This window comes from Erpetoichthys calabaricus, chromosome 14 (assembly GCF_900747795.2).
Source record: "Erpetoichthys calabaricus chromosome 14, fErpCal1.3, whole genome shotgun sequence".
In the NCBI taxonomy this organism is placed as follows: Eukaryota; Metazoa; Chordata; class Cladistia; order Polypteriformes; family Polypteridae; genus Erpetoichthys; species Erpetoichthys calabaricus.
The window spans coordinates 27,398,547-27,470,635 of record NC_041407.2 but is presented as its reverse complement, the minus strand read 5'-3'; the positions used below and the strand labels follow the sequence as shown (position 1 = coordinate 27,470,635).

The 72,089-nt window shown below is 39.8% G+C and overlaps 1 protein-coding gene across 5 annotated transcripts; it reads left to right on the top strand.

Annotated features, from left to right (window-relative positions):
* Positions 1 to 29,959: 29,959 nt before the first annotated feature.
* Positions 29,960 to 70,902, top strand: LOC114664800 (septin-9-like). Of its 5 annotated transcripts, XM_028819072.2 has the most exons (12): positions 29,960 to 30,104; positions 31,069 to 31,125; positions 38,983 to 39,618; positions 62,802 to 62,963; positions 63,764 to 63,892; positions 64,043 to 64,124; positions 64,431 to 64,568; positions 65,182 to 65,299; positions 68,419 to 68,514; positions 68,632 to 68,728; positions 70,012 to 70,063; positions 70,190 to 70,902. In XM_028819072.2, exons 1-12 carry the CDS (start codon positions 30,083 to 30,085, stop codon positions 70,320 to 70,322), a joined length of 1,722 nt encoding a protein of 573 aa, XP_028674905.2. In that variant the 5' UTR covers positions 29,960 to 30,082; the 3' UTR covers positions 70,323 to 70,902. The 5 variants fall into 5 exon arrangements, with proteins under 5 accessions (XP_028674905.2, XP_028674908.2, XP_028674907.2 ...); XM_028819075.2 differs by lacking the exons at positions 29,960 to 30,104; positions 31,069 to 31,125 and adding an exon at positions 31,349 to 31,739; XM_028819074.2 differs by lacking the exons at positions 29,960 to 30,104; positions 31,069 to 31,125 and adding an exon at positions 33,529 to 33,694.
* Positions 70,903 to 72,089: the final 1,187 nt, after the last annotated feature.

The window sequence follows — 72,089 nt, the reverse complement described above, 5'->3', positions numbered from 1 at the left end:
GGATCTCGTGGCTGACCATGTCAAAGGCAGAGGAGAGATCTGGCAGGATGAGGAAAGATGGCATGTTGGTAGCTCTAGCCAACTGTAACATGTTGACAACAGTAAGTAGAGCCATCTCAGTGGAATGGCCTCTCTTGAAGCCTGACAGATATTTATTTATAGTAAACAACAGAACAAAAAAGTAGCATTTATTCAACAAGAGTACACAAAACAGCATTATAAAAGAATTTAGAAATATAATTGACCATATTATAAACCCTCCCCCACCACATCCAGGAGTGCCAAAATAATAAAACATACAGAACTGTTATAAAAAACTAAGAACGGGAATTAAAGTTCTCTTTCAATATTTTTATGGCTGATTGCCACCATTTTAAAGACATTTGCAGAAGCATCATTAATCCTCAGTGAGATTAACTCCAAATGAGCCAAGTTATAAAATGAAGAGTGCCAATTGCCTATGTGCTAACTGATCTGGGGATTTCCAGCAAGAAGCTGCAAGAAGCAGCAATATAACCAAACAAAAGCAACCTTCTCTGATTAAGCATTAAGTGCCTAAAGTATCAAGGAGTAAAATCTGAGGTTTACAGGAGATAGTGTGAGAGAATTGTCATTATTCTGTTATTATTTTGACCATTCTGTAACAGACTACTATGATGAATGTTCCCTCTTCATGAAGTGATATTAAAGACACATGAACAGAGTTTCCTCCTGCCTGGTTCTTGACTGTAAGAGTTCCTATTGAGGACAATTTTTCTTTTTCATATCTATAAATTTAACTTCTTCTGTAATAGTGTATATGATAATATCTGACAGGGCTAATGTAACATCTTTCCAAAAAGCAAAACACTTTCCCTTACCAGTAAACAAGCTTCAAAGTCCCAATTTGTCCAGCAGAGCAGAAATGGTACAAAGGGTCTAGAAAGAGCTTCAAATTAATTCTTTTCTATGGTGTAACTTACAGCCTGTGTATTCCACTACAGTTGTGAGTAAAACTAGTCAGAATGTCTTAAGCATAACTTAGTATTAAACATGGAACTCTAGCAATAAGGACGAGGACTACTTTCAAGATAAAAGTCACTGGGCCAAATTTAGGGGATACTTGGATCACTATAAAGATAACTAGATGCATGTAAATGAACACAGCAATTGACTAACCTACAACTGTCAACAACCAAGTTCTTGAACAAGTGAAATAGTTTATTACCTGGGCAGCGCAGAGATCACAAATGGAAATAGTGAAAAAGAAGTTAATGCAAGACTTGCCAAAGACAATCAGGCATTTGCTTCATTCCGACATGTAAGGAAAAATAAAAGAGTGTACTTTAACAACTAAATCAAAAATGTTAATTCAATGTGCTCAATGTGCTGTTATATGGTTCAGAGTGCTGGAAGACGACAAACACAATCTGCCGAAAACTGACATTTTCCTGACAAAATGTCTCAGATGCATCAAGGGAATATTCTGGCTATATACCATCAAAAACAGAGGCCTGCTCCAGTCACTCAAAGCAGAACCACTCACAGCAGTTATCAAGAAGTGAAGGTCTTTCATATGCAACCCAATCCTCTACCTAAGGTTGCACTACACTGGACACAGGGGTGGATCAACTATGAAACTAATGAAGCTTAAGTTTCAGGGCCACATAAGTGACTTCAGAAGCTTCAGAAGTGACCGTTGTCCAAGTTGCTTAAAGTTCTTTGATGTATACTGTATGAAAGTTTTTTTTTTTAATATTAATAATAAAGTGTAATTGAATACAAAATAATAGTTAAAATAAAAATGAAGACATTATTAAATGATTATGTAGGCTAGCCGTAAATGAAAAAATGTTTAAATTAAGGATGTTTCATTCTGAATATATTTAATATAAAATTATTTAAAACACTATTAACATTTATGACAAAAACTGCAATTTTGATTAAAATTATTTATTTTAGGCAAGAAATAACCAAAAACATGAAAGCATATTTCACTATTTGTGGACATTGTAAAGAACAACATTTTGGTTTGGATTTATTACTCATAGGTGTATAAAATTAAAAATGATTTTGACTGTGGTTTTTTCTATGTTTTCTATGATCCTTCTGAATCCACCATTCCCAGTGATACTGGGGCAGGAATGGTCTAAAAGTAAAAGTGATTCAGCACTTTCCAATCCTAAATCAAGTTTGAGGCTAGCTATAGATGGGGAGGCTACATCTCAAGTTGCCTCCTCACCGTGTAATCAGCGGGTGGAAAGAGAAGATGCGGCCTCCCATTATGACGTGGCGATTCCTGGGCCATCACGGGTAGTAACGTCATCAGCTGTCGCAGCAATGGCAATGGAGGAAACCAAGCCCCTTGAGGTCGTTCCAGACCCTCTCTCCCAGTTACACTATTAGTTTAGAGAAACACCGGCTTCTTTTAAAAGGGAACAATGGAATGATGATTCTCTTAAATTTGCGAAAAATGCAGTTGTTCTCATCAATGGCCAACACACTCATCAGCCAGTGCCACAAGGTTCTCACTTTGTTTTAGAAAATGACCTTTTATATTGGATAGAGGAGCATGAGGGAGAGGTACGGAAGTTGCCACTAATTCCACGAACCTTCTGGTGGCAGGTTTGTGAGTTACCACACGCCCACCTCCTAGAAGGCCACTTGGGCACAGAGAAAACTTTGGAGTGGATTAAGCTTTGATTTTATTGGCCAGGAATTAATTAGGAGATTTGTCACTTTTGTAGTCCTGCCTAGAGTGTCAATTGCAACAAATTCCCAGGAGAGACCATGCTCCTCTTCTTCCCATTCCTCTGATTGATGTTCCGTTTGAAAGGATTGGGGTCAACTTAGGAGGACCCCTGGAACCCTCAGCTAGAGGACATAAATATATTTTAGTCCTAGTAGATTATGCTACCCGGTATCCCAAAACTGTTCTGTTGTGCTCAACTACTTCTAAAGCCATCGCACGGGAATTGGTAGGGGTCTTTGTGCGAGTCACCATCCCTAAGGAAGTCCTAATGGACCAAGGGACACCTTTCACCTCAGAGATGTTCAGGGAAACGACCAAGTTACTTAAAATAAAACACCTAAGGACCACGGTGTATCATCCTCAAACTGATGGTCTAGTGGAGAGGTTTAATCAAACTCTCAAGCAAATGATTCACAAAGTGGTCAGCAAGAATGGAACTGGGACCAGCTCCTCCCCCTCATCCTTTTTGCATATTGGGAAGTCCTACAAGCCTCTACGGGCTTCTCTCCTTTTCAATTATTATATGGACGTCAACCCCGGGGTATATTGAATATTTCAAAAGAAGGATGGGAGGAAGACACTCTTCAACAAGCATATTAGAGTATATTGCACAATTACGTGATAGATTTGGAAAGATTCATCCCTCACTTAAAAGTCGCATAGAATAGACGCAAGCAGCACAGGCCCGATATTATGACTGAGGCATGGTTCTCTGGGAATTCCACCTGGGAGATAGGGTCATGGTTGTTGTACCTACCTCCCATTCTAAACTGCTAGCCCACTGGCAAGGATCTTATCAAGTTAAGGAGAGGAAAGGACTCGTCGATTATTTAGTGAAACAACCCATTCATTTGCTGAGCGAGCGGGTCTATCATGTAAATCTGATGAAACTGTGGAAGGACAGGGATCTCGATCCCTCCTCTGGTCAGCCCCGCTCACTCTTTACTCACAAAAATAACCTTAACTTCGGTGTGGATTTAAGTCCCAAACACAGATGGGAGCTGGAAACAGTTATCCTGTCCATCCCGGAGGCAGTGAGTGAAACACCTGGAAGGACCTCTCTGATTACACACGATATTGTGACAGAGCCCGGGATTATAGTTCGAGAACGCCCATATTGCCTTCCCAAGGTAAAAAAAGAGCAGAAGTGGAGCTTGAGATCAAGCGCATGCTGGAACTAGGAGTGATAGAGGAAAGTTATAGTCCCTGGTCGAGTCCCATCATCCCATCAACTTAACCAAGTCTCCCAATTTGATGCCTATTCAATGCCACGAGTGGCCTTTTCGAGAGACTAGGACAGGCCAAATATTTGACCACTCCTGACATGACTAAGGGGTACTGGCAGGTTCCTTTAAAGGACTCAGCAAAGGCTAAGACTGAATTTATCACCCCTAACAGTCACAGGCAGTATCGTGTCCTTCCATTTGGGTTACAAGGAGCACCTACAACTTTCCAGTGCTTGGTGGATAAAGTGCTCCAGCCTCATATCTCATATAGTGCTGCCTACCTGGATAACGTGGTCATCTATTCCAGCGCGGGGGAGGAACACCTACAGCAGGTCCAAGCGGTACTATGGTCACTTGGTGAGGCCGGACTTCAGATTAATTCCAAGAAATGCCAAGGGAAGCTTTGGCGTTCAAATGGGCGATCATGAAGCTGAGGTACTACCTCTTGGGCCCCCTTGTTACGAATTATGCACCTTTAGAGTGGATGGCCCTGCACAATGAGTTGAATCCATGGGTCATCATGTGATTTTTTGGCCTAACGGCATGCAAGTTTTCACTTGTTCATCAACTAAGTTCTCTCCACGCAACGCGGATGCTCTTTCTCAGGTTCACAACCTCTTGGTCAGGAACGCCTGACTCGATGGGTCTGGGCTGAGGGGGGTCCTGTCACACACGTGGGCATGGGAGGCAGCTAACAGGCCTAAATGAGAGTAATTCCACACCAGACCAGGGGGTGACGGAGTGTACTGACCCTTACTCTCCTTCCACTGCAAAACGATTACAGGAAATTCCGCCTGGTCCCGATGATGTCACTTCTAGTTCTGGGTTTAATGATGCCACTTCCAGTTCCGGGCCCTGATGACGTCAGTTCCTATACTCTGTTTTAAAACTGCCATCTTTGCCTCAACAAGACAGTTCTGTTTTGGACTCGAATCTGTACACATATGTGCTCTTTACTCAACTCTTTTGCAGCCAGGAAAAAATATACGGGTGGCTGTCCCAAAACTTTTTGCGACTCATTTATCTCATCTTTGACAGCATTAAAGGCATAAAGTTTTCTGACTGTTATGTATATATGTGTGGTGAATGAGATAACATATAGAGATCTTATGAAGTGTAACCTAGATACTTAATCCTCAGGTGGATTACCAAGAACAAGAAGTTTCCCTTTATCCATTCTTTGTGTGTATTATCAGCGTTTTTCCTTTTTTTGTGTGAACTGCTTGTTTGAATTTCACTAAAATCTATAAAACAAAGACACCTGAGGCCTCATGTATAACGGCATGCATAGAACTCACACTATAACATGGCGTAAGCACAAAAGTGGAAATGTTCATACGCACAAAAAAATCCAGTTGCATAAATTTGCGCGAACGCCAGCTTCCACATTTTTCCACTACATAAATCCCAGTCAGTGTGAAAAGTAACGCACGTGCACGCGCCTACTGTCCCGCCCCAACTCCTCCCAGAATTATGCCTCTTTGAATATGCAAATCAATATAAATAGCCCTTAAGCTCAGCCTTCTGTGAAAAGACAATGGCAAAAGCACGAGGGAAAATAGAAGAATTTCAGCGAATACCAAGTGGAGGCAAAGGAAAATTATACTATTTGTTGGTTTAAACAGTGATATAATCAAAAAAAGGAAGTTGATCGAGTGATATAGCGCGTCGGAGAAACTCAAAAGCTCAAGTTCACAAAGTCGCACAGTGCCCGAAAGAAAGAAGAAGTTGTCACATATCAAGTCGCCATGAAAAGGCGAGTCGTAGCCCACCATCTGAGTGTCATATGAAAGCTTATTAGGGTACAGAGAAAAGAAAAGGCATACAGTGGGGAAAAAAGCACAAAATGTCAACTTTAATCTCGAAATTTCCACTTTAATCACGTAGTTTATTTTGTCATTAAAGTAGAACATCATAAACTTCATCTTAAAATCATTTAATTTACTAGTTTCTTAAATCCCATCTTAACTAAAATAGCACATTAAATGCTTTGTTTTTTATTTGATCTTCTATGTGCTCTATGTGTGTGAATTACTACATGCTTCCGGGCTTTTTCTCTCTCCAACAGGACAAAGAATTCATTACTTTCGTAATATTAAAGCTCTCTGAATAATTAAAATACTGAGATGTATACGTGATATGTGGCGCAGTGATTGTTCATGTCTTACGCAAGATGCTTGCTGCGCCATGTGCGACCTTCGATTAAATACTTTATTGTAGCAGTACTGCCTCTTTCAAACGTACTAACCCCCAATTCCTGTCCTTACTTTTCTTTCTCCAAATACCCAATCGCCACACAATCAGCTCTGTAATAGACGTTAAGCCATGTGTAAGCTTAGAATGCCGATTCTTCAAAACTTTTAAGGAACATTGAAATATCTTCGTAGTACATGTTTAATTCTATCCATCTATCCTTCCAGTGTTGTGCCAGTCGCAGAAAGCATACAGTGTGAGGCAGGAACAATCTGTGAATGGAGCACCAGCTCCTCGCTAGCACTGCAGCACCGTGTCCTCACATGTTTATTTATTAACAATATAGATTATTTAAACAAAGTTAAAGTTTTATCTGTATAATATAATAAACATATTTTGCTGCATTTCATCTTAAAAATGATATCATCATCATATGTAATCACACGCTTTATAAAGCGGCTCAGGTTGTGCAATATTATAACTGTGGTGCAAGTTTACAGTGAGGTGATTGTACTTATAAGTACTAACAGCTCTACAAGGAGCACTTGATGGACTGATTGAGTGCGTTTATTGTTCTTGGGATGAAACTGTTTCTGAACCGCGAGGTCCATACAGGAAAGGCTCTGAAGCGTTTGCTGTGTGAGAGCAGTTCAATAGACAGCATGGCTGAGGCAGCGTGTGCTTGATGCTGTATACCGATAATTCTCTTTCTGATCAGCTACTGTAGATCTGTGATTCCCCACTCAGATATAGTCATATAAATAGTGGTGCGGTGAAAGTAATATGGAAAAAGATGATCCACTGTGGCAACCCCTAACAGGAGCAGCTGAAAGAAGAAAAAGAAAGTGCAGTGAGAGTAACAATGCTAAAGCAGCTATGGTATTTGGAATACTTTGGCTATTTCCTGGACCATTATATTGTTACAGGTTAATTACAATCAGATGCCTTAAACTAATAAACAATAGGCAGTTATTTTCAGCGTATATGATAAAGCCATGTCAGGGATGTAGATCAAAAAAAGAAAGGGCAACCACACAGGAACAGTAGCACTGCTTTGACGCTGGGTGCTACCAGTTTGCAAAACCGAGAGGAGACCTTGCGTATGTCAGGGTATGAATTACCGTGAAAATGTGCGTGGCTTTACGCCAAGTTTAGGTTTTATACGATTTGAGCATGGAAACGGGAGTACGCAACATTTTTGTGCGTACGCACCGTTTATACATGAGGCCCCTGGACCGTGGAGTTTTTCTTATTTTTTTTATTGAACAAGACGTCATACTATTGATGGAATGCCTTTCTGGTAACAGCATTTGACCTATTTTGAACTACTTGGGAAGCTGTAATATTGAGATACTAGCCAACCCGCAGCGTAGCATACGCCGCATAATTATGTATTGATGGGTGAACACTCCCTGAACGACACAGTTGTCCAAATGGGGTGGGTTTGTGGACACCACTGTGAGTGAATGAAAAGATAGACCTCTGGAGAGAGCAACATATAATTGTCCGTGACTGAAAGCAGCATCGTCTGTGACGAAGAAGGCCACGCTGGTGAAAGTTACTTCATCGGTAGGGATAAGTGTCAGTACTTGTAGATTAAGGTGTAGCGAGTCTTCGTTGTTGACGCTTAATATAGCTTGCGTACTGAGATGTTCCGGAGTCACAGTTGAGAAACACTTTTTTAAAGTCTTTTAAGCACAGGGGAAAAAATGAACATGTGAAACATCCGTAATGTAATAAGCCACCAAGAAAAGTAACATTGCAACAATGCTATCTACGACCCGATCTCTGTAAACAGAAGTGAAAACAAAATCGAGCCCGGTGTATTCTTTAACTGCCTTGTGGCGCTGTAGTAGTGCTGCTGCTTTGCAGTAAGGAGACTGTGGAAGATTGTGGTTTCGCTTCCCGGTTCCTCCCTGTGTGGATAGCGCTTTGAATACTGAGAACACCGCTATATCAATGTAACAAAGTATTAACAGGAAATTGTTTTCGTGTAATAGTAAAAGGCAAATTATCCGCAACAAACAAACTGTTTTACACGCTGCATACCAACCCGTGGCGTAGTATACGCCACATAATCACGCTGCTTTTTAAATGTTTTTTAAGCAGAGGGAAAAAAATGAACATTTGCAAAATCCATAACGCTGCTTTCAGTAAATACAATGCACACGTGTTTAATTTGTCGGCCACTTTTTGCCAGCTGTCTTTTCTGGTTTGGGCTGCTTTTGCAGTGTTACCGCTTGTGCATATTAAATCTTTAAATCCTTCGAGTAACTAATTAACTAACTAACACCAACCCACCCACACACACAGCTTGTGTGAAACAAATGCGCCCGTACTTTCATAATTTTGTTGCAGCCTATAGTGGAGTCAGGCACAGAGAAGGTCAGCTGCTCAGTGAGCGTCTCGACTGTTGCAGGGCCTGCATCGGTGAAGCAGGTGAGAGGCTAATGAAACAGAGGCACAGGGCTTATTGGTTTTTAAAGACCGCTTCCTTCATTATGTTTTAACCTCAGTTTTAAAGGATTGTTTTAAGGATCCCATGGGATACCCCTCGCAAACTGTTTTAGACGCTGCATTCAGCAATTCACATCTGCGACAAACATGCCTCTTCTTACATGGTCCTGCTTTGGTGGGCGGGGAAATGTTTTCCGTGTTCCTGCAGGACCATCTAAGAAGACGCATGTTTTTGCGGATGCGAATTGCTGTATGTAGCGTGTAAAACAGTTTGCGATGTTGCACGTGGTCGTGCGTCGTAACCGAAAAGTCAACGTGGCTCAGAGCTGCATGCGGACTGTAGCACAGACAAACAGAAATGACGGCGTGTTTTCCGAGGTGTCGCGTCCGAGTTGGTGGGAGTGGCTCTGCGAGTTTTCGTCATATCCAATGGTCTTAGAGTTGGTGGGCGTGGCTCCTTCCTGCGTGCTTTCATGGGTGTCTTGCCCGCTCTGGCGGCGGCTTAGAGAATTATATATATAGATGGTCTGACATAGGCTACTTTCAGGAGAAAGGCAGCAGACTGCCTGGTGTGGAAAACCTTGTGGAAGCTTTATGTTCCTGTGGAACAATGAGTCCTGACTGACTGAATTAGTCACTATAACTTGATTCAGAAAAAGTGAGTATGATAGGGAGACCATTCCCCTTCCCTGAAGGGCATGAAGTACTAAAAACACAAAACATGAAATGAACAGGAAGAGGTGAGTTAAATGGAAAAATTCAGCATTTTTAAACCAACACATAATTAAAGATGAAAGAAAAAAGAAGACGAAAGAATAACAGATAGGTGTTAACTCTCCTGGGACATGTACAGCCTAATGCCTCCTTTATATAAATCACCCAACTTATGAATTCCACTATTAGCTTGGGGGCACATTTTGCATGGTTAACATCCAATAAGTAAATTTGGATTATTATAGTACATCAGAAGAAAAGTATGCCACTTCATGTTGCATCCTACTCATTTTGCGGCAATGAGCCAAATCTGCAGGTCATATCATATAATCTATCCCAAACAAATTGTGCAGGATTTAAAATTTAACTTAACTTAACAAAAAGCAGTTCATGAAGCAGGCCATCCAAGGCCTTCCCTTGCAATCCAAAAAACTGACAAGGAAGTGTTACACCGAAATTTAATGGGACGCACAAGAAATACCCAATGGCAAAGCTTCAAATCAGCCAATTTAATTTAATTTTGTTCAATTTATTTTTGTATAGCGCTCTTGTATAGTGCAAGGTCAGAGTGCTGTAAAAAGTTCATGGGTAAAATGCAATTACAAACTATTTATATGTTAAACATGCCTTTTTCCTTATGCTTATGTCAGGGTTTCGTACCATTCCAAATGAATTTGATATATGACACAGGTACTGTGATTGGTAAAAGATGCTGCCTCTTCAACTGCTTATTTCTCTTATGCAGTTGATTCTCACCTTATCTCCAAACCTGAGGTGTTAGACAAGTCATCTTCTCTTTTGTGGTCAACAGCTTAGTCAAAAAGAAGAAGTAGTGATGAGCTATGCAGAAAACTCTGGTAAACTCCAGGCAAAACAGAATGATGCTCTACCGTTGACGCCTTTTCCTTTAGCTTACCACAAATCAGGAAGGAGATAAAGATAACATACAAGAAAATGAACAGAAGGAACAGACAGGACCCTAATTCATCAAAGAAAAGAAAGTCAGTGAGGTGAATACTAAGGAAACAAGCCACTGTGACTGTCATGTTGGACAGAAGAGCATCCCGGCTGGGTGACAGCATGATGAGCAGAAGAGGTTGGACAAGTAGAAGCTAGAGGCCAGGAGAAGTTCCACCCCCCATATGTTAGGCGGCAGTGGTATACTGGAGGCTTCCCAGTTTGGACACCCGACAGGGCTAAAATTCGGTCTTCAATTCCCATGAACTCCTGTGGGTGTCCTAGGCCTCAATACATCATTATGTAACTGGATTTTGCATCTCCTTACTGCTCTGCCTCAGTTGGCTCAGATTGGCACTTCCACGTCCAGTACAATCAGACTAAGGACTGCTGCACCAAAGGGCTATGTCCTTTCTCGTCTCCTGTTAACTCTACATGACTGCACTGCCAGGTCTAGTTCTAATAAGTTCTAATTACGATATCAAGTTTGCTGATGATACAACTGTGATGGACCTCATCAGCAACAATGACAAGTTGGTATACAGAGAAGATGGTTAAACACCTGGTGCACAGACAACAATCTCTCTCTCAATGTGGAAAAAAAACAAGGAGAAAACTGTTGAGCTCAGGAAGTCTTGTTCTGCTCACAGCCTGGACATGGCACCACTTCATCATAAGTACCACTTATACACAGATCAACATAGTGTCTTGATTTCATTAAATACATTGTCATCATTAAGAACAAATATATTATGAAAATATATTGTATATTCATAAAAATTTATGAACTAGGAAAATCTCCCAGCTTGTAATAGTTTGCCAGTGATGCAAGTAAAATCAGCCTGTAGATCTGCTCGACCCAAGCTAAAGAGTTAAAAATATGTGCTGATAACGGAAGTGTTTATCTTCTGTACTTGGTAACATAGGAAGATGGTCACCACTATTGCGCAGCATAAATAAAAGGAATGAACTAAATGAAATGTTTAGTAAATTAAACCGAAACAGAAACACCATTAAGTGAAATTCTGCAAATTAAAGACCTAATTAAGCAGGGGCTCAATTTAAGGCATGAAAAAATTGAAACTGCCATCTGTAACAGATTGAATTTGAATAAAGGAAGACATCAGTCCATTTTCTGAACCCTCCTGCACCAATTGAGGGGGCTACAGTTTTTCATGCTAGTATCTTGTATATGTCATGAGCCAGCTATGGACAATCACAAATCATCACACTGCTGCAGATGCTTGATCTAACCTGCAAATCATTGGAATGTATTTTGCTGGAAAAACCAACATGGACAAGGGGACAACATTCAAACTCCACACAGAGATTAACTGGGCCAGTTTCCTGGAGCTAACAGGCAACAGCTTTAATCACTGTGCCACCATTCTGCTCTAAAGCAGAAACAATCATCTTAACATAAGAAAGGATTACATTTAGAAAGCACAATTAAAAATTTGAATTGGTTAAAAAATCTGCTGTTAGTGCAGCCCTCCAGGAGCAGCATTTGATCTAAGGATCCAACTTTGTTTGCAGACGTGCTAATAAACATTTACATTTTCAGAGGCATGCCTTCAAACATCACATGATACTGAGTCAGAAAACTAAAAACACAAGAGTGCCCGGAAAATGAAAACGAAGCTGACAGCCATCTGCTGTTTCACTCCCCTTAACCAGACATCACAATGAACATTAAGAATTTCCACTTTGCACGTGACCGTTGTGGTAGCCTACGCTCAGACCCAAAGAGAATCTACAGGCTAAAAAGCCGGATGTGAAGCTGACGCAGATCTCACCAGTACGTCTGACCAGGAGCAACTGGCAGTTTCATAAACACTTGGAGGGCTGAAGAAGAGAGGAACTTGTGGTAACATCTGTGAACATGTGCGTGATGGACAAGAAGGGATCAGTCGTGCAAAGCCACGCAAGCACCAGGCAGTCTGAATGTGGGGTACACTGGTTGCTGTTCCTCTTCATTCTAAGTGCACATCAGCAATCGTGTTATGATGACTGAAACAAGAACCAACTAAAGCCCATAAGAGATAGAGTGATTTTCATCTGACGTGACTCACACACACATACCTACATTCACACACCTTACCTCAATTGCACATTCAGAAGCCTAATCCTACAATGGCCTCCTCGGCTCCCGAGGGTCTGTCCAAAGGCACAGAAGGCCCGGGGTGAGGAGTCAAGACCAAAATATTCATTTGTGTTATCACCACCTGTTCTCATTTATGTGCAGCTGCTAACATTCAAGTAGAAAACAACCTCAGACAAAAACAGCAAACATGTGCGTGCCCAAACACACAAAAAAACATTCAGAGAACCACACTTAGGCCAAAAGACACACCTACCTCCAGACAAAAACACACACACCAAGATATAAAAACTGATCCGCACAGGCACACAGAGTTGCACAATTTCAAACAAACACACCAATATAAAGAAACCCACACAGAAGCCAAAACAATCTGTCATGAGTGGATTGGCATTTGGGAGGACAATATAATGGATGGTGTAAAAGAGAGGCATGGCTCTTCCTGTCCCGTCTTGGAGGTTGCCATAGAAGGTCAGGGTGGCAGAACAGGCAGCAGGTCAGGCATCCAAACAGGAAAAGATAGTAGTAGCGTACCCGGCCAGGTGGCCAGTTAGCTGAAGAACAATACAGGAGCGGCACAGTGGTGCAGTGGTAGCGTTGCTGCCTCGCAGTTAGGACACCCAGGTTCGCTTCGTTGGGTCGTCCCTGTGTGGAGTTTGCATGTTCTCCCCGTGTCTGCGTGGGTTTCCTCCAGGTGCTCCGGTTTCCTCCCACAGTCCAAAGACATGCAGGTTAGGTGCATTGGTGATTCTAAATTGTCCCTAGTGTGTGCTTGGTGTGTGGGTGGGTGTGTGTCCTGTGGTGGGCTGGCGCCCTGCCCAGGGTTTGTTTCCTGCCTTGCGCCCTGGGTTGGCTGGGATTGGCTCCAGCAGACCCCTGTGACCCTGTAGTTAGGATATAGTGGGTTGGATAATGGATGGATGGACAATACAGGAGCATCCTCACCGGGATGGTTGTGTTCCCTTTCCTGGCTGAGAGGCCAGTATGAGTGAAGGACAGTATGAAATTACCTCCCATGCTAGTATTGTTTCCCCAGTACACTAGGTGGGATCATCCTTTTTGGCGAACTCACATTTGGAGTGCATGTGACTTGCTGTTTCATAAAGATGCCCTGTTGAGTACCATGGGTGCCATTATGGGGGATATTGAGAGGGGGAGAGCAAGCCTCCTGGAGATAATGGTTTGGCACCAGAAGTTCTCACAGGTCACGTTTGAAATGTAGCACTCATCGTCACCCAGGGAGTCAAAGTGTCAGGAGAGGAGGAGGACAAAGCTTGCCTGGGAGGAGCAGAGAGGATAGGGGAGGAATCAAGACTTGTGTATGTGTTGATTCTGGGAAAAGAAGCCTGTGTAGAGGTGTTTACTTTAAAATGAAACATCTTTAAACCTGGGACTGGAGTCGGGGTGGTTGTGTTTGGGGTTCGGGGATCTGTGGCAACCCCTAGAGACACAATACACTGACCCAGCTGTACACCCAGGCGGACTGAAATAGAAACAATGATGATTCCAAACAGAAAGATACTCAACCACACAAACCCAGATACACACACACACACACACATACACACACACAAACATGCTAAGAGACTTGCACAGGCCAAAACAAACACCCTCCCTCAAATAACATAGTCAGACAGAGGTACAAACACCAGTGAGTACAAACAGAGAGATACTCAACCACACACACACACACAAATACACACAGACAAAGATGCCAAAAGCACATACATATGCAGAGAGAAGTATAAACAGTGAGATATACAGACTGAGCTACATAAATTCACAAACATACATCGAGGGACCCACACACACAATCCACCTCACTTACTTAAGCACCAGTACACACTCCGCTCTATACAGACACACAAAGCTACACTGACAGCATACAATGCTGAAGGACCTACAAAGAGGGCAAAACATAATCTGAAAAACACACACACACAAAGAAGGATTCACAAACAAGCATGATAGGACACATAGCCAAGTACACATAAAAATATAAAGACCCACGCAAACTGAATCACCCGCACACAAACACTGAGAAATGTCCCAGGACATCTCAGCCTACATTAAATAAAATAAAAACCCAGAATATGCAGGACTGCATGCAGAGTACGCCACCTGCGGCAAATTCTGAAACCCACACTGAGACAAGTCGGCACGCTGGGCCAGAGCCGCACACTATGAAATGCCACGTACTCTGCAGATGTGAGGCAGGCAAAAGCGGCTCGGCATATCCACATGAATGAACTCGGGCGGAAGCGCAGTGCTGGAAGGCTCTCTTCTCTCGACAGCCAAGCAGCTTTCTGCGTCTCAGCACTGGGCTGGAAAGTCAACAGTGAGCAGAAGCACAGACGTATGCTGCACTGTATGACTCAGAGCCCTTAACAACACAGACTGTGGCTTTTCATTCTTTTAGTCTGCTTTAACATAAGATTTGTGTTGTTTGCCTGTATATCTCCTTTGTGATCCACCACAGTTTAATGCGACTCTGGGGAGCAGGGTAGTGGCCTTAAGATTTAGGTGGGTGCCCATGTTCACTGTGCTCCTGTTCACCACAATTTTGACTTTTATTTATGGTGGCAGGTCTGCACCCTCTTGACTGCACATTGGCAAAGCCCCTTCATTCCCACCAACTTTGCTCATCTGACCACTCTGTTTTTTGGCCTCCTTTCCAAGATTACATCTTGCCTGAAGAAGGGGCCTGAGTTGCCTCGAAAGCTTGAATATTGTAATCTTTTTAGTTAGCCAGTAAAAGGTGTCATTTTGCTTGACTTTTCTCTACATTCATAATGGCTAACACGGTACAACACCCTAGTACTACAACATTACATTGAGAACGACTGGTCAACAGTAATTTTCATGCTGCTGAGGTCTGTTTTTAATCTTTTTAACATGCTCCATTATGACCTGTCCATATACTTTGAATCCTGTACCTTTTGGGTAACAAATCTCATCTCAAGTCCTGGACCTGTCACAGGCTGATAGATTGCTATATCCATTTTTCCATTGTCCCTTCAAGTCTTCTAATCCCTGATGCTGAAAATGTGCCTCTGTAATGTGATGTTGCCACCACGATGTCTCATGTTGCAATGTAACATCAGTCCAATCTCTTCCTGTGCACACATCATTAAAGACCACAATCCACAATCTGACTGCGTTTGGAAATCGAACAGCAATGTGTCATATTACACATCACTTGAACCAAGCAAACACACAAATACATACAGCCCGGAGGCATTTGTTAACTCTGATTGCCTGCCTAACAATCCCACCTAAAACTAAAAGACAGCATGAGTCACAAAATTCTCTTTCATGCCCAAAAGGCTACCTTACAGTCACATAATCCATTTACTAGGAGCTGATCATTAGATTCACTATTGGGGGCTTCAGGAAAATTCTCCTTTGGCCCACCATGCTAAAATTTTAATGATGCTTCTCATAGAACCTTAAAGCACGCAGTATGAAACTCAACCCAGACAATCATTAAGGGAAGTGGGACCAAGTTTCTTCAATTTTTTTGTATAGATTACATATAATATCTAAGCCCAACTGCACCTGGATTTTAAAAAAGTGAAATCTACTCAACCCTCTAATGATGGCAACAAATGACAGCTTGTCACACATGACAAGTGACTAACTTTAAAACTGCAACACTGATCTTTTAAAGCTTTGACTTATTTATTATTGTGGCCTCCTATATTTTTATTTTTATGACTCATTTGTTACATACGGTACGGTGACATTGGCATTTCTGTGTGCCAGCCAGTTGAGGATAAATTATATCAGAAAAAATATACAATAGATGACAAGAATAAAGTTATGCAAGCAGCTAGATGCATTTTAGAAATCAGGAAAAAAAATGGATATTCCGCGCAGAATTACACCAAAGTTACCCTAAAGGTTTTCTGGTGGTTCTAGTCCTAGTCTTGAAAAGTATTTATCGAGTAACACATCTCAAAGTGCTTATCTACTACTGGCCCTAATCTCTCAAAGCTGTGTGCTACCATTGATAACAGAACAGCACAATGACTACAGCTGCCCACATTTCAATCGTTCCAGTATACTTCATAAGAACATAAGAAATCTGACAAACGAGAAGTGGCAAGTTACCTGGTAAACCTGGTACATACTGCAGAAAATAGCATCAGGCCACCTCACTTGTGACAGTTTTCTGACAAGTAGAACACTTCAGTTAAATTACAGTTGATTCAGGGTTAAATCGGGGTGCTCATTATCATAGAACTGCTAAATGTCTGATGGCCAAACAAGATTAAAACCCTTTACAGTCCCTGCTAAATATCACAGATCAGTGTGGTAGATAAGAAAATACCATGTTAGTCACTGATCAGAGTTGTAACGTTGTGTGAAAGGTAGTTGTTAAAAAGACTTTAGACTCTTAAAACAAGGGTCAAATATTCAGTTCTGGACATTAGTTGGTACTGCTTTGCGCTTTCCACGTCAAAGTGTCTAAACTGATACAGGAGCAGCTCACCGTATCTCACTCTGGCTCATTTACCTTGTGATCGACTTCTCTGATACACCATATCAATCTGCAATCTATCGTACTTTTAAACCGCATAAAAGAAAGTGTTCTATTGACTTAGTTGGAATGTTAAAGGATGGGCGTCCAGGGCAGGTCACTTCATCACCTGAAATCGCTTGTAGCCTAGTCCGTTGCACTAGTTCTTCAATGTTTTCAAAAACAGTTTAATCGATATCATAGTCTAAAAGGGCCACCAACATTGTAATTTCTTCTGATAAATCTTCAATTTTCTCTCTGAAATGTGTGATAACTTCAGCAGAATCCATTTCATTTGCAGTAGGAAACATTTTTCTAATTAATTTTTGTGCTATCTATTTACCTCCATCTCCCGCACTGGCATATAGAATTAAGCATGAGCAATCTACAGAAGACGATTCACCAATTAAAACACAGTATGTGCTAGAGCTCACCCTCTCAATTTGTGACAGTTTTATTTCAAGATGCATTTGGAGGAATATTATGGACACAATAAGACAAATAAATAAATAAATAAGCATTAAAGAACATATTTTGTGACACATTTATTTATTTATCCTCAAATTCCATGCAGTTACTAATGTTTATGTTTCACTGTACTTTTATTTATTTGCTCATGTATTTATGTACTTAATTTTGTCCATAATATCTCTGTATTATATAAAAAAATCTTGACCTTCTCGGAAAGTCTTGTGAGAACAACCAGTTTAAAACAAGATCACGGATATCTAACCTCTCAGTTGTTGGAATGCTTTTGGCAGACACACCTCATGTGCTCTCAGCTCTTAAAAATTTTATACATTCTAGATGACACGTCAACAACTAAGCAAAGAAGAAAGAGCAGCGTGTCAAAAAGAGACCCGAAAGTGTTGGAGAGAAAAGAAGGCAAAAAAGAATGAAAAAAAGAACAATAATCTATGTGCAAATTCTGAAAATAAGGAAAGTAATAATTAGTCTGGACCAAGTGGAACTGAAAACCTTGTAGGTCCAATAGGGGTCAGAAATTAAAGACTTCATAAAGACATTCAAAAATGGTGCGATACACATTCAGAGCAGGTTAGAGATTATGAAACTAGTAAAATTCGGAAGTATCAAAAAAAAGAAAGTAAAGATCACATTAGCACAAACAAATGGAGATTATTACTCGGTGAAATAACAGAACAGCAAAATGAGATCGAATATATGGACATAGGTGATATGTCAGAAGTATGTTGATATTGTAAGGCTTTAAAGTTTAAGTCGGAGACTTTTAGATCGTCTAATTCGTGTTGTCTCAAGGAAAAGTAGTGTTGCCTCCCAATGAAGAGGCGTATCCGCGAGAATTAAAAGATTTGTTGTTTGGTGAAAGTGAAATCCACAAACACTACGGGCAAAATATCCAAGTCTACAATAATCTTTTCGTGTTCGCATCATTCAATGCTCAAAATGTAGATTTACACAATAATGGACCATACGCTATGAAAATCTGTGGTCCCGCAACATTTAAAGCTACGACAAGTATAATTTCGAAGAAACCACAATTCAGTCAGGTGTACAGTGATCCCTCGCTATATCACGCTTCGTCTTTCGCGGCTTCACTCCATCGCGGATTTTAAATGTAAGCATATGTGAATATATATCGCAGATTTTTCACTGCTTCGCGGATGTCTGCGGTCTACAGTATGTGTGCTTCCTCAGTTGATTTGCCCATTTGAATTCAAACAAGGGACGCATTTGAATTGAAACAAGGGACGCTATTGGCGGATGGCTGAGAAGCTACCCAATCAGAGCACGCGGTTAAGTTCCTGTGTGCTGCTGATTGGCTCAGCGACGGAGTGCTGCATTAACCAGGAAGTCTAATCTCACTCATTCAGCAGTAAGATGCAAATGATTGCAGAAAAGGTAAAAGTTTTGGATATGTTGAAGGAAGGAAACAGCTACACCGCTGCAGGACACCATTACAGCATAAATGAGTCCACGATTCTTTTTATTGAAAAAGGAGGAAAAGCATATAAGATCTACGGCCGCAGTGTCTTTTAACCAGGGCGCAAAATGAGTTGCAAGTGGACGTGATAAGGCAGTAGTCTGGATGGAATCTGCTTTAGGGATTTGGATTGAAGAGTACTGGAAGAAGAACAACGGCGGTGCTAAACAGTCGCCTGAAGAGGCTCCTTTAGAAGAGCTGTAACGCTATCCTTTGTTGTGCAGTAAAATTAAACTCATCGTTATCGGACAAGTCGTCGTGTCATTGTTGGTGAGTAACCATAATTAATTATTTACGTACAGTACTTATTACATGTACATAGTTTAGTGTCACTGTACACACATTTTACTGTATACAATTTTTCTTGCATTGTACGTATTTATTGCTGGTGGCCTGTCTGTCATAATGGCTGTAACATATGTGATATCGGAGATGCTCGATATCTTTAAAATAATATTTAGGTTTTACTGTATGTAAACTGTGTTTACATACATAATTTCAACGAATCTTACCTAATATCTAAGAGAATACAAAGGGTTTATGCTGTATAATTGTGCGTGAAATGTTTATAATAGTGTGGGAGAGTTTATAAGGGCTTAAAATATATAAAAATAACCATATAAACATATGGTTTCTACTTTGCGGATTTTCTTATTTCGCGGGTGGCTCTGGAACGCAACCCCCGCGATGGAGGAGGGATTACTGTATATTTATGATCATGGAGAAGCGATGCAACATAGAATCAAAAGAGTATGTAACAATTCCCATGAAAATAACAATCTCTTTAAATTGTATATCCGGTTAACCAAACCCGGGGTGGGCGAGCAAAGCGAGCAGGGGATGGAGCTGCCTAGTTCTTCCATACATTTCTCAGTGACCCATAAATGGATTAATACAAACTGTCCAGGTCTTCCATGCCTTGAGATGCCCCTAATCTATATGGCCCATCCTTAAATATTGTGCTTATTAGGCCTGGTGTCTGAATTCAAGCTTACTCTAACAGACAAGTTAGGCAGATAAGACACTGGATAGAGAACACCCATAGCAGGGCTGGCACATTAATGGGCAAGTTTTTCAAATCAAAATTATTTTTCCCAACCATGATATATATTAATTTGCCACATAAAATTGCATTCTAAAATGATTTTTTTAATTTTTATAGTACCCTATATGTTCTTTCAACTTAAATTGGGGTTTACGGGTACACTACTCCATAGGTGGATGAAAAAACCTTAAAACTTACCGAATACATTCATTTTTCAAGCCAAAAATGCAATTAAGTATTGGTCCATGTCTTGAGATTACACACGTTACAAAAAAGCATATTCCATGATGTTTTAAGAAGGCGAAAGTATGTTATCATAAACTGTTTACAAATATGTTTTTGAGTGTCAGAGAAATTTCTGTAAAAAGTACTACAATAAATCATCCTAATCTGATTCAGTTAAAAGTGTAAAAAAGGAAGATGGTGAGGCTCAGGGTGTCAAGGAGTTGAGCTTAAAAGCAAGTACCACCCATGGTTGACTCATTGTGTCACAACATGTAAATCATTTATTGTTCCATTTTTTGCTCAAATAAAGTGCATTTTTGTTTTGCACTTAATGGAATAAACATTGATTAAGAGTGGTACTTTGTGGTTAAATGTTTTGGTCTGCTTTTTCTAATTGTTTATAGATGGTGATACAGAAGAATGATGGCATAACTTACTGTATATACAGTGGTGTGAAAAACTATTTGCCCCCTTCCTGATTTCTTATTCTTTTGCATGTTTGTCACACAAAATGTTTCTGATCATCAAACACATTTAACCATTAGTCAAATATAACACAAGTAAACACAAAATGCAGTTTGTAAATGGTGGTTTTTATTATTTAGGGAGAAAAAAAAATCCAAACCTACATGGCCCTGTGTGAAAAAGTAATTGCCCCTGAACCTAATAACTGGTTGGGCCACCCTTAGCAGCAATAACTGCAATCAAGCATTTGCGATAACTTGCAATGAGTCTTTTACAGCGCTCTGGAGGAATTTTGGCCCACTCATCTTTGCAAAATTGTTGTAATTCAGCTTTATTTGAGGGTTTTCTAGCATGAACCGCCTTTTTAAGGTCATGCCATAGCATCTCAATTGGATTCAGGTCAGGACTTTGACTAGGCCACTCCAAAGTCTTCATTTTGTTTTCTTCAGCCATTCAGAGGTGGATTTGCTGGTGTGTTTTGGGTCATTGTCCTGTTGCAGCACCCAAGATCGCTTCAGCTTGAGTTGACGAACAGATGGCCGGACATTCTCCTTCAGGATTTTTTGGTAGACAGTAGAATTCATGGTTCCATCTATCACAGCAAGCCTTCCAGGTCCTGAAGCAGCAAAACAACCCCAGACCATCACACTACCACCACCATATTTTACTGTTGGTATGATGTTCTTTTTCTGAAATGCTGTGTTCCTTTTACACCAGATGTAACGGGACATTTGCCTTCCAAAAAGTTCAACTTTTGACTCATCAGTCCACAAGATATTTTCCCAAAAGTCTTGGCAATCATTGAGATGTTTCTTAGCAAAATTGAGACGAGCCCTAATGTTCTTTTTGCTTAACAGTGGTTTGCGTCTTGGAAATCTGCCATGCAGGCCGTTTTTGCCCAGTCTCTTTCTTATGGTGGAGTCGTGAACACTGACCTTAATTGAGGCAAGTGAGGCCTGCAGTTCTTTAGACGTTGTCCTGGGGTCTTTTGTGACCTCTCGGATGAGTCGTCTCTGCGCTCTTGGGGTAATTTTGGTCGGCCGGCCACTCCTGGGAAGGTTCACCACTGTTCCATGTTTTTGCCATTTGTGGAAAATGGCTCTCACTGTGGTTCGCTGGAGTCCCAAAGCTTTAGAAATGGCTTTATAACCTTTACCAGACTGATAGATCTCAATTACTTCTGTTCTCATTTGTTCCTGAATTTCTTTGGATCTTGCCATGATGTCTAGCTTTTGAGGTGCTTTTGGTCTACTTCTCTGAGTCAGGCAGCTCCTATTTAAGTGATTTCTTGATTGAAACAGGTGTGGCAGTAATCAGGCCTGGGGGTGGCTATGGAAATTGAACTCAGGTGTGATACACCACAGTTAGGTTATTTTTTAACAAGGGGGCAATTACTTTTTCACACAGGGCCATGTAGGTTTGGATTTTTTTTCTCCCTAAATAATAAAAACCATCATTTGAAAACTGCATTTTGTGTTTACTTGTGTTATATTTGACTAATGGTTAAATGTGTTTGATGATCAGAAACATTTTGTGTGACAAACATGCAAAAGAATAAGAAATCAGGAAGGGGGCAAATAGTTTTTCACACCACTGTATGTATTCTTGTTATGTACTTCTGTCCCTTACTTCTGAATGAAAAAGATGTAGTAAATGACAGAATTAATATGTTTTCTGGCCTCCATGTTTAATTTCTTCATAACAGTGATCTTAAAGAAGGACCCCTAACAATGTTATGGTGCCTCAACTGCTTTGATCACAGTCATAGGACTCCTGAAGGCAAGCTGAAAAGAAACTCTAAGGCACAATCTGTGTGTTGTATTTATCTACTAAATGCAGGAGGGTGTAAAGCTATCTATGATGAATCTCAGTGACATTCAGACAGCATGTGCCGTGCTGTGTTACTAATTGCGTAAATTTACCTGTTCACCCTCTACTGAGTTTAAGTGCTTTTTCAAGGGTAAATGTAGAATCCCAATTAAAATCAAAGGTAATTCATTCTAAAGTCAAAAACTGACAGTGAAAATCACACTGGCAATAGAAAAGGCCCTGCATCTGCCAGTGTGGGCTCCTAGAGGTCAAACAAAATACTCTGTGAAATTGCTTGATGGCCCAGAATGACAATACACTGAGGCAACAATAAGAAGAAGAGAAAGCAACAGGCTGGATGGAACTCCTTCCAAAGAGTATGAGGCCAGCTAGAGAATGAATGATCCCACAACATCCCTTTAACAGGCAGCACAGGTGGCTCTTTAAGGAGTATTAACGTCCCAGAGGTGCAGAAACACCAGGCAGCAGTCTGAGACTAGTTCCAACCTGGTGTCCTAACAACAGACATGGTGTATCTGATGCCAGATTTCTTTCTGGACCTTTTAAAGATATACATCACATCCAGGGGCACTAGGAAAGAGATTCTGAGGTGAAGGCTTGATTTGCAAGAGGAAGAGACTAAGCGAGACAGAGATGGGAGATGAGAAAGGAAGGAAGTGCTTTGAAGCACTTTTGAAGTGGGCAGGCCACCTCAATACATAGAAATGCAGGTCGAGAGAGGCTGCAGAGTTTGCTTTGCATTCTTCTTAATTACTATTATTACTGTTGTCTGTTATTATCATTGTTTAACAAACACCTTTATCTGAGGCAACTTTCAAAAGATATACAGAATACACAAAAACTGTTTCAATTGACTGTGGTGGGCTGGCGCCCTGCCTGGGGTTTGTTTCCTGCCTTGCGCCCTGTGTTGGCTGGGATTGACTCCAGCAGACGCCCGTGACCCTGTAGTTAGGATATAGTGGGTTGGATAATGGATGGATGGATGTTTCTATTGATTTTTTTAGAATTGGAGAAGAAGTAGGTTAAGTGATTTGTTTTATGTTTCTCAGTAAGTCAAAGGAGGGCATGCTAGCTCTTTCCTCTGTCTTCAACATGGCTAACCCTCAGATCCTCCTTACCACCTTATCTGACCTTGGCATCACTGGGACTGCACTCAGGTGGTTTGAGTCCTACCTCTTAGGTAGATCCTACTGTGTGTCTTGGTGAGGTGAGAATGTCACGGGTGCACCAAGCAACCAAGGGGCTGCCCAAAGGATGGGCCCTCTCATCTTCTCTCTATACACTTCCTCACTTGGCCCTATCAGCCTTTCCATGGTTTTTCTTATCAGTGTTATGACAATGATACACAGTTGTATATGTTCTTCCCTCCACAAGACAGCACCTTATCAATTTGATTCTCTGCATGTCTCTCTGATATAGTAACCTAGATGAAGAAGCATCATGTCCAGTTCAACCTGGTAAAGATAGGCCTTCTTCACAGCTGTCTGTTTGTTAAGCACTTTATCTCTGTTCAGCTCTGCTTATTATTGCTGACACCTTCCAAGTCCATATGCAATAACCACCTGTCTTTCACTGACCATGTTTTAATGGTCTCTGGCCTTGGAGATTCACTCTGTTCAACATCTGCAAGATGGGACTGTATCTGACAAAGTATGCAGCACGGATACTGGTGCAGGCTCTGGTCTTGTCACATTTGGACTACTGCAACTTTCTGCTGGTAGGAGTAGCAGCATGTGTCACCAAGCTGCTGTTGGGCAAACACTTATCACTCCTCTTTTCATATCATTAGACTGGCTCCCTGTAGCAGCACACATTGAGTTGAAATCCTTACATACCTATATAAATTGAGAGACTTATGAGGTCTTAGGAGCCTTCTCAACCACTCAGGTCTGCTGATGAATGGTATCTGGTGATGCCATGCAGAGGTCAGTGCTGCCCCAAGAATCAATGCTGGGTCCTCTTCTTTTCTCTCTTTATACCTCCTCACTAGGTCCTATCATCTTATTACACCGATGATACACAGCTATAACTCCAGTGGACCACAAGGTATCAACTAGAATCTCTGCATGTGTTATTGCAACCTCAATGAAGGAACACCATCTCCAGCAGGCAAACCTGGCAAAGACAGATCTTCTTGTTATTCTAGATTGTCCATTAATTTAGCACCCCATCTCTGTTCAGCTTGACTTGTGCAACCTCAGCGGTGATCGATGACCTGCTGTCCTTCATTGACCACATCACAATGATCTCTTGGACTTGCAGATTCACTATACTGCTTCTCGACCACTCAGGACTGCTGATGAACAGTGTCTTTCATGTGTATCTCCTAGTTGGTGGAACAAGCTGTCCACCTCGATTTGGAATTCTAAGTCCCTCAATGTGTTTAAGAAGTGTTTGAAGACTTTCTTGTTTGGTGAATTTCTGTCTAACATTTAGGTTTTTTAACTATGGAATTATATTTACTTGTATTTTGTTCTGAGCTCTTCACTTGTGATGATTAATTTTATACCCTTGTCCTGTCATACCTGTTCCCAAACAGTCCCTCACACTGATGTTTACTTGATTACGTTGATCTCATTTGTAAGTTGCTTTGGAAAAAGCAAATAAATGCAAACATAAATATAGTAGTTTAAAGTCCATTGCCTTAGCCAATACATGGTGCCACCTTCCTACTGTATTTGCACGTTGCATTTTCTCTTTGTTCATCCCTTTCTTTGTGCGTTAGTTTTAAAAATACACCATTTTTCTCAAGTGTGGCCTCCTTAGTATCATGCTGAGCACAGTGTAATAAGGAACAGCCAAAACCAGTGGAACAGAAGCCTCAGCCTACCATTGGCATTATTCCATATATACATCCATTTCTGAACCCTTTATCCACGTCATGGTCCCAGGTCACAGCTTTGGCACAAGCCATGAGCCAACCCTATATTAGCCAATCACAGGGCACACCCATTCATATTCATTCACACTAAGCCGGCAGTGAGTCCCTAAAGATTACATGCTAACTCCATATAGATGGTAACCCAGATAAGAATTGATGCCAAGTCCCTGGAAGCTGTGAGGTACCAGGGTCAGCCACAATTACCACCACCAAACATTAGCAGTACTAAACAACAACTGCATCTGCCATACTATGGGCTTAAATTCCATCTAAAGTTAGACACATTTTCCCTCCTCACAGATGACATGCTGTAACATACCATTTCATAGGCTCCACATTGGCTCAGAGAAGATGAATCATATGACCATTTAAGCAGACAACAGATGGGGTATTAATGTTTCATCCCTACAGTTTAAATTCCCCAGATAACGGCTGAAATATTTTGCAGTCTGTAATATTACTTGAGTTGTGTACATGAGAGCCCCTCACTTGCTAGAACTCTTTGTATATTCAGCTAAAATAGATAGATAGATAGATAGATAGATAGATAGATAGATAGATAGATAGATAGATAGATAGATAGATAGATAGATAGATAGATAGATAGATAGATAGATAGATAGATAGATAGATAGATAGAACTTTAATTAATTCCAGAGGGAAATAGCTGAGATATCCCAGAATCACTAAGTATTGACACCAACATAGCCTTGACTGAAGAGTGAGAAAGGCATGAAAGGTATACTAAGTGAATGAGTGTAGGGCTGTGGAGGTAATATCGCCATGATGATGGACTTGACAATCTTTATTAATCTTTGTATAATCAAAAATGCACTTGTTTTATATAGTGCCTTTTATAACAAACATCAACACAAACAGCTTAATTAGGGAAACTGTTTACAAGGGAGAAACACACTTCCATCAGTTTTGTTCTTAGGTTTCTTTTGATGGCCAGACTGCTGTGTATTCTTTGGGTGCCCAACTCATCCTGGAGTTGTATCCTCATCTGATTTGGACCCAGTGGCACTCATTGTAGAAACCAGTGTGATCCCATCAGAGCCACATGATCTCCTGAATACAATCTTCTGATACCTCACTATCCAGGACACTATAGACATCCTATGCTAGATGTTCTTGATATCTGAAAAGCGTTGCATTTGTGTTCATGTCCCCAAGCTACCAGTCAGGAGCTCATTATGATCTCATGACCCTTCAATGAGTTCTTCTTTGTATTAAATGTTTTTGATAAGATGGAAAAGCTGGCTGCATGAAATCAAATGTGTCACTCCCCATTTTCATGTAGTAAATCAAGAGCTGCTCTGTGGAAGAGTGGAAAAAAGAAGAATGGATAAGTACAAAAGAAAAAAAGAGCGGCACAAAAAAATTAGAGGAACCTCATAAAAGGAAGTGAGACAGCAAGTGCGAGGAGGAAGATGTCCACCCATTTGTTACTAAGTTCAAGAAGGCAGGGTCCACAGCAGAATTTAGAACAAGGCAAGAACCAATGCTAGACAGGGAGCCACAGTCATGCATAGACCTACACTTAGCCACACAGTTTCAAGTTAAGAGAATATGAAACCAAGAAATAAGAAAAGACAAGAGGATGTGCCCGTGAGCAAGAGGAGATCTAGTGGAGTGCAGAAAGAGAAACTAGAGGAGAGAAAACTGCAATTTTCAGAATAACAATAAAATAGAATGTGTGGGAAAGAGGGAGTGAGAGTGTCTGTTTGCATAAAGGTGATGAGAAAGCAGCTGGAAAACAACAGTACAGACAGAGAAAGAGATGAGAAGCAGAATGAGAGTAAGGTGAATTCAAAGAATATCAACAGAAAGTTGAATCAGGAATGAAAGATGGGGGTGAAAAACAATAAAATCTGTAATAAGAAGAAGCAATACACACTGGAATTGGGGGGCCTTTATACTCAAAGGCCCCACTCAACAGCCCAACACAAGGCTAACCCCTAAAATATGTACTTGATTTTTAAAAACAGAAATTAATATTTATGTATTTTTAGGCCACAAAATAGCAATAAACTAGTATGTTGCGTTAGGTGGGGTCATAGACAACAGGCTGGTGGATTCTATACTACTTGAAATCTACAGTATATAGGACAGCTCATTTATAAGAAGAGTTCTATCAGTAATCAAAGCAGTGCTCAGAAATGCACTAACCAGCAACTGCCACAACATGGCATTGCCAAACTACCAAAGGTAACATCTACACTAATATCAGTGGAAGAGGGAGCTAGCAAAATGCTACCAGTGTCATTTAAAGATCACAATCGAAAAGGCTTCTTCTTCCTTCCCACTGCAGACGACCATGAATATATCAATATGGATGTGTTGCGTGACCTACCAACCCTAGAAACAGGCTCAAATAGTCATATACAGTATTTAAACATAATTAAGAATATAATAACACTGGAGTCTCTAATGTTTCACTATCATTATTGTAAAGAACACAGAGAATAAAAAAACTGTAACACAGACTGAATAGCACTAGTTAAAGGAATACTCCCCTCAGAAATTAAAAGTTGTTAATATATTGTTTACCCCATGTAGTTTGTAGTGATGGCTGAGAAAAAAATTTTATCTCATATTTTATGCAGAACGATGATATAATGATTACTCATACAATAGCTCAGTGATGACCAACATTGGACAACAGCAAACAATATCAAAACATCCATGTAAAAAATCTCACGTTAACAGTGTCACATAATCCACATCTGAAGTCATCCAGTCGTATGCTGATCATGACCCAAACACATTTATTTTTACTAAAATAAGTCACTTCTGGAAAATGCTCTTGTGAATTACTGTAAAATGCACTTCAGCAGAGATGCAAGCAGGTTTGAAATAAATGTTTTTTTCTCTGGGGACTCAATCTCTGCTATTGTGAAGGGTAGACCACGAAGTGAAGTGTACGCCATGCCAATGGATATAAAGTAACAAAAGAGCAAGAGGAGAGCTTCAAGCCAGAGACAGTGAATGACAGATGAGGTACAGGAGAGGAACAGGCAGTAAGAGACAACTAAGAAAGCTAGAGTATTGTGTGCATCATCTTGAGTACTGTGTGCAGTTTTGGTCTCCAGGCTACAAAAAGGACATAGCAGCACTAGAAAAGGTCCAGAGAAGAGCGACTAGGCTGATTCCAAGGCTACAGGGGTTGAATTATGAGGAAAGATTAAAAGAGCAGAGCCTATACAGTTTAAGCAAAAGAAGATTAAGAGGTGACATGATTGAAATGTTTAAAATTTTGAAGGGAATTAGTACAGAGGAGGGTGGCATGGTGGCGCAGTTGTAGCACTGCTGCCTCGCATTTTGGAGACCCGGGTTCGCTTCCTGGATCCTCCCTGTGTGGAGTTTACATGTTCTCCCCGTGTCTGCATGGGTTTCCTCCGGGTGCTCCGGTTTCCCCCCACAGTCCAAAGACATGCAGGTTAGGTGCATTAGCAATTCTAAATTGTCCCGAGTGTGTGCTCGGTGTGTGTGTGCGTGCCCTGCGGTGGGCTGGCACCCTGCCCAGGTTTTGTTTCCTGCCTTGCGCCCTGTGTTGGCTGAGATTGGCTCCAGAAGACCCCCGTGACCCTGTAGTTAGGATATAGCGGGTTGGTTAATGGATGGATGGATAGTACAATGGATCGAGACTGTTATTTTAAAATGAGTTTATCAAGAACACGGGGACACAGTTGGAAACTTGTTAAGGGTAAATTTCGTACAAACGTTAGGAAGTTTTTCTTTACACAAAGAACGATAGACACTTGGAATAAGCTACCAAGTAGTGTGGTAGACATTAAGACGTTGGGGACTTTCAAAACTCGACTTGACATTTTTTTGGAAGAAATAAGTGGAAAGGACTGGCGAGCTTTGTTGGGCTGAATGGCCTGTTCTCGTCTAGAGTGTTCTAATGTTCTAGAGGAGACAGGAAGTGGAGTCACATGAACTCAATCAGCGATAAAGAAGTGAGCTACAGCAGTAAAGCTGGCCTATAAGGGAGTTTCTGCAAAATATATGGAGACCAACTACACCAGAGCTATGAAAGAACAACAGAAGAGCTACAGGGTATGAAAGTGTGAAATGTCATAAAAATAAGAGAAAAACTGCAACAGAGAAAGATGGCATATAAAAAAAATGTGATCTACAGGAAAGGAAAGGCAAATCAATATAATAATCAGAGAGGATTCATTCAGAGACCAAGAGATCTGCATACAGGTAAGGACAAATTTTGAGAAAGAACAAGAACATTTTCATAAAGATAGTTAAAAAGGAAGAATAGGGTCATAGAGGGGCAACAGGCGAGCTGTGAGAGAGAACAAATGAAAACATTTGAGCATCTTCTGGGGAACACGAGATTTGTGACAAAAAAAGAGATTAACATTTAAATAAAGGAGAAAAAGAAAGGATGCGGATGAGTACTGTAACAGGAGAAAGGAGCAGAAGCTCCATTAACATGGGGGCTCTGCTATGTTACCCAGCACCAGATCCACAAGTGGCCATCACAGCAACTTACTCCACACCGGCACCACACCCTATTGTCTAAGGGCACAGCTTGCCCATACATCTTACAGGCTAACACTCCACCTTTATTCCATTTCCTCATCCTTCATTTCCCAACAAACACATAAGCGCAGGCGCGGAAGTTCGGACTTTGGCCTGAGCACAGTAAGTTCTGCCGGGGACAGTCAGGCAGTGCTTGGGGTGGCTTTGTGCAGAGTTAGCAAGGCCTGGAACTCTCTGAAGGGCAGAGCAACTTCAAAACACAAGCAGCAATGAGAAGAACAGAGTACCCAGGTGGGGCAGCATACAGTAGACTATCTGGTGAAATAGCATGTGGTGCTAATTGCCATGGTGGTGTGAGGGGGTGAAGGAACAGGATGCAGATGTGTGAGAAATGTAAGGGTGCATGACAGTTGCTGAGGGGACATAAGGTGCTTAGGTGTTGGCCACTGCTTTGCAAGGTGGTATGAGAGAAAGTAAAAGATGTATGGCTTGGTAAACCTATGTGAATGGTGTAGGGGGCAGGTGCCAGCTGGCAAATCTGCAATCACCACAAAGGCAGATGCGGGTTGGCAGGGGCAGGTCAAGGATGTTGTAAAAGAGGGGTGCTTGGCAGATTGGCTTGACGATCGCAAGAAACAGTGCTGCTTGATAAGGTGATTTGAGATGGACATGCCATGAGGGCTACAAGATCAAAAGCCAAAAATGGATGCAGGTAGGTACTGCCTTTCAAAGTGTTTTTTTCCAGGAGAAGGTAAGGAGCTGGCTGGCTATCTGTCAGAACCTTCTTCTCCTGTGCCAGCCAACAATTTTACCAGCAGAACCTGTTCCTCTTCCTCCTCAGGTGACTTATTTTATGTTCAAATTAGTTGTTACATCTGCCTCTTCTTTTCTTGCAAGACCCCGTAAATTTTCATAATGGCTTTGTGCTGTACAGAGAGCCTGGCACCACCTCTGTTTACATCTTAGAAAGTCAATATTTAGTCTAAGCCTCTTTTGACCTGCTGATATTGTGAAGGGTGGGATCAGGGTTCAAAGTGCAGGTAGCAAGAGTTGTGGGTCAGTAAAGCAAGGTGGATAAATGACTCTTACCACACAAAGAGACCCACAATGATGACCCCAGTTACCCACCCCAATACCAAGGTGTCCCTCTTCTTACCTTAGATGTAACTGGGAAAGAGTAAGGGTCAGATTAGCAGGGCACTGGAGTAGCTGTAATGTGTTAGCCATCTGTGAACTGACCTGATTCTTTTTGCAGGAATCCCAAGGGCTTCCAGTGGAAGGAGCAGAAAGATGCCACAAGTGACCAGTCCCAGTAAGTGATGTCCCTTCAGCCTGAGACCATCAGCTTCCCATAAAAAAATTTTTAAAAAGCAGTGCCTGGAATGGCAAGAAGGATGGGCAGAGAGATAGGGTCTAGGATCCTGGGGTGGGGCAGTGGCAGACATTAGGTTATTCTGGGCTGCGCTGCTCTAGTCACATGGTCCCAGTTTCCATTCCAGACACACAATGCAGCTTTAGTGTCAGCAATGGGAGGAAAAGCAGCAAGCCCATATGACCAGCACATGGGCGTGTGGTTTCTCCGGGTGCCGTCATCATCAGCACAGATTGAAAAAATTAGACTGAGTGAGAGACTGGGAGCGAGGGAAAGAAGGAGAAAAAGTGAGTAAGAGAGAGACTGTGAAAAAGTAACTAGTGGAGAGGAAGGCTGGAAGAGAATGGGAAAGAGAGATTGGTAGTGAGTGAAGGAAAGAGGCTCCAAGAGACTGGAAAAGAGAATTGTGGGAGAGAAGAAGAGTATAAGAGTGAAACTAGGAGAAAAAGAGAAGTAGAGAAAGAGAGAGAGAGAGAGGGAGAGAGGGGCTGGGGCAGAGACGACCCTCACATGACGCTCACAGCTCACAGCTATGGAGGGGGAGCGCATTGCAGGTAAGTGAAAGCGGGCCGTTGCACTTGTTTTGGGGTTGGAATGAAACAGGGTGGGATGAGTCTTCTTCAGGGTTCTCTAATGCACCACAACTGGCCAAGAGAAGCAACAGCTTTCCAGACACACTTCTTCCTGGGAGTAAGTACATTGTCGCTTACCGTACTCCACCCTACACATGTCTGCATGCTTAAGGACAGGAAGTAGTAAAGCACACGTGGCTTTTTTTTCTCATGTTCAGTCCCTTTGCCAGGTTCTACAGCACCCATGGTGAAAAGTAATTTAGATGTGTGGCATGTCGCTCCCAGTAATGCTACCCAATTCACAATGCTGTGCTGGAAACATGGAGATGACAAATCATGCCAAGGCATTAGATTTTGGGACTTTGGAGGTATAGATAGTTAGATCAAGAGGAGGGGAAGAGCAACATGAAACAAACACACAGTAGGATGCAATCTGTGGCACTGTTTTTGCCAGCTGACTAGAGAACACAGGACTTTTTTATTGCATGATCTCAGAGAATTGTTCTAATTATGCTAGCTGCTTGTGTTTTTTGTTGTGGCTGTTGCTAGAGGGTTCCAAAATATGAAAACAATGTAGCTATAAAAATTATGGTAAATTTACGTTTCACTCACCTAATCTGGAAAAATTTGAAAGTGACAGTTTTTAAGGATCTCGTAGCTCATTTCATGGAATTGTTTCTTTTTCCTTTGCTACACAGACCATGCTGGGTGAACTGGCAGAGGTACTTACATTTTGAAAGAATCTTGAGCTTAAATGCTTCTCTGCTGGTGTGATTTATGACTATGACCACAGAGTCGGCTTGGTAATATAGAAGCTCTTCTTAGCCACAAGATGGCAACATCTGCTAAACTTTATGTCAGACAAAGTCACAGCAAAAAAGGGAAGAAAGATGCCTCTGGTGGGCTTCACAGAGAGATACCCCATTCTCTCTTTTTCCACCTGTGGCTTATGTTCCCACAGAGACGTACCCTCTATTCATGTGGCAGCCTGCATCAGTCAGATTTACGCAAGCTGTAACTGATTGCAATGTCACTTTGAGATCTGGAAAAGTTCTCACTTTAGACATGATTGTCTTTTTGCCAGTGTTGGGAGGTGTCCTGGGATGCCCTTTCATTAAATTAGCACCAACAGAAGGGAATGGCTTCTTTGCCAAATGTAATAGTGGTTTATATAAACATCAGATCAATTTCTAGGCACCATCTCTCTAAGTCAACATTTGATCGTAAGGCATGCAGGCTGTCCCTGCTCTCCGTTTTGACCCACGTACTTCCCAAACTAGATCCTATATTTGTATTATTCCAACTGATGGATGTCCAGTACCGAGCAACTCATGCTGCTGTTTTTCTTTCTTCAATATTGTCCATTGTCACTAGGGTACAAAGGTCAATGACCCCCTGTCTGCAGGACCCACTGCCATGTAATTTCAGGGGCTGGAAAATTCCCTATAAAGTGTCTTCCCTGTGCTATATAAAAAGGGAATTTACAACAGCAGTTTGAAGAGACAGCAAGACGGAAAGGGAAGAAGAGGCAAAGAGAAATGTGCAGGCCAGCGGGGGATGGGAGCCACTGAAATTGGATCCGTTTGTTGGAAAAGCAGAAGAAAAGTAAAGGCAAAGCAAAGGGGTCCCTCCCCCACGTCCTGTCAGCGCTGGCTGCACACTACGTCTTTGTAGCTGCACCGCTTTGCTTTGACAGGCAACTTTTCCTGCCACTGGCCAGCTCACTTGAACCATGTGGCCCTCCTGAGACAGGGTGGGGGTGGGAGGGAAGAGTCATTCTGCTCAGCTCTCAGCAGCTAAACTGACTCGGCCCTTTAGGAAGCAACGCTGGCAGGGGCCTCTCCTTCCTATTTTGGGATTTGCCCACCGAAGCTTTTCAGAGATGTCCGACTCCACAGTTAACGCTCACTTGGAAGGAATTATATCAGACTTTGAAGGTTTGTGCTGCCCTTTAACTCTCTCATTTCTCTGAAGTCTTGCATAGCAGTGGGAGGTGGAGGGCGGGCCGCTCGCAGGGACTCGGAGCAGTTGTGTCTCTTAGCAGCTTTTTCAACTTGGAGGGGCGCTCCGGAGATACTGGCCTGCACTGGCATGCTCTGGTGACTTTTTGTGTCTCCAGAAGTTTGTTTACTTGGTCCTTGCTATTTTCATGCATGGTCATTGACATTCACATAGAAATCTTTTAAAGTGAATATCTAAAGCCCCCTGAAACCCAGCAGGATCATCTTTTTTTTTCATAGAACAGGCCTTCTGAATGTAAGCATGGTCAGTCGCCAATATTTAAAACCTAAGTGAAGGTCGTGCCAATGCAATTGGTGTCCGTGGCTAGATGAGGAAAACTCTTGTGTGGGTAACTCACTGACCACTGCACTTTAAAAACAGCAGGGTTCAATCATAGGATCCAGTAACATAACTGCAGGCAGGATCAGACGCTTGTACCCATGATCTGAATAAAGTTATTTCAGCTTCTTGCACTGAAATCAGTTGCTGATATACATTATGTGAATGTAGATAGAACCAGTATTTTGGCACATCAAGTGTGAATTTAGAGATGATCAGTTGCTGATCCAATCTTCCTGAAATCAGGTAAAGTTAGCCTCTAGTATAAACAATCTGAGAAAAATCAGGTTCACTCACACCGGTACAATAGATGTGAATTCTGAGACGATTGTCTCCTCATAAAGGAACCCTGAATGTAGACAAGGAAAATGCAGTAACTGGCACATCCGTTCCAAATACTGACAGGTTCTGTTGCTGGCACAGCTTATGAAAGGCACCATGAATTCTGGCATGGCAAGCATGTGTATTCAAGCCCATTGAATTTGAGCATTGTCCGTCTCTGGCATGGACAATATGAATAAATTCAGGTTCAATCAATAGAGTGACCTTCAGGCATTGATAGACTTTTGCTGAATAAAGGCATGGTCAGTCATTGGCATGAGGAATTAGTTAATAATAAGCAACACAAAAATACTGATGAAAAGAAGAGACAATTGCTAGTATACACTGAAGGAATATACACATGGTACTCATTGGCACATGTAGTCAGACGGTTGGCAAGGTCACTCTTTTGTTAGTCAAAATGAAATATTTAGTCACCGTGTAGCGGCCCTAAACTCAATTGCTAGCACATGTATTCTAAACATGATCATCTTCATCTCTTTTGACTATGAATACACATAACAGCAGTCTTTTTGTACAGCAAATATGAATAAGAGAAGTGTTAGCCCTAGAAAAATAAGTCCTGAATGCCAAAAAAATCAACAACTGGAATTGGCAAGCCAGATATTGTGAGCTTCTGCTGCTGGCACAGACTATAATATACCCTGCTGAATGCTGATGTTGTATACATTTGTGTTCAATCATCCTGAATTCAGGCAGGTATAGTCACTGGCACAAGCAATTTCAATACAATCATGTCTGGTCAGTAGTGTAGTCAGTCATATCCTACTACAAGCACAGAAAATAAAGGAATGGATAGTCATTGGCAATGTTATAAAGTAAAACCATTAGAATACTACAAAAAGGGAGAAGTAACTGCTGATACAAGTCCCATGAATACACAGGGGGTCACTCATTAGTGCTTGCAGTCTTAGTGTAGGCTATATCAGTCTTTCAAGTGAGCAATATGAATTTAAGAAAAGTCAACTCCTGGCAAAGTTCCTTGAACTCAAGTCAAGTTAGTCATAGCTATATGTATTCTGAACAGAGTTCAGTTCAGTCCTTTTGAATATGTACAGATCAGCCTTCAGTATAGCCGAAACAGGGAGGGTCAGGCTCCGTAAAAAGGACACCTGAAGTCAGGTAACATCTGTGACTTGCACAGGAAGTACCAATACAGTTAGGTTCAGGCCATCAGCATACAGTCAGGATTAGCCTTTAAAACTGCCATTATGAAGACAATGAGTGTATATTTCTATTAAAGGTCCTCTATATTCAGGCAAGGTCAGTCACTAACATATTTAATGCAGATAATGCCAGACTTAGACCCTATAAAAACAGGGGTGACCAATCTTTGGGTATAGTTAATCTAAATACAAAAAGATTCTGTTCCTGGGAACGGTCCCCTGTATTTAGACAAGGTCAGTCACTGGTACATGCAATATGAATCCTGTCAGGTTCAGTTACTGGCACAAGTAATGTTGTTGTAATATGTCCACTGAATACTGTTATGGTAAGCCTTGGTGATATTCCATGTAAATACAATAGATGTGTATGTGGCAATACAAGCTCTTTGAATTCAGACACTATCGGTTAGTGGCACAGGCATTCTAAATACAAGGATGCTCACTTTCTGTTATCAAAAAGAGTAGATTATCAAGTACTATTATAGTTTACTGAACTCTGGCAGGACTGGTATATTCTAGTTCACATCTGAATACAGAAAGTTGAAGACTCCCTGAATACAAACTGGCATATGCAATCAGAATACAGTCAATTTGAATACAGTGTGGGTTTCTAAAAGCCAAAGTCTCCATGTAAGTACTCTGAGCCTTGGCACTGCCATTTTGAATACAGAGATTAGTAATTTTTTGAGAGAGATCAGAAATCTGAAAATGGGGATGGTTATTTGCTGTCACAGACCCTTAGTTAGTAGCTGGTACAAACTCTCAGAAGGGATCAGTATCAGGAATGACTAATGAGAAAACATGTTATAGCTATTCTAAAATTCAGATGATACACAGGCACTGTCAATATGAATGCAAATGAAACTCCATAAATAAAAGGTAATGTTCCTTTAAGAAAAGGAAGTCTGAATATAGATGGTGTCAGTGGCTGGAACACATCTTTTGAAAACTGATATGGCCATTTGTAAGTATAATGCCATTGAATTTAAGTGGAGTCAATCTCTGAATACAGTGAGGCTAGTCAGTGAAATGGGCTCACTAAATGGAGTCACGGTAAGATGAATGTGCAGTCTTTCTGAATGCAAACTGAATGTAAACCGAGTTATCTTCTAGCACAGGTCCACTGGATACACTCAGGATCAGGCTTTCTGAGAGCTATTGTAAGCAGAGGCCTAGTTTAGTCACTTGAATGAATCCTCTTAGGCATGTAAAGTGTGAAGGAAATGAATATCACAAACTGACCAAAATCTGAATTCATGTAGATAGATAGATAGATAGATAGATAGATAGATAGATAGATAGATAGATAGATAGATAGATAGATAGATAGATAGATAGATAGATAGATAGATAGATAGATAGATAGATAGATAGATAGATAGATAGATAGATAGATAGATAGATAGTACTTTGCTGCACCCTGAAGATTTTCATTTGCTCCACCAGTAAAACAGAATACAAATACAGAACAAAATTATTATAGAGATGATATTATGCATATATGCAAGACCCAGAGCTGTAAGCACTATACTATATAATAAAAAGATGGGTAACACTTTAGTTTAGGTATTGCAAAAATGCATCTATTACACATTTACTTTCGTGTAACAAAACCTTAACAAAGGCTTCTTCTGGTCTTCATGACACTTATAAATCATCAGTAGATAGGTTATTCATCTCTGTGCAGTGTGGCGTATCTGGTAAAATGGTTTGTAAATATGAAGGATTCACAGGTCTTATACTGAATATATAATATCAAGAGAACTGTGTCTCAGTGAAGCCACCTCTGACCACTCTAAAGTGACGTTGTGTTGTTGTCACATTACTGAGATAAATAAACACATTACCGATGCCTTATAAGTATCATGAAGACCCAAAGAACTGTATTTTAAGATCTTGTTACATATGAGTAAAGAGATAGATAGATTGGAATATGCATAACATAGACTGATGGCTTTAGGCAAAAAGATCCTTGTAGTACCTGTCAGCACACCATGGTGGAACGAGTAAGTGAATGAAAGTGCTCCTGGACAACACTTTATGTAGAGAATGTGCAACATTAACCATGATGTCCTTTAATATAATATAATATACGTATAATAGAATAGAATAGAATAGAATATTGTTTATCTTCAGCTTTTCTCCTAGCGCCTCCATTTAATCCAGGGAGAGTCCTTAAATGCAGTGGTCCTTATCAGTTTGTTCAGGCATTTGGCATCCTCTATGATGATGCCACTCCTGCTGAAGACCTCAAAATAAAACAGTACACTGGCCACAATTAGTTACCAGTAGAATATTCCTAGTGGTTTGTCATACACAGGCCCTGTGAAAATAGTCAGACATGGACACTCATATAGATCCTCTGAACATAGTCAAGACTGATAGGAATAGTGCGAGTGCAGTCAGGGTCAGCTTTGTTGCATGCCTTTTTAAATGACAGCAATATAAACCTCTGCCACAGGGCAACTGGATATAGGCCTGTCAGACATAAGCAATGTCCTTGTGAATGTAGATAAGTACAGCAACAAAAACATGCCATTTTAATACAAGCAAGGCCAGATATAGCCATAAGCAGGGTTAGTCATGAGAAACAGAACTTTTGAAAACAGCCATAGACAGCAGCTGACTGCCAAGCAGTAAGACAGTGATTGAAGTAGGACAGTATTGGACCTGGGAAGGACAGTGACTGAAGTGGGCAATCAAGAGGACGTCTAAGAGCAACAGTGACTATAATGAAAATTAAATGATACAGTGCCTTATGTGGGAGAGGATTAGCACTGAGAAAGTATGGAAAGACATAAAGGAGCATTACCAATGGAACAACAAGACAGGGATAGAAATGACAAAACATCTAAACATCTGTTTAAGCAGAGCTGTATATGACATGAACGTTTATGGACCATAAAAGGGGGAAGGAGACAGAGCTGCATTAGCAAAGAGAAAGCCAGGTGTTACTGGATTGGGATTGTTGGTTTAGAGTCTGATGGCTGTAAGACAAAAAGAGAGAAAGAGAGAGAGCGCAGGGGAGAAAGAGAGTCAAGTTTCTGAGGCTCAGGGAGCCATTCATGGGCGGGACTTTGGAGGTCTGGCTTTCATTTGCTAAGTCTTGGAAGAGCATTTGAGGGCTTGTGCCAAGACAAGCAGGCGCGCCTTATCCCCAATAAGGCCTCCCAGTTTCAAGGCTGATGTTTAGGCCTGCAGTCACTGCAAGCTGAAACTGTTCACTGTAAGAATTTTGAACCCTGCTTTGATTGCTCATGGGTCTCAGGCAATCCTTTTTATCTTTGACCCTTATCCATTGCCAATAGAAAGAAGATAAACAGCTGATCATGGTCCAAGTGATACAAACCACTTTTTTCTATTCTTACTTTATCTAGCTCTAAAGAGATCTTTTGAGGTGGAGGAGGCTGACACATCAACACATCCTTCTGCTCCCCCAAGAAGAATGCCCCATCCAAACTTTCGCTCGGCTCTGTCTACTTCTGTGCAAAGATCCCCAAACTCTGATCTGCCCTTCAAACCTTCTGAACTGTCCAGCCAGAGATCCCCCAAAAGCAGCCTTAAGAGGGTAGAGCTGACCAGTCCCCGTCTTGCAGAGCCAGTCTCTCGAAGGACAGAGGTTTCCATTGATATGTCTACCAAACCAGTAGAAACATCCACAACATCCATCTCCAGATTTGGGCTTCGGAGGCCAGAGGTACAGACGCACAGATCTCCAGAAGTGCTGCAGAAGCGGGTTGAGATCAGCACTTGCAAAACAGGTGACTCTGTACTGAGACGGACTGAGCCACCTCTGAACAGAATCCCAGAACCTCCCATGAGAAAGGTTGAGCTGACAGCAACAGCCTCGGCAGGTGATTTGGCCCCACGAAGCAGTGAAATATCTGTGAGCCGACCCACAGAAACCTCTGCATCAGCCAGAACAATAGAGAACAGTAACCATACAGAAGGGAACATCCAGCAGGTCCATCCAGAGTCAAAGACACAGGTCCTCGGCACCGAGACCCCTGTGGGTGAGTATCCAGATTAGCATGTATTGCTTCACTGGGTCTTCATCTGTTGGCTTGATATTAAGGGGCTATATTTGATCACTGGGTGCTCCCAATGTGCTCTGCTTCTCATACTGATAATGACTTTAGGGGCATGAAGTGATGCTGTCCTCAAAATCTAGTGTTCTTCGTATGCGTGTGCATGTAAAGCTGTGCGTAAGAATTTCACAGAAAAAAAAATGTGTGTCTTTGGCAGTGTCATATGCACCCAAACAAACCTAAGCAAGTGACACAGGAATGAGTGAAAGTTTCTACAGTGAAGAAAAAAGCAGGACACGATCAAGACTACCCTGCATATGTAGCAAAAAATTGGTGGCTTATGCAGATGGTTGTGTCAGTGTTCAGGGAAACATTTTTGGGGCATGTCGGCAGACATTAGGGCAAGAAACAATAGCTTCAGTGTTTCATAGCCGGCAGAGAAGGAGTACTCAGCAATCCCATTACTAGTATACATATTTATGTTTCCTACACACGCAGAGCACTCTGGAACAGGAGGAAGAGGTAACTGCCACTTTGCAAATGTGACCTTTAGAACCTGGTGACGTGATACTTCCTTCCTTCCTTCAGCCTTACATCAACAGGGGATATGGTCCAGCCTTTCATAGCCCTTTCACCTTTAACACCAGTAAAACTGCACCGCAGTTTAAAGTGACAAATTATTTTTGGCTCAGATACAGGTTATTTGTCACAATTCAAGCTCTTTATGTTGCTGGGAATCCATCTGTATTCAAGACTTTGCCGAGAGGTCATTGGACTGATATGGATTGAACACCTGTTTCTCTCAACCATTGCCTCTGTCTTTTAGGCACCCATGGGACAAAATGCTCAATCTTATACAGGCAACTCAGCCATTCACCCAGGTGAAACACACTCATTTTTAAGAGTTAATAATAATAAATATAATACATTTGATTTATATAGTGCCTTTCCCATGATCAAGTTGCAAGACATCTTTAAACATGCATCAGCTTGTCCGTGAGCACTGAGTCCCCTTAACCTTAGCAATCCACTGGCTTAGAATGCTTTCGACAGCACTCATTTCATAGGCTGGTTCCAATGATGATTTTACTAAGATAATATACTCAATCCTTTGCAAGTAGGACAACAAACTTTTCAAAACAAGGAAACCGATAAATCTTACCTAAGTTTTTCATCCTTCCAAAGCTGCCTTTTCCATTACACAGTTGTAGAAAGCTGTGGCCTATTCTATGAACATCAGCCACAAGAGCAGAGGTACACCATCTCTATACACAGAGTATTCTAGCCAGAGATCAAATCCAGGTGTACTGCATCAAAAGCCCTCCTTTGCATTATTCCTGTGGTGTTGAATCTGAAAATGTAAACACTTGATAGATAAAGCACTTTTGATTTTATTCAAAGTTGAAGTGGTCATTTATATGTGTAAACTTTGGAAAGTGCAATCATCTCTCAGTTAATCACATGGTTATAATCTCTAAGAGTTTTATTAACATTTTTATAGTTAAGTTTATATGAAACTGGTAGTCTTGTTGTTTTTTTTTTGTAGAGTAGATATGCCGGGTCGCAATGTTCACAATGAGCATCATACAATTTATTAAAGTTGATGTCATGCTGTTTCTAGTATTTTCATTTGGTCATAGTAAATGGGGAGGGTTACGTTAGGAAGGGTATCCAGCGTAAAATTTTGCCAAATCAATATGCGGACAACAATTTCCAATGTGGCAGCCCTTAACGGGAGCAGCCGAAAGAAGAAGAAGAAGAAGAAGAAGAAGAAGAAGAAGAAGAAGATGGTTTTCTGGTGTCTGAAACCTGAAACTAAATGCATATATAGGGGGGGGCAAAAGTAGGATTACAGTTGTGCAAATGGAAAAAGACATGCAGGTTATGATTATTGCTGTAGCTTTATTAACTCAATAGCTTCATTAGCTTTAGTAACTCAAAAGAATGTCACAATGGCAGTGCAATTAGATATCATCTCATAAGTGCTCAAATTGCCAGCCTTCATTATTTATACATTCTTGTAGTCTACTTGCTAATAACAATAATCATAAGAAGAAGAGGAAGACAAACAAGACAGACAATGCAAATAAATAATACAACAATTAATAAATTAATAATACTACAAGAATAAACTCTATATTTTGCATACTCACAACTGTAAATCTATGTTTACCCACCACTGTATATATTTCACTTTCATTAATATACACATTTTTAGTATATTTAATTTTTAAAGATTTTAAAGTCTTCTGTGCTTTGCATGCTGTAGCTCTGTATGTTCACAGCTAGGATGCAAACATATATCCACCCACCAAACAGCATAATGTTAAGCTCTTCCCTTCAGCTTCTGTGGCAGTGTAAAACAAATCTGTTTTACTATGGGAATCCACCAGGAACATATGTTTAGTTGAAATGGACATTTCATATAATATTTTAAGCATGCATTTAACTTCACACTAAATATTAGCAGTACATACTATGAATTAGGCAACATAATGCAATACACTGATTAATCCATCCATTATCCAACCCGCTATATCCTAACTACAGGGTCACGGGGGTCTGCTGGACCCAATCCCAGCCAACACAGGGTGCAAGGCAGGAAACAAACTCTGGGAAGGGCGCCAGCCCAACACAGAATGCGCACACACACACACACACCAAGCACACACTAGGGATAATTTAGAATTGCCAATCCACCTAACCTGCATGTCTTTGGACTGTGGGAGGAAACAGGAGCAACCAGAGGAAACCCACGCAGACACGGGGAGAACATGCAAACTCCACACAGGGAGGACCCGGGAAGCTAACCCGGGTCTCCTAATTGCGAGGTAGCAGCGCTACTGATTGATCCATTCATTTTCTAAAACAGTTTTGTCATTATGGGGTCATGGAGTATGAAGCATGTTTAAACAAACAAAAAATACAGTTTATTTCACAGAAAATAGTTTATAGAAAATTTTACTAAAGTGGCAGCATGGTGACATGGTAGTTAGTACTGCTGTTTCACACCTCTTAAGATCTGTGAGTGTGGTTTTGGGCCTTATGATGGATTCAAATCCCGATTTGGCTGCTGTCTTACACCCAGTACTACTCGGCCAGGCTTTTCCTCTCCAAAACTGTATAATGGTTAAAGTGGGTTCAGAAAAAGAGTTGATTCAGCTTCTTTATAATGAACACCATTCCCAGATGTTTTACCAAGCCAGAGCTATACTATAATTGTATTCTCATACATGATTTATACTTAACCGACACAATGTGGCATTGGTCAAGATCAGACCGATAACCCAGTGTTTAAAGTCCCAGATAAAACTGCATAAGCCTACCCTCCGTATCAGTCATCTAGGGAGCAGAATACAAAGCTTACCTTCATTGACTGGATTCTGTATGCCTCTGTTTTTTAACATTCACCTTCTCTGGTCTACCAATTAGTATTCTTTTCCTTTTGCTCATCTACTATTTATCAAAACTAATTAATCCAACTCAGGTTTCCATGGACTGGAGTCTATTATGGCAGCAATGGCTGCATGGCAAAAGCCAGCCGTGGCTACAGTAAATTTTCCTTTTACAAAAAGAGAATACAGCATATGTAATTGTCAGTGAAGTATGAGAAGTAATACTCATACAACAGTTTCATGCATGTATTTCTTTGTTTTATTTATGTTTTGCTAAACAAAGAAGTAATGGTACAGTGCTTAGAACTGACTTACAAATCCTACTTTCATCTTACTGCCTCTGTGGACTTTATGCATTCTTTTTAAGTTCACATATTTATTTATCCCAGTATTCTTGTTTCCTCTCACATCCTAACATTAAACAGAACAGATGGATTTCTGTACAGGGTAACCTGGGCTGTAGCCCATAGCCCCATGGGCTACCGGGGACCTGAAATTAATCAAGATGTATGAAAAATATTTGTTCTTTATTTTTCAAAGAAACATTAACTCTCTTTAACCCTTTTACCTTTATCCCTGATATAACTGTTAGTCAAACACAAACTGTCATCCCCATGTTTAAGCGTCTGCAGTGAACTGCAGGTAGTAATGGAGGTTGGCTATTAAAACAGCATTTGCAGCACCAGGGCGAGCAGCATACAGGCTGTCAGAGCATAAAGGCATGATTAAGAAAGTGATTAATCATGCAGTAATAGTGAAAGTACATCAAAAATGAACATCAACGGCATATGTAAACTACAATGCCACTTTTGAAAGTGCATCACAACAATGTTGGACAACTTTCTAAGAAGCTGTTTGCTGATTTTTAGGATGCAACAGAGATGTATAAGATATAGGGGATCCATATCAGAATGTCAGTCTGTTCATAAATGATGGCATGTTATATTAATTCTAACTGAGTCCAATAGACGTGTACAGCAGCACACACTGAAACAAAATTCCAGGGTGCACATGTGGTCTGATGTCAGTCGTGACTTTCTTTGCACTTATTAAGTCAAAAGCCTGTAGTTGAAATGTACTGGTCAAAAAAATCTTTATTTGAAACACCTTATGGACCACAGATGATGAGTGAAAAACATTTCACTTTACTTCTCAGGCGTTTGCATTTTGTTACTTGTTACTATTCACAGTGGTAAGAAATATACTTGAAACATGAGGCACAGATAAAGAGATTCTCTACACTTTACATACCTGAGCAGAATGCTGTTGTTGACAAATCACTTATGGTTTGGAAAGATCATTCGGTATAAAACAATACAAGCATAGTGCAGTGGTTCACCTGGCTGTATCTCTACTGAACATTAGAAGACATTTCTTGGCATCTTAAAAAAAACTGAGTCTCAAGTCTGCAAATTGATGAAAAACTAAACTTGCTGATGAAATTTTATATTTATTTAATGTTTTAACTTATTTATTGTTTTCATTGCTTTCTTATTGTTACCTTAATACCTGAAAATACCTTATATTGTGAAAATAATATGGTGCCATAATAATGTCTTTAAATACTTGCCCTCCTTCTCCCTCCCTTACAATAGAGAGATAAAAAATCAGACCCTATTTGTTATTAATATTTGAAATGGCATACTGTGCTCTGATGGCTTCAAGTATAATTTTAAGCTTAGACATTTCATATTCTCTCTCTCTACATCTCTACAAATAAATATGAATATACACTCACTGAGTAAATTATTGTAATACTATGTAGTGCCTCCTTTTGCTCTCTTCGTGACATGGATTCCATAACATGTTGGAAAAATTTCTTTGAGATTCTGGTCCATGTTGATATGACTGCATCATACAATTTCTGCAAATTTGTCAGCTGCACATTCATGCTGCAGATCTCCCATTCTACCTCATCCCAAAGGTGTTTTATTGGATTTGGATATGCCACTGAAGAGCACTGAACTCATTGTCATGTTTATAAAATCAATTTGAAGTGACATCTGCTTTGTGACACGGTGCATTATCAGGCTGGAACTAGTCATTAGAAGATGGGCAAATTGTGGTCATGAACGGATGCACATGGACAGCAGTAATATGCAAATGTGACAGTCATGTAATAACTGATTGGTAATAACAGACTTAAGTGTGCCTAGACAACATTCCCCACACCCTTACACCACCACCAGCCAGGACTAGACACAAGGAGGTTTGGTTGTATGGATTCATACTGCTGGTACCAAATTCTGAACCTACAACCTGTATGTCTCATCGGAAATCGAGATTCATCAGACCAGGCTACATTTTTCAAGTCTTTAGCTTTTCACTTTTGGTGAGACTGAGCCCTCTGCATCTTCGGATTTCTGTTCTTGTCAGACAGGAGTGGAACCCAACATGTTCTTCTGCAGTTGTAGCCCATCCACCTCAAGGTTCGATATTTGCCCTCTGAGATGCTGTTCTGATCACCACAGTTGTAACAAAGTGGTTCTGAGCCTCTCTGTTTTTGTACCATTCTGAGTATAAATTCTAAAGACTGTTGTGGGTAACAATCCAGGGAGATCAGTGGTTACAGAAATGATTAATCCAGTCTGTATGTCTATATGCCACTAACAATCATGCCACAGTTGAAATCACTAAGATTACACTTTTTCTCTATTCTGGTGTTTGATATGAGAATTTATTGAAGCTCCTGACCTTTATCTACATGATCTGTGCTACTGCCAGATGATTAGATAATTACATTGACAAGCAGGGTACAGGTGTTCTTAATAATTAGTGCATATTTTTAGTGACATGAAAACGTTTGGGCACACTTGCTTAAAATGTCCATTACTGTGAATAGTTAAATGAGCAGAAGATGAACTGATCACCAAAAGACACAAAGTTAAACAGGGCACAATTGTTTATATTTTAAGCAAGATTACATTTTTATTCTCATCATTCACAGGTACAAAACACCAAAAAAATGAAAAGGGCCTGAAGAAAAGTTTGGGCACCTGACATGGTCAGTACTTAGTAAACCCTCCTACTTTTGGCAAGTATCACAGCTTGTAACCAGTTTTTATAGCCAGCTGTCTTTAATTTCTTACTTTTAGGGTATTGCCACCCATTCCTTCTTGCAAAAGACTTCTAATTCTGCAAGATTTTTGGGCTATCCTGCATGCCCTGCTCTTTTGAGATCTATCCACAGGTTTTCAATGATTTTTTAGTCAAGAGACTGTGAGGGCCATGGCAAAACTGTCAGCTTGCTCCTCTTGAGGTATTCCATTGTAGATTTTGAGGTGTGTTTCAGATCAGTATCTTGTTCTAGGAGCCATCCTCATTTTAACTTAGACTTTTTTTTTACAGATGGTGTGATGTTTGCTTCCACAATTTGCCGGTATTTATTTGAATCCATTTTTCCCTCTACCATGACATGTTCCCTGCGCCACTGGCTGCAACACAAGACCAAAGTGTGATCAATCCACTCCCATGCTTAACAGTTGAAGACGAAATTTCCCAGAAAATCTTTTGTAGTCAAATAATGGTTTTTATTTGCCTTTCTAGCAATCCAACGAGCACTTATTGCAGAAAGTTTTCTTGATCTTTAAGACCTCAACTTGACCTTCTCCATTCTTGTTAACTGCCATTTCTTAATAACATTACAAACTAAGGAAACAGTTACCTGAAAATGCTTTCCTATCTTCTTATAGCCTTCTCCTGCTTTATGAGCTTCAATGACTTCATTTTTCAGAGCTCTAGGCAGCTGCTTAGAGCCCATGGCTGCTAATTGTGGGGACAAATTTTGAAGAGTCAGAGAACTTATACATCTTGCAATTTGCATCACCTGGGGTTTCCTAACAATGACTGTGAATAAGCTATAGCTGTATTGAGCTAATTAAGGTCTGAGACCACCTTGGGAAAATTATCTCGAGGTGCCCAAACATTTGCATGGTGCTCCTTTCCTTTTTTTCACTGTAAAATTGTTCAAAACAAAAACAATACACTAATCTTGCAAAAAATGCTGAAAAGAAATGTGTCATCTTTAACTTTATGCCTTTTGGTGATCAGTTCATGTTCTGCTAACTTAACTATTCACAGTAACAGACATTTTAAGCAAAGGTGTCCAAACTTTTGCATGCCACTGAAAATACAGTATATGTCACTCTTAATCTCAGATGCTGCTTCTTTGTCTTTTTCTGGCTATCCATAAGCCTATTGCACACTCTTGATGTTCTCACACTACTCGTCATTCTTGTTTAGTGCCAGTTCAAGTTTAAGCAACTACAGTACTAAGCTTTGACATTGCATACTAAGTTTTTCCATGGTACCCTCAGAACAGCTAGGTGGGGCCTGAACAATGGTTCAACCACCCCCCACAAGTCCGCCCCTGCTGAGCACGTTAAAGCACTGCTGTTCCAATCCATCCCTCTACAGTATCCAGTAATGGAATAAAAAGGTATGTGTATGAATGTGCATTGCGATAGACTGAGGTCAGTCCTGGGCTTGTGCCTAAAATGTGCCTGATATTCTTTCCAGAAAGCAAACGTTTCCTACAGCTTGCATGAGAATGATGCCACTCGCATGCACAAGTAATTCTGTTCCCTTCTGTTGATATTTGTTTAACCTTGCTGGATTTAATTTATACCTATCCTTAAATTTATGTTGATATTGAGGGTATACTGTACTATACCTTACGAGTTGGTTTTCTTGACTTGACTGGAGTCTTCCGAACATATTTTTTGACAACGTTTTCAGCTGATTGTAGTGGGCTTATTTGTGAACTAGACAATGTGTAATGTAAAATAGGAATCAGTGTTTAGACCACGATTGGACATGGGAGTTCCCGCCCACTCTAAGTAAACACTGATTGGATGTTGTTCATGCCTGTCTAAAGAACTCTTTTTGCTAAGTGGCTCAAAGTGTGCAGGTGGCCCCACCCACTTATGTGATAGCGGCTGCTTTTCTGATCTTAATCCCTAAGAAGTCAGCTCTCAACCTTTTCAGAGAGCGATAACATTGATAATTCAGCCTCGCTGCTTCTGTACAATTTTAATGCAAAAAATGATTTGAAAACCAGATGTAATGTGTTTCGCACTAGATAGGCGCTTCTGGCAGCAGCGTTCAATCCGTGAAAATGACTGCGCACTCTGTGACGTCGTTTTTTCTAAACTGCGCCCCGCAGCAGTGTGTTCCTTCAAATAATCTGTCCCGTGGGCGGAGCCTTCGCCCAGTAAAGAAGTGTGCCCCGTTCGCGCGCGCTCCCCATTAAGCGCAAGTTTAGCGGTTCTGAGTTGAGAGTGGAGAGCTGGCCAGAAGATCAGCAGAGGTAGTTGGAGTTATTTTCTTATCATCACATTTAATAAGTGAGGGAGAAGCTAGTGCAGACACAGAGTGACTGTTTTATAGTTAACAGCCCTGTGCAGGTAGGAGTCACGTTTCCAGAGCTCAGAATTGTTTGCTGTTATCATTCAAGTAGCTTCGCTTAGAGGTGTAAGGATAGGGTTTTTGTGGAAGTGTAGGGGACCTACTCCAGGATACTGTATCTAATTATTGTAAGAGAACATCTAGTATTGATCTTTTTAGCTGCTAATGAAAATACGTACAGAAAGAAAAAGTGCTTTTTTAAAAAAAAAAAAAACTCATTCTTGCCAGCTCATATCAAAAACCATAATTCTTCCATTGCGAAATATTGATCATTCTTTAAAAAACGAGCCAACCAGACAAAGGTAAAAATGAAATAAGTACTAATGAGTTGCCGCTCCATAACTGTCTCGTCCATCCGTGAGCTCATTAGCTAGCAATTACCTAAATAACCAAGCTATTTTAAAGTAAGGCAGAATACAGAGCAAGCGTATTTACGAAAATTGATTCATCCCACGGTATAAAGTATGTGTTTAATTCCTATAAAAAGTGAACAAAACGTTGTAAATTTTGGATTACCATGATAAGGGTAAAAGCTGCAAGTAACACCCTGTTTTCGAGTCCAATTAAAAGCAGGAATTGGTTGGATAAAAAGCTTTATACTTTCCCCTCTTCTGAATTTGTAAGTCACTTGTTCAGGATTGATGACTGCTTATTGTTTTCATTTAGCGCTTTAAAGGGGGCTTACTTTATGTAAATTCATGGTTTTTGCCTGAAGTACTTATGGTTAACTGCAGAAGGATTATGGAAATATGCTAGTTCTCTTATTTTCCTGACATTTGATACCAGCATTCTCAAACCTGCTTATTCCATTTTTTTGGTTACAGGAAGAGCCAGAGGTTATCCTGGCAATTTATTGCACTACCCCTTTAAATCTAAGTAGCCCAAAACAAATCTCTACTGAGCTACTGTTTTCTTTTAGCAAGACTAGTCAATGTAGGAATTAAACCTCCCAAGCAAATCTGTAAAATGCAGTGGTTGAAACAACTGAATTCACTCCATAAACCAATGGTAGTCAAGCTCAGCTTGCATGTTGTGGATACGGGTTCAAGAGTGTGTCTTGCTAAATGCACCCACCTCCCACATATTTCCTCCTGAAAATGTAGCAGCATATTTTATATAATGCCTTTTTTCTCTGTTTGCTTTTATAGGCAAATGCACTTTACTGTAATTGTACCTCATTGCAAGCATCAAAGGTGCAGTTCAGTTACATTCCTTTCAGCCATCTATCACAGGCCTAGGTCGTTGACTTCCAAAAGTCTAATCAGTAGCTAATTCAGTCCTGCATGGCATGTCTTGCATTGCCTGCCTGCTTTATTTACCCATTTCTGCGGTGAAAAATTCCTGACATTGTCAGTCTTTGCTAGGAAATAGTAGTTCAAATATAGTTTTACTTACAAAGATAACATTTCAGATTAAAATGCCATTTAAAGGGTGTTAAGTTGGATTATTTAAGCACATCTCAGTGAATTTTTTTTTCAATCATATGTAGGTGAAAACAGCAGTATGATGGTTGATTTTTTTGCCTTGGTGAGGACTAAACAACTTTTTAGAAATTCAGAACACAATTCCTTAATATAAGATCTCACATATCCACACTAATTAATCTCCAAAATAACACAGTAATTAATAGTAAAGACCTCATCATAACCAAAGTCAATTCTTTCATCTGTTGAGAGTATGAAAACCCAAATTTATAGTCACTTTTACATAAAATTACAAAATATCATGGCCATGTTTTTCTTATTAATAATATCACTGTCTTATTTTCCAGTTTGAAACTCAGTTAGTTTTGTATGTGGAAACATTTTATGTTAGGAAGAAATCTTAAGAAAAAAGAAAATATACTGTTTGTTGAAGTGCACGGTTTATACTGGTCAAAAACAATTGCCTTATAATTGGCATCCATTAAAATAATTGTTTCATTTTCTGGATAAAACCACAGAGTTAAGAGGGATTGTGAATAAAAGAAGTAATTGCATTTTCACTTTTCTTACTATATATATATATATATATATATATATATATATATATATATATATATATATATATATAGATATATATAGATATATATATATAGATATAGATATAGTTTACTGTCAAATAATGCAAAGAGTACGCGCCACGTGTTTCGCCTTATTTGGGCTCATCAGGCGTACACACTCCACTGCTCCCCTCGCGGGGATCGAACCTCGGGCGTCAAAGGCGAAGCCCTTTTACGTTGTGCCACGGCGTGTGGTTTGTTTATTTGACAGCCTAGAGATCAGAGTTATTACATACAATCAGATTGTGTTTCAGAATACAAATGCTATGCTATGCAACTGAGCAGGGCGTGTCTGATGTTTGCCGACTTGCAGACCAACCACATGCGTTACCTGGTAGGTAACCACCCATACAATCAGATTGTGTTTCAGACTACGAATGCTATGAATTAAATGTATATATATATATATATATATATATATATATACATACACAGTGGGTACGGAAAGTATTCAGACCCCCTTCAATTTTTCACTCTTTGTCATATTGCAGCCATTTGCTACAATCATTTAAATTATTTTTTTCCCTCATTAATGTACACACAGCACCCCATATTGACAGACAAAAAAAGAATTTTTGAAATTGTTGCAGATTTATTAAAAAAGAAAAACTGAAATATCACATGGTCCTAAGTATTCAGACCCTTTGCTCAGTATTTAGTAGAAGCACCCTTTTGAGCTAATACAGCCATGAGTCTTCTTGGGAAAGATGCAACAAGTTTTTCACACCTGGATTTGGGGATCCTCTGCCATTCCTCCTTGCAGATCCTCTCTAGTTCTGTCAGGTTGGATGGTAAACGTTGGTGGACAGCCATTTTTAGGTCTCTCCAGAGATGCTCAATTGGGTTTAAGTCAGGGCTCTGGCTGGGCCATTCAAGAACAGTCAGAGTTGTTGTGAAGCCACTCCTTCGTTATTTTAGCTGTGTGCTTAGGGTCATTGTCTTGTTGGAAGGTAAACCTTCGGCCCAGTCTGAGGTCCTTAGCACTCTGGAGAAGGTTTTTGTCCAGGATATCCCTGTACTTGGCCGCATTCATCTTTCCTTCGATTGCAACCAGTCGTCCTGTCCCTGCAGCTGAAAAACACCCCCACAGCATGATGTTGCCACCGCCATGCTTCACTGTGGGGACTGTATTGGACAAGTGATGAGCAGTGCCTGGTTGTCTCCACACATACCTCAGTGCAAGACACATGACAGCCCACATGGAGTTTGCTAAAAGACACCTGAAGGACTCTGAGATGGTGAGAAATAAGATTCTCTGGTCTGATGAGACCAAGATAGAACTTTTTAGCCTTAATTCTAAGCGGTATGTGTGGAGACAACCATGGTCCTCTCCTGCTCCAGGGCGGTTGCCCCCTCGTGGCCTGGAAGCTATTCTTGCCATCTTCCGGTCCTTTTAGGCGTCCCTGCCGGGTCAGAACCCCAGTCGTCTGTGACAATATATATATAATACACACACACACACTAGGGGGCTTCACCCCCTGCTCACTTCGCTTGCCAACCTCCCTGCCTACACTACGTGTTGCAACTTTGCGTCTCTGCTGCAGGAGTATATGGATTTCACTTTCACCAACCAACAAAACTTTCCCTGATGGCAACACGACTTAGATGATCTACAAGTCTCCGACTTAAAGTTTAAATCCGAACAATATATTCGATCTCTTTTCGCTGTTCTGTTATTTCACCGAGTAATAATTTCCATTTTTTTGTGCAAATGCGATGTTTACTATCATTTTTTTGAGACTTTCCAATTTTTGTACTTCCATTATCTCTAACCTGCTCTGCATGTGAACTGCGCCAACATTTTTGAATTCTTTACGATGTTCTACTTTGTCATCTACTCTTTGTCTTTTAATTCCGGCCCTGGGCGTGGTTAAATCTCTTGGCACAATGTCTCGTCTTGCAGGACGTGAAAGTCTCACTCTGAGAAAATCACACCTTCCAAGATTTTTTTTTATTATATATATATACTGTATTTATATATATATATATATATATATATATATATATATATATATATAGTATACACACACACACACAGACAGGGTGAGTCAAAATTATGTTAACACTAATGGATTATTTTTATGTCGACCACACCTTTCCAGGTCGATAGATTGTGGTGGACCACTGCTATGACCTCCACACTCCCCTGATTTGGCACCCTGTGATTTCTGGTTATGGGGTATGGTGAAGGAGTGCGTGTATAGCAGGAAAATTCGTGATATCAATGACATGAAGGACAGAATATGGACTGTGGTATCAACTATTCCCCGTGAAATGTGTGTCCGGGCTTTAAATGGTACTCGTTGGTTTTTGTGTGTTGAACATGATGGCGAACAGGTTGAGACATTCCTGTAAATCATCTTGCACATATGAAGTATGTTTTGTGAATAAATTGTTTCCGCCATTCAAATGTTAACATAATTTTGACTCACCCTGTGTGTGTGTGTGTGTGTATACTGTGTGTGTGTGTGTGTATATATATATATATATATACACACACACACACACACTGCATCTAGAGTTTGGCAAAAAAAGTCTGACACAGACCCAGTTGTGATATGGGAAACAATTTTGTGGTCAGATGAGACAAAGCTTTTTTGACTCAAATGTACTGTAGTACTGCCCACACCTCAAAAAATACCATTTCTACAGTTAAGTATAAAGCTGGCAGCTTTGTGGTGTAGAGCTGCTTTTTGTCAGTAAGTACTGGGCATCTTGTGGAACTAGAAAGAACCTGTTTCAGTCCGTTTAAAAAATACTTATGTAAATGTTCACCTTTCAGCTGGACAATGATGTCAAACACAAAGCAATATAACCTTGGAATGGACCAAGAATTAAAAGCTGAATGTCCTTCAGTGGCCTGGTCAAAGACCTGATCTCAATCTGACTGAGAATCTTTGGCACTATATGGAAAATTGCAGTGCTTGAACATCATTAAACTCAACTGAACAGCCAAGAGCAAATCTGTGGAGAAGAATATGCCAAAATTGTGGTACAGTGAACAATGTGCAAAGCTGGTGCATACTCGCAACAAAAGACTTAAAGCTGTTAAAACTGTTAGATAGTTCTAAAAAATAAAGTATAGGGATGGAATACTTCTGCAAGCGGATCATTTTCTTTTTTCAAGATTTTTTTCTAACATGAGAATGCCACATTAAGAAAACGCATTGATTTTTAAGTGCTTTAAAATAAAAATATAACAAGTAACATTTCAGTGTTTTTTTTATTTCCGTAAAATTGGAGAATTGGTCAAGGGGCTGAACTCTTTTCCATATCACTAATATAAATTCTAGGGATGCACGATAATATCGGATTTATATTTGTATCGGCAGATAATGGGTTAAAATAATTTTATCGGCATCGGACCGATGACTAAATTGGACCGATAATTCGAACCGATATTGATGACGCATTCACTGTGTTCCGGATGTGCCGGACGTTTAGGCGACGCTGGGCTACTGTGCGAAAATGTCTGCGGTGTGGAAGTTTTTCAAAGTGAGTGAGAGTGACATAAAATATGCCATTTGCAACACTTGTTTGACTAATGTTTTGCGTGGAGGGACCAAAGTGCGAAATTTCAATACCACCAACTTAATTACACACTTGAAGACACGCCATCCCGACAAATATACAGAATTCCTCAGAGCAAAAGAGGAGAATCCTGCGCCACCGCGCACAAAATCAAAAACTGCCGTTAATCAACGTGTTGATCAGTTACTTGAAAAATCAAAGAAATTTGATAAAGACAACCCTAAAGCTAAAACAATTACTGCAAAGGTGATGGAATTTATTGCTCTGGACGATCAGCCATTTTCTGTTGTCGAAGATACAGGATTTCGAAGGCTGCTTGAGTATCTCGAGCCCCGTTACCAGATACCCAGTCGCCGTTATTTTTCGGACATAGCGCTTCCAGAGTTGCGTAAAATTGTGGAAAGTCATGTGCACACACTCCTTGCTGAAGATGTCACAGCCATAAGCTTTACCACTGATATATGGACATCTGATATGAGTGCTATTAGTATGCTTAGTTTAACTGCTCAGTGGATCGACCGCAAGTTTGAATTGCAGAAAGCAATCTTGCACGCCCAAGAATGCTCCGGATCACACACGGGTGCTGCACTCTCTGTAGCTTTTAAAAGAATGTTTGAAACATGGAAAATACCCAAAGAGAATGTTCATGTAGTATTACGAGACAATGCACGCAACATTGCAAAGGCTATGGAGGAATGCGGGATCCCAAGTCTGCCATGTATGGCTCATACTTTACAGCTTGCCGTGAACGATGGCGTACTATCCCAGCGCAGTGTCTCTGATACAATAGCGATCGGCAGAAAAATAGTCGGTCACTTTAAGCATTCACAATTAGCCAACTCGCGTCTCAAAACTATACAAACTGAACTTGGTATGCAGCCGAAAATGCTTCAGCAAGATGTTTCGACTAGATGGAGCAGCACATTCTATATGCTGCAAAGCTTGCTGGAGCTGAAAAGAGCCCTTGGGGCTTATACCTCCGATTTTGAGTTACCTGCAACTCTAACGCCTAATCAGTGGGGTTTGATCGAGAACATAATCACACTCCTTGCTCCATTTGAACAACTGACAAAAGAAATTTGCCAGTCTGAAGCCTTGGCTTCTAACGTTATTCCCTCAATTAATGCCTTAAAACGACTGTTGACTAAAAGTGCTCATACTGACTTCGGAGTCAAAACCAGTAAAAGCGCTCTCTTGGAGGCTGTAAACAATCGTTTCATTGAGATTTACAAAGAATCCATGTACTGTGTTGCCACTATTGTAGACCCGAGATACAAAGACCGCTATTTCGATGCAGATGTAAAATCACTGGCATTCAAAATGTTGCAAGCTCAGGTGGAACTTGCATCGAACGAAATGCAGACGACTGAATCACAGATAGATGGTCCACAAAAGAAAAGGGCCAAGAGAAATGACGAAGTGGCTTGCACGCTCTTCGAAATGTACAACGAAATTCTTGAAGAGAACACATTGATGCCTCGGGAAAACAGCCAGATGACAACAGAGGTGAGTTAAAAAAAAAAAAAGGCTCTGTGGAGATCTTTACAACATTGTTTTAAGTAAATAACATGGGCTGTCGGATATAATATCACTATTCTAACATAATTCGAATGTATACAAAATCTTGGAAGGCAAGAAAGAAAAACGGCAATCGAATGTAAAAAGAGCGGTTGTTGGTTTTACCTCGCACTAACTTTGGCTTCATGTTACTTAAGACGTGCTGGACACTTTTGTGGGATTTTACAGATCTGTTTTTGCACGTAAGTTTTTAGGATCAGTCTATGCGTATTTCTAAATTGTTAACCCATATTGTTATTAGTCATTAGTTAAACGGTCGGCATCTTCTGTGTTAAACACAACCATTTTAAAGATTGCTAGTTTTCATCAAGCGACTGAGCCAACTATACCTATGCTTCTTTGCTTCATATTGTTGTTCGGTGCGTGTTAACTAAATAGTTTCATAAATAAACAAACTCGTTTTACATTTTTTTGTTACTTTGAAAAATGCTGTCTGCTAATAATTGATTATAATACTTTGTTGAGGTCTTTCAAGTATTTTGTGTAACATTTAATACACTTGTTTCATTTGTAAAACACTTAAAGGGTCACAATGCTTCAGTTTATTTACTGTAAAAAATAGACAAAGGGATATAAGGTCCTCTGGCCTCTAGGAAAAAAAGAAAAAAAATGACTGCATTTACTTTGTTTGAGCAATCACTGACAATTTTGTTTGTTTTTCTTTTGAACGTTGTCTTTAGAAAGTGCCAGTGCGGTTTGTGTCTTACTTCTCTTTGCGTTGCTTTTTGTGGGACAGCCAATCACATTCATGGAAGACACTGTTTTTCAACTGAGTCTCTTAAGCAATAATGAGCAACTTGTAAGCAGATCATGATCATGCCCAATGCGTCGATCGTGTTGCATTCAAAAAAAATTTTTTTTTAAACGTTAGTCTATCATATATCCTCCCTATGGCATCTGCCACTTGATTGACATACAGGGCGGCCAGACTGAGATCTCTTTTCTTCTAACACACTAGTCATCCTGCACTCACGATCAAACGCGCGAGCTACTGCAAAACTCCGGCTGTTGATCTAGTTAGCCTTCCAATTTATATCGACTAAAGAAGGGATTTAAAAAAAAAAAAATTTGTTTGGGCAGGGTATGGGCTGGATGTGGAATTGGAAGAGGATTTTTTACTCACAATGTCACAATCGAAGTGCGTTTGTCTGATATGTCAATCTATCATTGCTATTCCAAACAAGGAAAATGTGGAAAGGCACTTTCGGACTGTTCATAAAAACTACGAAACTGACTTCCTTCCGAAAAGCGATCCGAGAAAGAGAAAGGAGAGGGAACTAAAATCGCCGTTAATCGGACAGCCGTCATTTTTCACATTCAGCTGAAGTCTGAGGCTCATGGACAGTTTTGGAACTTACTCACAGAGAAAAAGTTCCCAAAAATGAGGAAATGTGCTGCCTCCTTGACTGCATTATTCGGCTCTACTTATTTATGCGAGTCAGCCTTTTCCCATATGAAGATTATTAAATCCAAGTACTGTAGTGACCATAAATGTATTGAATTGTTATTGTGCCATAAGGGTTATTCAGTTATGCAAGGTATGACAACATATATTTTATGTATAATATATACTCAGTATATATATATATATATATATATATATATATATATATAATTATATATATATAATTTTTAATGTAGGTAGATCATTTCGATCTGGTCATTTTAAAAGTAGCTCGCAAGCCGAAAAAGTGTGGACACCCCTGATCTACAGTGAAAAGCAAAAATATTAATAATAAAATGTTTCAAAAAACAGCAAATACAATACAGACATGCATTCAATTCAAATGCCATATACTTTTTTTTATTGTAAGGATTCTAATCTTAATCTGACAGCCCTGGTAAAAGCCAAAATGCAGATCTATCTTTTAGATATGAAAGATGACACAGAATATAATATTGTATATGTATGCATGCTACTTGGCAGGTGCAGGGATTTCTTTCTGAAGCACCAATCCCGAGGAATGAAAATCCACTGAAATATTGGAACAACAACTGGAGTCGGTTTCCTACCATTGCCAAAGTAGCACGCAAGTTCCTGTCAGCCCCATGTACTAGCGTGGATAGCGAGAGATTATTCAGTTTGGCTTCTAATGTGATCAACGAAAAGAGAAACAGAATTTCCTGTGGCAAGGCAGAGATGCTCTTGTTCGTTAAGAAAAACCTCCCCATCATGCTTAAAAAATAGAAAAGAATGATAAGCCTCCAGAAAAAAAAAGTTACTTATTTCTTTACTGTTGTATGCTTTTCTGATTTTTAAAATTATAGATTGGTTAGATTTATTCCATCAAAAAAGAAAGAAAAAATGTTACGTGGTAAACTATTTAATACTGCAGACTGTAAAACAAAGGATCAGATAGCCAGTCAAATGTGATTGAGCAGAAGCCATTTTAATGATTGTAAATAATCTGCAAAAGTTGTTATTCTTAAGTTGTATTGCTTATTTCATTGTAATTGTACATTTTACCATTTTTTTTCAGTTTTCATTTTTTCGATTATTGTTGAATTTGTTGTATTTGTTCCATCAAAAAGAAAGAGAAAAGTTATTTAAAGCAAAAACCTGTAGAACTGTTACCCATATAACCAACAGGTAGCCAGCTAAATGTGGCAGATATCATTTGTTTTTAATGATTGAATGTGGTGTGCAAAATTGTTATACAAATAAATGTTCACTTTGTCTGTAATTCTTGTCCAGACAGATCAAGTCTCATTTTTCTCTGTATCTTATAAATATGTATATCGGCATCGGTATCGGCATCGGCAGATAAGTACATAGACATTATCGGATATCGGCATCGGCCCAAAATTCCCATATCGGTGCATCCCTAATAAATTCTGTGTATATACACACACAATATAGGTGAATTGGAATTCTTTCTCATTGTCCTTAACCTGGATTATTGCAAAACGCCTAGGCAAACTGGAAAAGAAAGTATTATTTTATTAGTCAAACTGCAGTGAGCCCAGGCTGTTTGAAAAATATTAGCTTCCTGTTAAGTTAGCCTGGCTAATTACAATGAGATGGATTTTCCAAATTGTTCACTACAACATTTCAATGCATTTGAACTGTTTTGCATATAAAGGATATACAGTATGTGATGTTTATTTCAGTTAAGCTATTTAATGAAAATATTTTTACAGTATACATCACAAATATTACTAAAACGTTCTTAGAGTTCTTGTGAAAGTCTTTGCTGCCTTTAAATTTGCAGTTGTGTTTTTCACCCAGCAGTGAAGGTTCTGTTTTGCAGACTGTATTGATATGTGGGCTATGTGTCTATATAATACCACAAGTTGCTTGGATGGATGGATGGAAGTTGCTTTATCAATACCAAAATAAAAACCAATAACTTTGTAATAAGAAAAATAATCCTGAAACATGTACAATGTAATAGAAGATTAAGTTAGAAGAATGATAATAAACTGAAATCACCAGGTCCATTGTTAACACAAATATTCAGAACTGCGGCTTTTTTTGAGTTCATATGGTATTTGTACCAGTAAATTAATTGTATCTTTTTAATTCTATTCATATAGTCATATTTGAATATTTGCCTGAAGTAGCTTCTGCAGCCTGAAAAGTGAAAGCAGAAGCCAATTAGGTATCTAGAAATCAATACACTTCTAAGAAAAGTATAATATCTATCAAAAAGACAAAAATGTATTATGCTGAAATTGGTCAATCATACATGGTAACGTCCACATCAGTAACATAAATATACAGTATTCTGAATTTAGCTCTTACTTGTTTTAATTTAAGTGGCTTACTGCACTGGTTATTGAGAGTTGCTTGTCTGTGTAGGACTTTTTTGCAGCCATTTAACACCAGAGGCTCATTCCTGCTTATCTCTGTAATCTTGCTTTGCTTGACATCTTCTTTCCTGTTTTTACTTTCAACCTCAGGATTTAAAACCACCCCTGTTGTGAAATATAGCAGAAAACAATTCACCTTTGTACAGGCCACTTTCCAGTAACCTGCTCAGATCAAAATCCACGTTAATAAATATAATTACAATGGCTATACACTTGAATAAAAGTGTAAAACACCATACAGAATGTACATGTAACTATTAGCAGTAATTGTGATAAAATACAGTAAATAAATGGTTTTGTATAAATATAATAGAAGTAACTTGTCAAAAACGAGAGTAGAAAGAAATCTCCAGACTACACGGATCTCAAAATAAATTTGTCACTGTAGCCCAGTGTCATTAGTGAAAGACAAGTGAAATTTTGTCTGATCTAGGCGAACTGGTTCCCCAGTCCTTTTCTAGACATGCTGCTGTTCGTGATTTTGACAGAATACATTGAAGCTTTACAAATGAGTCTGGCTCTGATAATGCTAATGTCTCCTGTCCTCCCATTATTTAAAGCATCAGGGGTGCCAAGTGGCCTGTTATGACTCAGTGGAAATAATGGAAAACGTTTGGTAAAAACTAATAACCAGAACTGTACTTTTTAACAACCACCTTACCAGCAGAAATAATAGGAGTCTGATGGTCAAAGTAACTTAAGCCTTGATTTACAGTAATAGATTATTCATATTTTAGGCATGTCATACAACTAAAGGCTCAGCCTGCTGTAATTTGTATCTTTGATGAATATAAGAAGGCTGTAGATCATGTGATCTAGAGTTTGAGGTATGATACAATAAAGCGGGAGAAAGTCATTCATGACCTTTAGTGTAAAGGAAGATTTTAATATGGGCTCTAAATGTAGCTGGGAATCCAGTGTAAGCACAGGTTTAGAAATGAAGGTTATATAATTTTATTAATAATTCTTATTATGAAACTTCAAACATTTGACTTGTCTGGCAGTGAAGCAATGACATCTTCTTTAAATACTTAAACTAGCTTTTCAATATCTGGTATTTTTGGAAAGTTACTTAGTTTTTTTTAATCATCTCCTTTATGAATTTAGCAAAACTGAACTTCAAGACCTTTGAACTATAAGTTTTTGTATGCCAAATTTCCACCTACTACAAGAATTTAATTTTTCAAAGATTAGTCATATTAGCTCCGGTTTCCTCCCACAGTCCAAAGACATGCAGGTTAAGGGCATTGGCGATCCTAAAATTGTCCCTAGTGTGTGCCCTGCAGTGGGCTGGCACCCTGCCCAGGGTTTGTTTCCTGCCTTGCACCCTGTGTTGGCTGGGATTGGCTGCAGCAGACCCTCATGACCCTGTAGTTAGGATATAGCGGGCTGGATAATGGATGGATGGATATATTCACTTAGTGTTTCTTGTAACTTGTGGCAATGTAAAAATAAAGAATTTGAAAAATGATAGGAGTTACTAAGAATTAGTTTTTTATGTATTTTTTTTAAATGAAATTCTAAAGGACAACATGTTAGCATGTTCATTTAAGCTGCTGCCTCTCTGCACTGGAGTCCTGAATTCACAATCCAGCCCACCAGGTCAGGTCATGGTGCTGTGCTTTTATGGCTTGTTCATGTTTACATTGTGTTTTTTTTTTTTTGCCTCAACCTTTCCACTTCAGTAAATATCCATGTAGATTAATTTAATTAGCAGCCTCAAACACACCCTGTATTACTAACAGCTTTGTGTGCCTGTACCCTCTGATGGACTGACATCTTGCTATGGCTGGTTCCTGCCTTGTGCCTTGATCCTTTGAGAATGGCTTGCTTTATTAACTTATGCTTCCAGTAAGCACCTAAAGTCAAAGGCCTGAATAAGTATGTGGGGCCTAAGATGTACTGTTAATTCCAGTAAATAACTTGTTTTTGTCCTCCATAGAACATGTGAGAGCTGTGTTTAGATACGAATGAAAGCATCATGAGACAGCTTGGTGTGTGCATTAGCAGAAACTTGGCTGTTACTTTTTAACTTTGCAGTTCAAAGTCATCATGCATTCGTCAATCCGGTGTTTGCTCCTCTCCTTTTGGGGCTAGGCTGAATCACACCATGTTTTAAGTGGGCTACATCATTGCATTTTTTTTAACGTACTTTTTTCCCTGTTTCACAGCTCTCTACAAAAGAAAAGTTTCACAGTGCACACATAAAACTATCGGGCATTCATTGGTTAAGTGTAGGTCAGATTAGTTTAAATATTTTTATTTAGGTAGACTATGATCAATACCCAATGTAATTTAATTGTGGCTGTAGATTTAAAATATTACTCACAGAAAACTGTGCTCAGCTTACTATAGTCACTGTAAAAAGATCTTCATTACAATATGAGAGACAGCATTTTCTGCAAATGTCAGATTGCATGGCTATTTAGGAGGCTAATGAAGGTAGAACTGATGTCCAGAGGCTTTAGGTGAGCTGACTTTAAAAGGTAAAAACTGTGCTGCAACTTTAAAAGAGTTACGTGGTCGATTTGCTGGCGGCAACTCTTCCTGTTGAGAGCTTTGAAAGTTTCAGTTGGCTGTGTGCGCCAGCAAAGTGAGAGGCTTTAATTACACAAGCGGGAACTTGTGACTGAAGAAAGGCCAGCGTAAGAAGCAAGACTGACACGCGTGGGGTGAGAAAAAGTGTTCAATCCAAATATTAGAAAAGTGAGGCCTTGGAAAGGTTCTTTGTCTTTGTTGGGTGGGGAGAGAAAATTGAGGCATTGAATGTGTGAGCTAACAAAGTGCAGTAAACAAGAGGCCCAAAGTGTATGTGGCATAAGGTGAACTTTATCTATTAATGAGACTCTGGTGACAGATGCCTTTACTTTTGCAAGAGTGACAAGATTGTACTAGTGCACTTCCTGATTCCTTGTGGGTGCTTTGTGTGCTGTCTCTCCCCCTCTCAGCTTGAGGTGTAACTATTGAGAGGCCCAGTAACGAGTTATCTAAAGCAGTGATCTTCATTTTTTTTCCCCCCTACAGAATGGACTTCAGATGTCTTTTAGGATAACTTTAGTTTTATTTATGCTTTTAGTAGAAATTAAGTTGTGCATTTCAATATTGCAACAAAAGATACAAAATGCTGTTAGAGGGCTTAGAGTTCATGTTTACCAGCAATCCTAGAGAGAGGTTTTTGTTTGTTCTATAAGTGATTTGTTGTAATATTTACTAAAGGTCCTTGACCCACCTGTACCCTTAAATATTGAGAACCAGGATGCAAAAAGTAAAAAAAAAAAACAAAAAAAAAACTGCCTGTCACATTTTTGTGGTAAAGAATTATTATTATCTGCAAAAGCTAACAGTTTATAAAGTAAAGAGTGGTGAAAGTGACCTGGTGCAACTTTCTTTTTTGCTATCCCCAGCAGAATCTAACCAAAGAAGTGCCATGGCAGAACTCTCCAGAGAGTTACCCAGTCGACAAGTCCCTGCTACTGACTTCAGCTATGTAGGAATTGATTCTATCTTGGAGCAGATGAGAAGGAAGGCTATGAAGCAGGGATTTGAATTCAACATTATGGTTGTAGGTGAGTAAATATACCTTCACAAATTCTCTTTTTTGAGTATGTTATGTCTTTTGAATTTAGGTTCCTGTATCTTACTGTTTTCCTCGACCTGTTACTGGTTTCCTTTTTTGTGCTGAAGAGTAACATCTGGCAGCTGAGAGTTTGCTGTATACCAATTTGCCCTAAAAGGTCTGAAGTTTTAGTGCACATTTATGGCGGCTATAGAAAACTCCCCTACGGAATGAGAAGGATCCGACCCTTCATTTTGTTTACTGTAAACAATGGATGGAATCTGAGGAGCTACACAGGCAGCCACTACTGTAGTGCAAAATATTAAACCTCGAGTAAGCAATATAAAATGTGTTCACATGGCAGCTGGTGATACATGCTGCACTTAAGATTGTCGCCTTTCTCTTTTTGCCACTTGTCGAGGCTTAAGCTTATAGCCTGAGTTGGGACTGAGGTCGGACTGGCTCAGAATGGCAAATGGTTGAGGTATGGTGAATGTAGAAACAGCTTGTAATCTCTGGTTTCTTCAGCCTGACAATAAAAGCCTTGTGAAATGAGAAGCCTGTCACAACAACTGCATTTGCATTGTATGCTTAATTCCCATTTTAGCTAATCCTAGAACATAGGAAGTGTATTTTTTAACAGCTCACAGATTAGCTTGGACTTTTGGCAGTTGTGCATGTGTATACAAACCAGCAGAGTACTGACACATATATGGCTGTTTGTCTTTGAATTGTGAGTCATTGTGCATGTTTGCATCAGTCGTTTCCTCACACTTGATCTACCTCAGCCATTTCACTCTCTTTACATAGGGCAGAGTGGTCTTGGAAAATCAACTCTGATGAATACTCTCTTCAAGTCTAAAGTGAGCCGCAGGCCTGCCACAAGCACATCTGAGGAGAGAATCCCAAAAACAGTTGAAATTAAGTCAATCAGCCATGGTGAGTCCAAGAAAATTAACATTGTAGCTCTGTGCTTTTTTGCAAGATTCACAGCAAAGTTTTTTAGAACTGTAAAGTGTGTGAGAAATTTACAGGAATGTTACTTGTCACCACGAGTATAACCCGCCAAGACACTGCTTTCTTTGTCAGATATCGAGGAGAAGGGCGTCCGCATGAAGTTGACTGTAATTGATACACCTGGATTTGGGGATCATATCAACAATGAAAACTGGTAAGTGTATCTCGGTTTCCAGTTTGGTCAAGTCTTATTGACTGTGTGTCAGTAGAATAGTATGCATGAGTGAGTTCATTAAGACCAAGCACAACTGAATGTGTGTGCACTAGCCAGTATGTGTTTATGTGTGGTATCATCCTTAGGTTCATATAAGTGCATTTGTTCAGGAGATGTTGCAGGTTGTGGCCATTAGGTGCTTAGGGAACCTATTGGTATAATTGTGCTCAGGGGATGTTGCTGGGGTAAATGTACTCATTTAGTTTTCTCTTTTTAATTTTTCATTGTGTCTTAATGTCTGTATAGTTGGCAGCCAGTCATGGAGTTCATCAATGACCAGTATGCACAATATCTGCAGGAAGAAATTAACATCAACCGAAAAAAACGGATACCAGACACCAGAGTACATTGCTGTGTCTACTTCATTCCTCCTACAGGCCATTCGTAAGTACATTACAGCTGTTCACTTTGATGGCCACCCCAGTAGACAAACATATGTAATAACATGTCAGTTCACTAGTAGTGTGAAGTCAATATCTGGCTTGACATCTTTTAATTGCAAGTCTTTGCTGCAGTGTATTTGAATTGCATTGGTATAAATTTTGTGGCTTGATGTTTCTACATTAATTAATAATGAATTTCGCTGGCCTTTTCTCATACTGCATGTCGCTTGTTAAGGTGTAGAATGTAGACAGTTATGGAAACACTGGCGTCTGCTTTTTAGTGGGTGGAAGCTAGCTTGCATATATCCTCTTCAATTAAACTTGTGAAAATTTTGCACCAGATGGTATTTGCATACTACTACTACTACTTCTTCTTCTTGAGTTTTACATTTGGGATTTAATTGTGCTTCTCCTTTGTTCAATATTAATCTTAACCTTTCCTGTGCTATGATACACACATGAACAATAATTCAACTAATCACACAAATCTTACGACCTGCTTTCTCTTTGGCAATTTTAATTACACCTCTCCACTTGCTGCCCACCAGCTACTTGGTCATCCTCCTTGCAGTGCCCAGTAAGAAGGACTTGACTCACTGTCTTGTTTGTTACAGGCTTCGTCCCCTAGATGTGGAATTCATGAGGCGGCTCAGTAAAGTAGTGAACATTGTCCCAGTCATTGCTAAAGCTGACACCCTGACCCTGGAGGAGAGGGACGACTTTAAGAAAAAGGTAGCATATTAATTGCAGGACTTTCATTTCCAAAGAGAGCAGTGTTAGAGAGGACAGAGAGCTCATCTCGAGGGCCATGGCATCATAAGTATGTAGAAACTGGTTAGAATGTGATGTTGAAGACTAAGCAAGCTAGTTTGTTAAACCAATAGAATGTAAGATGTGGAGTATTTTGTATAACATCAGATTAATGAAATATTTTGTTAACAACAATTTGTGCATTGTGTACAAAATTTGCATATTTTTATCTTATACCTAAATTGTTTATTAGAGTTCTAAGATACCTTGGCCAAAACTATTTGAGTGATTTATGATAAGGGAATATACATTTTTTTCAACCCAAAGTAAGATCATTAACTAGGCACACAGATAAAAGACACATTTCAACATTCATCTGATTTCTTAGTTTTTGGTTTCTAAACCTTGATATTTTAAAAGTGATACTGAATACTTAGAATGTTTTAAAGTCATATTGGTTATGTCTTCTGTGTTCATTGTTGGTGGAGAGCTGGCCAACTGACAAGAGGTTGTCTTGGGTATTGGTGCTACTAATGTTGCAAAGGCCTAGAGAAAGGTCAGACAGTAAACCTCTTCAAGGAGCGAGGCAGACAGCTATGCTGCGTATAACAGAACACCTCCACATGCAAGTGTAGGAGGACAGCATCTGCCTCAAGGCAGATGACCCAGTTATGTGAAGTGACCTGCAAATTAACCTTCAAGGTATACCACATAAATCGGTGAACTGCTTGTTCATATGCAGTGTTCCCTACATGATGCTAGTGTGCGTACAAACTGGCAGGTGGCAGCTGTTACCTGAACAATAATGACAGATAAAGGCCATGCAGACTAGCTTTTGTCCAGTATTCTACTCTATAGCCTCTAATGAAGGAAAAACAGTACTCTTGTCTGGGGAATTTACCCCTTAAAAATACGAAGCTGTGGAGATGTTGGGAGTGAGTTTAGTTGAAGGTGTTATAAACTCATGTCCCTACAGCTGAAAAGGGCTGCTCCAACCAAAAAGTTTTTCCCAGATATAGCCAAAAATTGTGGATTTTAAAGTTATGTCAGGCTAAAGTGATGGTTTGTCTGTCTTCAAACAAATGCTTGACAGTGAGAAGAGGAAGACTTGAGAGACAGAGTGAGAAAACGGTAGGCATGAAGCTAGTACTTTTTACTTTTGTACTTTGAAGGTGCCACACCACCTAACATATAGGAACAAATAAGATTCTTTGCATTTGCTTTTGATTTCCTTTTCAACAGTTTTTCTTGGATCATTTTTACTGTGAAATCAAATACTGTTTCACATAATGCTTTTCTCTTTTGGGCCAAGGATACTTTCAGAGGCAGAAATACATTTTCTTAAAACCTGTGCTGGAAGTGTGAAGAGCAAAATAATTACACTGTTTACAGATTCACCTTTTCATTGTGCTAAATAATTAAGATTTATTACCTTTACAGACACATCTGACAAAAACCTTTTTACTCAGAGCCTTTAGATTCAAGATTCACTGCCCTTTATTTATCTAGTCTTTGGAGCTACACATTTCAGGAGACACACAAATTATGATTCTGTGGCTATGATTATCTGTTGCTTGTTCTTTTGGTTGAAAAGTTGGGGAAATAGTCATCTTAGGAGGTATTTTTCCAGTAAATTAATCAGACAGTTACTGTTTTTCATTCCAGTAATGTCACATTTAGCTGATAGTCATGTTTCAAGGGGCAGATGTTCACATCAGGTTCTTTTGGACTGAATTAGTCATACTAACTCTCTTTTTAAAATGTTGTCTGGTGTTTCATTGGTTCAACCTATTCATTTAATTATGTCTCCATGAAAGGTTTTGAGGAGATTGGGCTAAATTTTTGCTTGATGCAAATTTCTATATTTTCTAACTCTCATTCTTTCACTGAGCAAAACAGTAGTTTTAAGAATTACATCTTCAGAGCTGTTTCCTGGACATTCTGGAGACAACCTTGAATTCTCTGAATTTTGACTGAATTCCTAGAGTGGTGCCATTGTCACTAATGCACCTAAATTGTATTTTTTTATAGTTTGAATGCCACACACATGTTCAAGAAGCAAACAATTTACCGTTTTGTGATATATTCCATGAGCGGTGATGTTACCATCCCATGAAGGATTTTTTTAGCCGATGCGAGCATGCTCAGTGTTGGTCAACATCTACATCATATGCATTTTTGGTTGATTAAGTGTGAAAACGTTAGTGTGGACAGAGATTGTTTTAGTTTAAAAACACCATTTTAAATGTGTGGATACAGCCTTAATCCATACTGTGACAGATAGAGGCTTTGTCCACCTCTTGAACCCTCAGGTACCACTCTGAACACCAGGTAAAAGTATAAATATTCTTTATTTTATAAGAATACCGTGCACAAAGCACTCTCCACACCCCACTCATAAACACTACAATTCTCTCAATAACCAATACTCCTCGCCCAGACACTTTGCCACCCTACCTCCCAGCTCAGCTCAACGTCTGGGCTTCCCACAGTCCTTTTATATCCCCTGACCCAGAAATGGTTCCTGGAAAAACCCACAAGTCCGTTTCCTTCCGGGTCAGGGTAAACAGTCCTCTTCTTCACCCCGGGAGTACATCGTTTCTTCCGGTCACGTGACTGTGACGCACTCCCGGGTTATAGGGCACGCAAGAGCCCACTAGCCCCCCTACAGCAACTCCTGGTGGCCCCCAAGGTATCCAGCAGGGCTGTGTATATAAACTACAAAGTCCATGAGGCCCTGCTGGCATTCGGGGCACCATCATGCTCTCCGGAGGGCTCCTCCTAGCAGCCTGGGGGTGGCGACCGGAGTCCATAGCCGGTCGTCCATCACAATACATTTAGATAACCACTTATTTCCCTGTAGTAGAAGATTAATTGAAACATTAAACCTTTCATATATGGTGGTTAATATTTGAGAATAACATTAGCTATCAGTGGCAAGGAAGAAAATGGGAGGAACAGAAAACTAAATTGATCAGTTAAACATGATTCTTCCACTTTCCACTTGTCTCCATTGTTAACATTTAAATCAGTTCTAAAACTAGCTGTTATCTGTGTTCTAGACGTGAATACTAAACAAATAAGTGTCTCTGTTTATTCAGATCAGAGAGGAGCTAAGTGAAAATGACATCGATGTGTACCCCCAGAAGGAGTTTGATGAGGATGCAGAGGACCACTTGATCAATGAGAAAATCCGGGTGAATACAACTTATCTTCACTGTAGGATATAAAACTGTTGGTGTTTCTGACAGTCTCATATGCAATTACTGTTCTCTCTTTTTTTTTTTTTTTTTTTTTTTTTGCCTGGCCTTTAGGAAATGATTCCATTTGCAGTTGTGGGCAGTGACCAAGAATACCAAGTTAATGGCCGGAGGCTACTAGGAAGAAAAACTAAATGGGGCATCATTGAAGGTACCATAACTTCTCCCTTTCTGCCTTTTACAGGTTCAGGTTTATAATAAGGACTAATTTTTGCTGAGTAGAGTCTGCCCTCTAGTGGTAGTTTATGCACAGCTAATATATTATATATATGTATATATGTACAGTATACAGCTACTTTTTTATTGTGATGTTTGTTCAATAAATCTTAACATGTAAAAAAAGTTAAGTATGTTTGTGCATGCAAATATGCTATGACTTGATTTGTACACATTTTATGACAGTCTGCCATTTTCTTAGAAATAATGGAAAGATCAATTCAAGGTGTACAAAGACGTGGAATAATAATTTTGTATTCTAATCCATTCTGTTTTTTTAAAAATTAAGTTATGCCATGTCAGCATCATCTTAGGCGGCATTTTTAGAGGCAAGATAACAGTGTTGAGTTGTGAAACTGTGAAAATTCCCAGGGTGTAGCTTAGGGTAGGGGTCGCCAAGTCCGGTCATGGAGGACCACTGTAGCTGCAGGTTTTCATTCTAACCCTTTTTAATTGAGTGCCCTATTTGTGCTGTTAATTAACTTCTTGTGAATTCAATTAATTGAATTGCTTTTTTAAGATTTGTTCTCCTGAATTTCTTCATCGTTCCTCTGAATTGCTTAATTTCTTTCCTTAAATGGCACCCAGACAGAAATGAATTGTGAAATGAGTTAGCCAACAGAAGACCAACTAAGTCAGGGCCTCAAACTCCAACCACTTTCACTCCAACCAGCTGCTTAATGAGGTGTCAATTCCAGTTGTTAATTAAATTCTTTCTTTAATTCCATGGCTTGTTGCTGCTCTCATGGTGCAATAGCAGACATTTCTGAAATTGTTGATTTTCTCTTTTCTAAGAGCACAGTTAAAATGTTTTGGGGTCCTGAGCAAATTGACATTCCCGAGACCTTCATCATTCTTTATTTTCAGATATTGTATGATCGACACCAGTTGTTTTGGCTCATTTTGTATCTCATTATTATTTGGCTGCTAATTAAGGAAAAAAGAAACAATTAAGGGGTCTGAGTCTTCAAGAGCAAACCAATCAAAATTTGCTAATTAAGTTAATTAGCAGCAAAAATTGACCTGAATTCATTCAGAAAAGGGTTAGAATGAAAACCTGCAACCACGGTGGTCCTCCAGGACTGGACTTGCCAACCCCTGGCTTAGGGGGAAAAGAGATTCGTATAGTGTCCTCAAATTAATATAATTTTTTTGTATGTGTCTGCACCATTTTTGTTTTGACTTTGACATCAAATGTGTGTGTGTGTGTTTTTTCAGTTGAGAATGTTGCACACTGTGAGTTTGCCTACCTCCGAGACCTCTTGATAAGGTCAGTGAGTTAATCTTTTTTTCTAGATATATACCTCCATTTCCTGTTATTTAAAAGTTCAAGTGTAACATCTAGAAATAATTTTGTATTTGTGACTTTTCTCTTTTTTTTTGCCTGCCATAACAGGACACATATGCAGAACATTAAAGATATCACAAGCACTATCCATTATGAGGCATACCGCATGACCCGACTCAATGACATTAAGACCTATACTAATGGGATGAATGGACACGAATCTACTGCTTGTGAAATGTAGAGCCATTCAGGTTTACCTGCCCCAGTATCTTTCATTGCCAAACATCCAGGCTGATTCAGGTGATCACTGCTTCTTCCGGGACAGAGAACAAGGATGTTGGAGGCAAGTGCAGTCATTGGGAGACTGGTATCTTATATTGTGGCTGCTTGTGAGTCAGATGGCACCACTTCTGCTTCATTTACTCACTAGGGATGGAAGGAGTGACCACATATGCTTTTCCCTTTCTTTTCATATTTTCTTGCTGTTTTTGAGTGTTATTTTCTCCACTGCAAAATCTGCTTGAGTACATAAACTAACAGAGGTGTCTGGTGTTCTTACCATTGGTGGTTGATCTGACATATCGTAATGTGCAGCACTGCCAGACCAGTGTCCTTAGGCTGTTCAGGATGGCAGCAGGAAGCATGGATATATTCTTAAATCTCCAGCAGCACAACTATCTGAATGCCTTCTTTAACCTTTTCATGCAACCAATATCATTCCAGTCTGGATCACTAAGAATCTGTTGACAATTTATATGCACATTTATATGCAAGATATATGTTTGATACACCTTTTGTGTGAAATAAACTTTTCAGATGTACTTCTTTCTTGTGTCAGAAACTCTTGGCTGTGGAAGACTTTTAGTCTTACATTAGGAGAAAGATGACAGTTCAACAAACGTAACCTAGCGCAGGTGCACGATAGTGCCTTGCTGCTTTCTAGCCACGTGTGTGTAATTGTAGTTTGGTTTGGACATCCTAGTACAACTGAGACACACAAAGGTCAATCAGAGTTTTATTTCTATTCCTTATTCTTAGTTGACTTGGATTTCATGTATTTAAGAAAACTATAATGCAGAACACTGCATTGTTTTTATGGGACCATTCAGAGTGAACACATTCACAGTGAGCTTTATAAAAGAAATAAGAGTATAATACACAATAGCATATGCATATGTGCATCTATTTTCTGAAGGTGTGTTTTTTTTTCCAAAAAAGTGAAAAGAGAGATGAAGGGTTCTCAGGCATAAGAACCCTAAAACAGACTGAAAAAACTTAAATGAAAGTTTAATGGATATAAGTGGGGAAAATTGGCGATGGAAGATCTTTGGTGCCTCAAACATTCTAAGGGTTAGCCAGTGATGACACTAATTTGGAGGTGTTGGAATTTACAATCCTGCGGTGGGCTGGTGCCCTGTGTTGGCTGGGAGTGGCTCCAGCAGACCCCCGTGACCCTGTAGTTGGGATATGGCGGGTTGGGTAATGGATGGATGGATGGAATTTACAATCTGTATCTTACTCACAGAATTTTGAAGATGCTTCAGCAGTGTACCATAAGCAGGTGTATTTGTGGCAGTGGAAGAGTGGTATAGTCGCCAGAATTCTAAAAGCAATATTTTAAGCTATATATTACATTTTGAAACATATTGAAAGCAGAATTTCAACTAAGCAGTACTTTAATGATAGCAAGACAAATTATTTTCAAATCATAAATAGAACTGATTATTTAATGAACATTTGTACTGAAACCAGAAGACTAGATCCAGAATTCAGAGTACTGTTATGTGTTTATTCTTGCTATAGATAGCAAGTGAAGAGAACTGTTTGCAAAATCCCAGTGTAACAAAGAAATAGTTAACTTAGAGATTGTAGAAGAATTGTTCTTTTTTTCTACTTTGATGTAGAAAGTAAGAAGACAGTTACCTTTTACTATATGTAAATATTGTACCACCAAAAGTGTTGGTGAAAGTAGCAAATTAAAAATGACTCCAGCAAATCAAGGGAAGAC

Bases quoted from the DNA above. Each gene is read 5' to 3' on its own strand.
- LOC114664800 (XM_028819072.2), top strand. From the start codon at position 30,083: ATGAGAAGAACAGAGTACCCAG. The intron at 64,125-64,430 runs GTAAGTGTATCT...ATGTCTGTATAG, and splicing joins CATATCAACAATGAAAACTG to TTGGCAGCCAGTCATGGAGT. The intron at 68,515-68,631 runs GTGAATACAACT...CCTGGCCTTTAG, and splicing joins TGATCAATGAGAAAATCCGG to GAAATGATTCCATTTGCAGT.